The 70,869-nt window shown below is 52.2% G+C and overlaps 2 protein-coding genes across 3 annotated transcripts; one reads left to right on the plus strand and one right to left on the minus strand.

Moving 5' to 3' along the window:
- Positions 1-7,526: 7,526 nt before the first annotated feature.
- IGHMBP2 (immunoglobulin mu DNA binding protein 2) lies at positions 7,527-34,745 on the minus strand (the record flags this gene model as incomplete). The annotated part of the gene is made up of 16 exons (XM_079709173.1): positions 7,527-7,804; positions 8,378-8,628; positions 9,578-9,750; positions 11,249-12,079; positions 12,756-12,879; positions 13,856-13,950; positions 14,509-14,627; positions 14,889-15,071; positions 17,809-17,983; positions 23,460-23,607; positions 25,664-25,864; positions 27,358-27,521; positions 29,255-29,352; positions 29,562-29,745; positions 32,782-32,948; positions 34,660-34,745. The coding sequence occupies 15 exons, from the start codon at positions 34,743-34,745 to the stop codon at positions 8,431-8,433; spliced, it is 2,946 nt and encodes a 981-aa protein (XP_079565299.1). The 3' UTR covers positions 7,527-7,804; positions 8,378-8,430.
- A 126-nt stretch (positions 34,746-34,871) lies between these two features.
- Positions 34,872-46,915, plus strand: MRPL21 (mitochondrial ribosomal protein L21). 2 transcript variants are annotated; one of them, XM_079708883.1, is made up of 7 exons: positions 34,872-34,997; positions 38,301-38,358; positions 40,844-40,929; positions 42,074-42,237; positions 44,176-44,228; positions 44,601-44,704; positions 46,793-46,915. In XM_079708883.1, the coding sequence occupies exons 1-7, from the start codon at positions 34,898-34,900 to the stop codon at positions 46,855-46,857; spliced, it is 630 nt and encodes a 209-aa protein (XP_079565009.1). In that variant the 5' UTR covers positions 34,872-34,897; the 3' UTR covers positions 46,858-46,915. The 2 variants fall into 2 exon arrangements, with proteins under 2 accessions (XP_079565009.1, XP_079565008.1); XM_079708882.1 differs by lacking the exons at positions 34,872-34,997; positions 38,301-38,358; positions 40,844-40,929 and having other exon boundaries at positions 41,625-42,237.
- The last annotated feature ends 23,954 nt before the right edge of the window (positions 46,916-70,869 follow it).

Here is a 70,869-nt window from a genome sequence, read left to right on the forward strand (position 1 = left end):
CGCAAAAAAAAAAAAAGAAGTTCCAGGAGGTGGACCGGGGGTTGAGACAGGTGCAGACCCACCCCCACGGAGCTTACAAACATTTCAAACCAAGACCCACAGAAAGAAATGCATTTACGTCACAGCTCTGTACACACAAACCCCTGAACAAAAGTTTGATCAAACAATGCTTCCTTGAACCGCACCTGTCACACTCTGATCACTCCCCTCTCGCTTATTCTATTCTATTTCATTTCAATTTTGTTAAAACCCTCGTCACAACTCACCATATTGATTTCACAGCCCACCACTGGGATATGACCAGCAGTTAATAAGAAAAACAAAACATTTGGTACATATATACAATGGAATATTACTCAACCATTGAAAAGAATGAAATAATGCCATTTGCAGCAACATGGATGGGCCTGGTGATTATCATACGAAGTGAAGTAAGTCAGACGGAGAAAGACAATATATGATATCGCTTATATGTGAAATCTAAAAAAATGATACAAATGAATTTATTTACAGAACAGAAACAGACTCACAGATTTAGAGAATGAACTTATGGTTACCGGGGGGAAGGGTGGAGGAGAGGGATAGATTGGGAGTTTGGGATCCACATGTACACACCGCTATATTTAAAATAGATAACCAGCAGGACTTCCCTGGTGGTCCAGTGGTTAGGACTCCACACTCACACTGCATGGAGCACGGGTTCCATCCCTGGTCGGAGAACTAAGATCCCACAAGCTGTGCAGCGCAGCAAAAAAAAAAAAAAAAAAAAAAAGATAACCAACAAGGACCTACTGTAAAAAATACTACTACTACTAATAAAAGAAAAACAAAACACTAAGCTAGAGGGGATGGCAGATACTATAATGGTGTAGTAATAAAGTCTCATGTGTTCCACTTTGCTAAGCTTTGAAACTTCACCCCAAACCCCAGAGCCCTCCCTCTGACAGCAAACTCCCAGCCCCCTTGTCCGTGTGTGGCAGGACCCCCACCTCCGACTGCTTTGTTGAGAACAGCTCGTAGGTGCAAGGCTGGAAGCTGGGAGACCAGAGCACCAGTGGAGTCAGGAAACAGGGAAGCCACGGTGGGCACTTCAGTCCAAGGATCTCACCCAGGATGCTGGCTGCACAGAGAAAATAAGCAGCTACCAATCACCCTCAGTGCTGAGAGCACAGAAGGGCCGCGAGCCCAAAGGGCGGGCCCCGCAGCTCTCTGAGGGAGGACAGGCGAGAGGCTGATTCTGGAAGCACCAAAGGCAGCTGCCCTGCTGGAGTGACACTGACAGGGACAGGAAAATAGGGCCCAGGTCCCTTCTACCATCTCCCAGTCTCCCTCTGGAGCCGGCTGCTGGCAGAACCGGAGGACCAGGGTGTGGTCAGCTGAGCGCCAGCCCAGCATCACAGAGCAAAGCAGAGAAAGGGGGACTTGGAGGAGAAAGGTGCTGTGTAGCAGCCAGCGACCCTGAGGCGGATGGGAGGAGGCTGTGCTGGGATCCGGGGAGGCGGGCTGCGGGCAGGCGTCTGGCCCAGGGCGGCAGCCGTGCGACGGGAAGACACGGGGAGATTCCGAGCGTGGTTTGAAGGCAGACAACGGAGGACTTGCTGGCAGGTCACTGTGGGGTATAAGAGAAAGGTGCACAGGATGAGCGTCAGAGTTCAGGGGTGAGTGACCTTACAGACCGAGCTGCAGATGTAGACGGCGTGTCAATGTCCTGGGGCAGCTGCAACAAGTGACCACAAACTGGGCGGCTTAAAACCACTCCTGGTTCTGGAGGCCGCAAGTCCAAAATCAAGGTGTCAGCAGGGCCCCGCTCCCTCCCAAGGCTCTAGGGGAGGAGCCTGCTCGCTTCTCCCAGCTTCTGGGGCTCCAGGTGTTCCCGGGATTGGGGCCGCGTCCCTCCAATCTCTGCCTCTGTGGTCACACGGCCTCCTCCTCTTCTCGTGTCTGTCCTCTTCTGTCTCTTATAAGGACACCTGTCATTGGCTTGAGGGCCCACGGGCCGCCAGGATGATCCCATCTTGAGATCCTTAATTACATCTGCATAGACCAAAAAGTCTTATTCGTAGGTCCTGGGTAGTAGGACGAGGGCCTATCTTTTTGGGGCCACCCTTCAGCCCACTGCCGAGGAGCCAGTCAGGTGCTCAAACTGGGACGTGCTGAGTTTAAGATGCCTCTTAAATACCCAGGTGCAGATGGGAGCAGGCATTCATTTGGAGTTGGGGGAAGACGGCCGAGAAGACAGTCATCGGGGAGCCAGCAGCATATAATTGACCTTAAAGCCCCGAGTGGCTCAGGCCTCAGTCTCCCAGAAGCAGAGGGGCGATCCAGGGCTCAGGTGTCTGGCTTATGGGGAGCGGCCACTCGAGGGAAGAGAGTGAGGAATCAGGTGGGCTCGGGGGAAGCTGAGCGAAGAGGAGGTCTTCGCTGGAGACAGGCATCGGCCTGATCCCAAAGTGCTGGGGGACAGATCTCACCAGAGTCCTCCCGCCTTGAGCCAAGGGCCAGCATCTTGAATCTCTGTGTCCTGCTGAGTTCTGTCCAAATTCCTGAGCCCAGAACCCAGGAGTTTGATAAACGGTTGTTTTATACCACAGAGGTTTGAGTAAATTTGTTATGCGGCCATAGCAACGGGAACAGCCTTTTTTTCCCTCTGCTGAATGGGAAAGCCCCAGCCGGCAACTCGTTCGAGTGTGGCCCTGGCCTCACCCCACCTCGGAACTGGCCCTTTTTGCCCCCACCACCCACAGGTGAACACCCCTTGAACACCTCCCAGACCCAGAGCCTAGCAGGCCCACTGCTTCCCGCCTCTGACTGCCCGATTTCTAGAAGTCTGCTTTCTGGAACACAGGGATGTTTATCTTTGGGTGGGGTGTGGCTTCATGTTTTTAAACCTCTTTTCCATTTTATTAGGACGGCTGGGGGTGGGGTCAGAGACGGGGGTGAGGGCCGTGCCCCGAAGCATAAACTTGCAGTGTCATCTTGACCGGAAGCCTGAGTTCTACGCCTCCTGCCCTCAGTGATGGGGGCCCGGGGACCCCCGTGGGGCCTGCCCCTCCTGTTGCCTCACCAGGGGAGAATAAAGAATGGGATGGCACAACCCCGGTTCTCAGGCTTGCCGAGGCGGAGGGTCCCGCCTTGGCCTGGAGACAGCTGTCTCTGTGCTGTAGAAGAGAGGCAAGTTTATCCCCAGCTGAGGCCCCGGATCAATGGCCTGCTGGTGTCTTCCCCGTACATTCAGAGACAGGGCCAGCAGTTCGTACAGGGTTTGCTAGGGCTTGGCTGCGTGGATCTAAGTGCTGAAGCCAGCAGGGAGATCCACAGGCAAGGGTAACCTCTGGCCTCTCACTCCAGGAAAGGGTGTGAAAGACACCAGGACGCTTCTGCATTCACTGCAGAGTGAATTCAACCAGAAATGCCCTGCCCCGGCTCGGCTGTGTCATCCAGACCCGGGCACCCCATGCCCGTCCACAGCCTCTGTCTGTCCAGGGCCACTAGCAGCCTCCGTAGCATCTCTGGGCAAATTAGAAACTGGAAGCCCCCTCCCCCACACCAAAAAAGGGACTTCCCTGGTGGTCCAGTGGTTAGGACTCTGTGCTTTCACTGCCGAGGGCCTGGGTTCAACCCCTGGTCGGGGAACTAAGATCCCGCAAGCCGCGCGGCACAGACAAAAAAAAATAGAAACTGAAAGCCCTTCCCCTGAGTGGCCACAGCCAGTTTCGCAAGACTTGATAGGCTGGGCACAGTTGGGTTTCAGCCCCAAATCATCCCCAAAAGCCACTTCTGTCTACTCCCGAGAAAGCTGAGCAGGTCCACCTCGGGGGCAGGACCCCTCTGACTGCTGAAGTTTTCCACGTGGGGCTAAAGGCTAAAACGAGTGGCATTACAGTCTCAGAATGGCGTGGACACTGTGTTTAACAGGGAAGAGAGGGGCGTGAGAAGTCCTCTGCTGGGTTTCTGTTTCTCTGGGTCCTGGAATCTCTAACTCATTGCATTGAAAGAATCCAAGTATGGCTTCCCCCTACGGAGGTTCACTTCTGATTTGTGGCAGACCCCAAAACAGGGATTTCCAAGTGTTTCTGATCATCTATGCCCATCAACAACATATACAAAATTATACACCATGACCAAGTGGGATTATCCCGGGAATTCAAGGTTGGTTTAACATTCAAAATTCAATTCATGCAGTCTACCATATTCGTAAAGGAAAACCCCACATGGCCATCCCCATAGGCACAGAAAAACCTGTGACAAAGTCCAAAACCTATCCGTGATGAAAAAAATTTAAAAAGCTAATAAAAATTCATAAATAAATAAACAAAAACTCTCAGCAAACTAAGGATGGAAGGGAAAGTCCTCCCCTGATACTGCAAATGGGCATTAGGGAACGTGGTGGAGGTGAAGGACGGCCCAACCCTACACATTAACTGAAATTTCTTGCGTTGTACACTGGCCATGGGTGGATTTTTATGGTACGATACTCACACCTCAATAAAGCTGTACAACAAAGTAACTCATCGGCAGCTGAGGGCAGGGGAGAGAGAGCTGAGTGATGGTTCCAGTAGAAAAGGGGGGAATCGTTGCTGAAACAGGCAGGCAGCCCAAAACAAAGAGACAAGTCAGAGATCAAAATAATTCACAAACTGGACAACCCAAGCTGGCATAACTAAGAATCTGCCCGCCTAGAGTGAGCCCAGGTCGGCTCACTTGCTCCACTTTTCCTCCAAGCAAAGAAGTTTCCAGACCAAATAAGGCTTCAGCTTTTGAAATGCTCCTGGCACAGAACACAGTTCCTTTTTAATACCAGGTTGTAACTCAGGCCTAAACCATCCCCAAAGCAGCCTGGTGCCCATCAGCCCACTCTGATCGCCTGGTAACGCTCCAAACAAACCCAGGTAAACACAGGGCAGGGCAGGGCTGGCCCACCGGCAGGGGGTGAGGGTGCGCCCTGCTGCATGGAAGGAAGCCCAGGGTGCCAGCCCAGGTGCAGGGCTCGCCAAATCAGCAACATCGGCTGGCAGCAGACCAGCTCCTGGGGCTCCGGGCACCCTGGCCGTGGCTGAGTGCGGGAAACACCATTTGCTGAACCCAGATGAGGAGCCACACGTGCTGTCTTGTTTCATCTTCACGGCAGCTCTGCAACAAGATGACAAGGACAGCAGACACACCCTGAGCACTGAAGCACTCTTTCAAGGGCCTTGTGAGTTTAAAGCTTTTCATCTTCACAGCAACCCTGTGAGATGGGTCCTGTTACCTCCCCATTTTACAGATGAGGAAACTGAGGCCCAGGGCCATGCAGCCCGTACAAGGTAGATCTGGGCATGCACCCCAGGGCTGACATGCTCTGAAGCTGGGGCTCCGTCCTGGGCCGTATCGCTCCTACCCCAAAAGAAGAAAACGGCAGGCCCCCTCGTTGGTGCCTCCACAGAGGCGAGGAAGCACGACCACCCGGAAGGGAACCCAACGCCAGCTGCTCCTTCAGGAAGCAGGTGCCGGCAGCTCACGCTCCTTTGGCCTGGGATGTTTTCTCCTTTTTTGGGGCTACCCTGCCCAGGCTGAACTCTAGGACATTTTTTTGAGCAACCAGCTACAAATATTTTCCTAACAAAGTCTCTCTGGGATGAGAAACGGAAAACTTTTGTGTTGTAACTATCAACTCATGACATTTTAACCATGGGTCAAAGCTGGCTTGAGTGGAGGGCAGTGGTGGAGGGGTGAAGGCTCCATGTGGGGCAGGGGTGTGTGGTAACCACAGCAAACCACACGGGGTACTGCCAAGAGCCCAGTAGCCCGGCCCAGGCCTTGCCAACACACACTGCTCACTGCCCGCTGCCCACTGCCATGCTGCGGACTTCTCAGCATAGCCAGAGAGGCGGCCCATTCCTGTCCCTGTGACAGAAGCCACATTCAGTAGAGCTGGCATCCACACGCAGGGCCCCCCAACTCGGGAGGTCTCCCGCCACCCCCGCGCCAACTTCCTTCCTCTACTGCGAGCTCTTCCTGGCGGGATGGCCCACGGGATGAAGGTTCCGGTGCCCTGACTCGGCACCGCCTCTGTGCCGGGACTGGATAGACCCAATAAGACACACAGACGTGGGCACAACAGGGTCAGCGAAGATCCTTTCAGCTGCTGGCAACGGAAACCCAAGGCAGACTTTCCTCAGCTAGAAAAGGGGATTAATTAGTCCGGGACACTGAGAAGAATGGGCTGGGGATCAGGTGTGGCTGGACCCAGGTGCTCCATGTGATCAGGTTATTCCCCCACACCCAGTTTTGGCACTGCTTCTGTGTTGGCCTCCTTCTCTCCTACAGACAGGCTTCCTCTAGATGGCAGGAGGGGTGGCTGTGGGTCATCCCTGGTGGAAGAAGAACCAACACCCTTCTTTTAGCATCTGTCTGCGGACCCCAGGGTAGGTCCCTGATGGGCCCTGTTTGGATTCTGGCCCATCCCTGCACCTGGCCCTCCTGTGGCTGTTAGGGTAGGTTCTCTGATCCAGCTGAGGACCCGGAGCCTCCCTGTGGCCAGGGGATCGGGGCTTGTTACCGCAGAGGCAGAGAGATGAGCACAAGAGCTGCCACTGTGCCGCTCAGCAACCATGAAACGATGCTTCAGACGCAGACACCTTGTGACCTTGTAGCCACGTCCACGTTTCCCACCAGCCTGGGCCCTCAAGGGCAGCGGGAACTGCGGCTCTACACGGGGCAGTGCCCTCTGTGCCGACATGAATCATCACCAGACCGTGTGGGGCACTTAAAAGACACAATGCACCCGGGTCCCCACTCCTTACTCTTCCTGAAAAATTCAGCCCTACAGCCACTTCACGGGAGCAAGTGAGGAGGACGTCCACGGAAGGGGGAGAGGAGGGGCCGTGGTGCAGAGTGGGTGTCGGGCCTGGGCAGGGGTGGGGCGTCCCCACGGGAGGGGGCACAGAGAGGGCCGCCAGGTGGGGGCGGGGCCCGGCACTGGCAAACGCAGGGTGGTCAAGCGTGTGGGCCTGGCAGGAAGGACAGGCTCCATCAAGATGCTGGATAAATGGCATCGGGAGGGGGGGTGGTCCTGAGGGAGACTGAGGCCACAAACCCAGACACCTGAACACCAGTGGCTCTGAGGGCCCCGGGGATGGAAATGACGATGGGGCCGGGAGGGTGCAGCTGGTGACAGGGAAGGAGCCAGACCGGTGCCCGGAGGCCCCGTGCAGGCCTGGCCTCTTCTCCAGCGGCGGCTCTAGGCAAAGCGCCGTCCTCAGCGCTGTCCTTCCTTCGAGACGGACCCTGTGTTTTCCTCTCCAGTTCACAGTGCTACACCTGCCAACCTGAAACTTTCGTTCCAGTTGGTAGAAAATCAAGCAGAACAGGTACGTTTTCTCCCCCTTGTCATTTGCCCCCAGGACAAGAGCTGCCCCGCGTGGCCGGCGCCCACCTCCCCCGTAAGGCCCCGAGTGTCCTGCGCTCACCGGTTCTCAACCACTTCGGAAAGTGACGCTTTGAGCAAAGAGGGGAAGAACCACCATCGGAGACACATAACACACATACTGTGGGCTGCGTGCACATATTTTTATTTAGTTTTTAAATCACTTATAACCCTTTGAAACACAAAAAACTCTGAGGATAAAAGAATACATCCACCGGGGGTTCTCTTCAACGAGGGACCCGGGAGGACACCTCTGGGGGCTCTGGGTCCGCAGGGGTCACAGCAGCGCCGGCGCTCTGGGGCAGCTCCTTCCCGAGACCGTCACCGGGCACAGCGCCGAGGATGGGCAGGCGTCGGCCCGGGCGCCTTCGTAAACCACGCCCGGGCCTGACCGAGGGCCTGCACAGAAGCAGAACGCCCAGAGCTGTCAGGTCAGGTTGGGGCCACCGCAGCCACGAGGGGACAGACAGAAGACGGCCTCAGTGAAGTCACAGCCCCAACGAGGGGCAAGTCGTGCACGGGGGCACACAGGAGAAGTACCAGCTCCGAGACGTCACCTGTGCGCCCTCTCTCACCTGACGGGCTGAAGGCTGGCCAGCCCTGGACGGCGGGGACATCACTTTTATGGAGTTTGAGGCCCAGGCAGGGGTCCGAGGGAACAGAACCCTCCCGATGCCGGAAGCAGCAGCCTGTGACTCCGAGGGTGGGATCTCGGGGAATGGCCCGGGCCAGGAGTGAGGAAAGGGACGCAGCACTCCAGGGCCTTCCCTACAACAGCCCTGAGAAGCGGCCACTGGCCCTAGCTATGCCCCCGGCCTCTCCACCGCGACCCACCACGTGAGAGCAGCCCACCGCCCGGTGCTCCCGCAGCCACCTTGCCCATCACCGGGGAGACGGCGTGGGTCTGCCTGTAGCACTGTCTCCAGGAGCTGCCGCCGGGGACAGAAAGATGCCAGGGGCAGCCCCGCTCACCGGCAGCCACAGCTTCAGACACAGAGGCGGTGCAGGTGGTGGGGTTCCCGGCCTCACTTCCCCTTCTCCTTCCTCTTGCCCCTCCGCTGGCCGGTCAGCTGGTCCAGCTTCTTGTCCAGGCTCCTCTGCAGCTGGGCCCTCTTGGCAGGGTCCAGGGACCTGTCCTTGGTCCCACTGCCGGCATAGAGGACCCCTTCCCGGCTAATCCTCTGCCGCGCATGGGCGCGAGCCCTCTCCCCGCAGCCGTGGATCTGGGGACACAAGAGGCAGTGCTGTGCCGGGGGTGGGGGAAGAGGCCCCCAGTTCTGCCATCGCAGAGCCCGGGGGTCAGGAAGCCCCAGCACCAACCTCGGAGGGGCTCCCTACCCTTCCCGCACGTGGACCCTCACCTACGGGCTCTGGGGGGTGGGGGGCGGGCAGGGTCCACACCCTCGCAGGGCTGGCAGCTAGAGCCCAAACCCTTCCTGCAGCCCTGCCTAGACCCTCCTCCAAGCAGATGCCAGTGCAGGGGCGGCTCCCACACCTCCCTGGCAGGGTGATGTCAATCTGCTTGGTGGTGACACACGCACAGGACCACAGTTTGTATGTGGGTGACACACCCACGTGCACATGTCCAAAGTTTATATGTGGGTCACACACACACACACAGGCCCACAATTTGTATGTGGGTGACACACACACGCACAGGCCCACAGTTTGTATGTGGGTGACACATACACACACAGGTCCAAAGTTTATATGTGGGTCACACACACACACAGAGGCCCACAATTTGTATGTGGGTGACACGCACATGCCCACAGGCCCAGTTTGTATGTGAGTGACACACACACACACAGATCCAAAGTTTATATGTGGGTCACACACACACACAGGTCCACAATTTGTATGTGGGTGACACACACACGCACAGGCCCACAGTTTGAATGTGGGTGACACACACACACGCAGAGGCCCACAGTCTGTATGTGGGTGACACACACGCACAGGCCCACAGTCTGTATGTGGGTGACACACACACGCACAGGCCCACAGTCTGTATGTGGGTGACACACACACGCACAGTCCCACAGTCTGTATGTGGGTGACACACACACGCACAGGCCCACAGTCTGTATGGGGTGCATACACCCAGGATCTGAGTCCTGGAGACAAAGCCCCGCCGCCCTCCCCACTGCCCGAGCCCAAGGGCCCGCATACCTCGGGCAGGTGGTGGCTGAGGCAGTAACGGCGGCCGCAGTGCAGACAGAGCTGGCCCAGGGTTACGATGCTGGCTGTGCACTTGGCGAGGCTGCAAGTATTGTCAGCCTTGATGGCGGCCGAGACCAGGGCGTCAAAGTCCTCCCCGTCAGGCAGATCTACGGCCATGGGTCCTGAGGGGAGAAAGGCGTCACCCGAACAGGCAAGGGGAAAGAAGTCGGACCGGAACTCTCCCGATGGGCCCACGTCTGCCCCATCGAGCAGCTGCGCCCGGCTTCCTGCTTTCGGGGCCACAGTGAATAAGCGGATGCACCATCGAGCTGGGTCCCTCACTGAACCGACGACCAGTCACACCAGACAGCGAAGGCATGAGTTTCCAGAAAGGGCTGGCAGTGCAGGGAGCAGGCCTGCACAAAGTTCATCCTCTTACATCCAGAAAAGCATTTAAATATGAGACTGTTCCTTACCTCGTTAAGTATAAAAAAAACCCAAACTACCACGCCTCTAGGGTAATGGTCAGATGAACTCCTGCACACTCACCGGCCAGGGCTAACGAAACCTTAACATTCGTAACCAGGTGTGTGAAAATCTTTTAAAGTTGTAGGAAAACGCTCAATTATACGACAATTATAATATGGTCGTAATTCTGTAATTACACCATTATTCTGGCTGCTTGAAGAAGCGTTTCAAACCCTGAGCAGTGCCAGCACCCCTGAAATGGGGTGATGTCTCCCCAGGGCGCTTGGTCCTCAAGTGGCCATGCCCCACGCCCTCCTCTGGAAGGAAGGCCCATTCCTCCGGTCATGCCTTCCTGCACCCGTCCTCCATGGCAGTTACGTGTTCTCAGTGGGCTTTAAACAGGAGTGAAGCACCTCTTTCCCCCATCACAGTGTCAGCTCCCACAGGGCGGAGGTGGTGTCCGTCTTGCTCACTAGCGCAAAGCTTGGCACACACAGGTCGCTCACTAAACGTCGTGGAGTGAGTTCAGACGGACCCTCAGATGCAGGGAGGCTGCCCTTGAAAGCTGAGAATTATGCTCATGCAGCTTTGAAAGCTGAGAATTACGCTCATGCAGCTTTGCACACAGGCATCAAGCGATACGGGGAACGGGACCGCCTTCGCGGTCTTGCCAAGAGGGAAGCGGCTGTAACAGAGCTCACTTAGGCATCTACAGAAAATCCAGACCCTGGACCTTCAATCTCAGTACGGGACGGGGGTGCAGAGCAAACAGGCCCCGGGCGCCCCAGCGGAGGGCCAGCATAGCCCGGGACGCGACAGCGGAGTGCGCGGCCCTGCCTGGGACCCCGCGAGCCCGTGGAAGGAGTGCCGTTGCCGCAGCAGGGTGCTGCGGCTGCCCCTCCGTTCCCAGGGGCCCCGGGCCCACCCCGGCTGCTCCTCCAGGCCCTTCACCTGCAGTAGAAGCTCTGAGGGCTCCCTACCTGCCGGGCCCTAGGCGAGGCCCCGGGCACACAGAGGCCACTGTGACTAGCATGGCCCTCAGGGAACTCAGACCACACTGACTGAAACCGGGCACAAAATGCAGGATTAGCGCAGGGGCACCACCGGGAAGGGGTCCTGATTCTTTCGAGGGGGACAGGTGGGTCTGTGGTGGGGCAAACTCCCCAGTAAAGGGGACACCACGCCTGTGTTTTCACGAGTCGACCAGCTTACCTTCTGCTTCTTTCTTCTTTTTCTTTTCTGGTAACTTCCGCGGCCCGGAGCCCATGGCCTGCTGCTCCTGCTGGCTCCCCGCCCTCTGCAGCCTGTCCAGGTGCAGCGCCTTCAGGTCCGGCTGGTCCCGGTTGCTCCGCTCCCTGATGGCGGGCTCTGTCTGCGCAGGGCTGGGGGGCTCTGTACACAGAGGGGCTTTGCTGCCAGGCCCTGACGGGGGTGCTGGAGCCGCGGGGGCCGGTGGGAGCCTCTTGCTCACGGTGATGAACCGTTCCTTCCCCTCCCCAGCACTTTCGTGCCTTAGCCCGTACTCCTCCGCGATCTGATGGACCCACATCCTGTCTTGCGAATCCAGGGAGGCAGGGAACTCTAGCCGTGTCTTCTCACTCGCCACGAACTCCGTTATCACGGCCCTGAATTGCTCTGCGCCGTCTCTGTTCCGGGCCCCCTCCCGGCCACCTCCATTGAGGCTGGGCTGAGGCTGGGCCTCGGAGGACAAAGTCGCCGTGTCCGGCTTCTTCCGACCCAGCGCGGCCCCCGTGGGCTGCCTGCTCCCGGGAGCCCTCCTGGCCGTCACGGCAGAGCCGCGGGGCTTCACGCTGGCCTGGCCAGGGCCCTGGGCACCCTCACGGGAGTAGTTTTCAGGGACAATGTCGTCGAGATACTCAAAGGCTGTGCGCACTTCTCCGTGCTCTGTGAAGTAGTCCACCAGGGTCTTCAGGAAGGCATGGTTGTTGACGGTGCGGGAATCGCAGACGACAGCCACGTGCCGCCGGGCGCGGGTGACGGCCACATTGATGCGCCGGTTCTCGGCGAGGAAGCCAACCTCACCTGCACACGAACCAGGGGGGTGCAGGGAGCAGAGACTAAGGGTTAGGAAGGCAGGCCTCCCCCATCAGCGACCATCCCCCGAGAAGGACCACGCGGCTCCGTCCACCCCCGCAGCCAGGGGCCCCGTCGCTCAGCACCCACCCCTCAGCCCCCAGCCGCCGTCTAGGACGGTCCTGCGGTCCCACCTGGGGCTTTGGCAGCTACCAGACTGCCGCTCATTCCCAAGTCGGTACCAAGTCGTCTCCCTAAGCCCAGACCCAGGACACAGCCCAGGGCTGCAGCTGCGGCCGACACATGAGGGAAAGCGCCAGGAACATTCCAGTGTGTTCTTCCCCCACCTCAGCTTATCCCCCCCTCTTATCTGCTGCCAACCTCGTACTGGAAACGACTCACAGAGCCCGTTAACTAACAACTGTTTCTGGGTACAATTTTCTTACCAGATGGAACATCCACACGCCCTGGCCGCAGAAGCCGTGCCCTGAGGCTAAACTGGCCTGGAGGCCAGGAGACAAGCTCTGGGCTCTTGGGGCCCCCCTCTGCAGCAGCGTCCCGGCCTCCCCAGCCACCCCGCTCAGCTTGTGGGACCCTAGTTCCCCGATCAGGGATCGACCCTGGGCCCTGGGCAGTGAAAGCGCCGAGTCCTAACTGGACCACCGGGGAATTCCCAGATCTGCACCTTTCCTGTTGGATCTGACAAAGGACAGGATCACAGCCTCCTTCTCTCGGCCCTGGAAGCCGTCGACAGACTTAATCTCGAGCTCCGGGTGCCTGTGCGTGAGGTTCTGTCTGAGCAGGTCCACCTGCAACACCAAGCGAGGCCACATATCACAGCCCAGGTCGGGGCGGCCTGGACACGCTGCCATTCAGCCCAGCGGAGGCCTGGCCCTGCAGAGCTGCCAGGCCCCAGGGAGGCCCCGCAGGAGCCTCGGGGAGAAGGCTTCCGAGAACCGCTCTTCCCGCGGGCGTGCACACGACAGACAAGATAGCACACAAACGTGGCAGCTGTGACCCACACCCCAGCGCTGACATGTGTGTCACCATCTCGCTTGGCTCAGACATCCCCAAGAGTGACGCCTCCAAACCGAGATGGCAACTGATCAGCGGGCCTCAGAATGCTTTGAAGCAGGTACGTCTTTCCTACCAAAGCAGGCAGGCTTTGCTTCACGAGCACAGAGGCACTGAGAGGGGAAATGGCGGAAAAGCCCACGAGAAGGCAGCAGACGTCTGCTGTGTCTGCTGGTCCCCACCCACCGCCTTCTCCAGGCGACAGCCGCGCCCCCGACCTTCCTCCAGGCAGCCAGCGGAGCCGCACCAGCCCCGTGGTGTCCCACGAGCCAGAAGGCCGACCCCGGGAGGGGCGGGGACCCCTCATCCCAGCGGCTCAGGGACAGGACAACCTGAGCCGGACCGATAAGACTCAAAGCTGAGACTCCCGTGGGAAATGCCATACAGAGACAGGCGGCGCCCCCGGGACCACCTTGGAAGGACGACGTCAGGCTGAGGCTGCCTGGCCCCCGAGGGCAGGCCTGAAAACGCAGCCAACACAGCAAACCAGGCGAGAGCTCAGGATGGGGCAGGGGATGGCATGGCAGGGGGGAAACACGGACAGGTGGACGGAGGCCGTTGCTGAGGTTATTTGAGCCGGGGATCCAGTCAGGATGTGGTCAGTTCCACCCTGGAGCCCTCGTCCCAAGAGCCCATAAATCGCCCTCTCCCTCTGGCCCCTCTGGGGTGGCGAGTCGCCACGACACACACAGAGACAGTGGAGCCCCACACCTGCAGGTTGTACGGCGTGATGATGGCAATGTCGCCGGCCTGGACACCGGCGCCCACCAGTGCCTGGACATGCAGACTGACGAGGCGCACTTCACCTGGAGGGAAATGGACGACTCTTCAGCACAAGGCGGGGCGCACCTTGGACACCTGTCACCGACGCCTGTTTTTTAAGCACTTTTCCATCTGTGACGACAGGCTGCTCTCACACTGGGCCTGACTCCTGCGAGCCAACAACCTGGGGCAGAGGGGCCGCCAGGTCCGGCAAACAAAGCACAGGACCCACAGCTGACGGGAGTCTCCTCTTTTAGTGGAAGAACGGCCTTGCGTCTCATTGACTGGCAGCCCTGTGAGTGAGCCAGGGTCGCGTCCCAAGGCCAAGCCAGGCAGCGCCGGGCCACTCGGCTCTGAACAAGGACACAGGACGCGGCCTGGGCCCACCCGCTCCCTTGACTCGGGGCCGCCCGCCCGTCGAGAACTCGACCTCCCAGGGCGTCTGGCTCAGGACCACCCCCCAAGGAGCGCCGTGCCCTCGCCTCCTCCCCTCCCTTCACCCCGCTCCTCTCTGACGCGGGCAGCTGAGAGGGGCTTCTGTGTTTAGAGAGCAGCTCAGGGCCTTTTTAAACAAGCAGCAGGCCCTTTGCAGGCAGGCTCACCGGGGTTCCCTTTAGACTGCTCATCCTCGTCCTCCAGCTCAAACAGCCCGCAGCCGGCCGTGTCCAGCAGCAGCAGGGGGACGCCCGTCTCCTCCGTGGCAGCCACTCCCGGGAGATCCCTGCACACAGGCGAGAATGAACACACGAGGCCCCGGCGACAGAGCGGCGCTGGGGTCCCAGAAACAGAAGCGCCGCTGCCCCCCTCCCCCGACAGGACAGCGGACGGTGCAGAGGGCGAGGGACCTCAGACTGCAGGAGCCCGACCCCGCTCTCCAGGGCAAAATGCAGAAATCCAGTCTCAGAGGCGACTTTCACTCTCAGATCTTTACGGAACGTGGTCCCGGTGACACAGGGGACGGGGGTGTAGCCGAGTCACTCACCGCAGGAGGTGCCCGGCCACGGAAGGGTGGGTCGTGAGCTGTCCATGGTACAGGGCCTCCGAGGCCCAGCGCGCGATGGCCTCGTGCATGCGGTACTGCACGCTCAGCATCCGTACCGACCTGGCGCCATACCCTTCCGCCAGGCGCTCCATCAGGCTCAGCGACAGCCCCGCCAGGGCGGCCCTACCCCAAGGAGAGGACAAGGAAGGAGGGCCTGAGTCCTGAGTCCAGCCTAAACCAGGGGCCGGGGAGGAAAGCAGTCCTCAAACCTCAGCACGCAACCCACGCCCCACTTCTGACCTAGAACTAAGGGTGCGGCCCCTCAGAGGTGCCCACATCCTAATCCTGGGACCTGCAAGCATGTGACCTCAGTGACAAAGGGGACGAGCAGAGATGGGATGATCCCGGGTCATCCGGGAGGGCCCACGTCATCACAAGGGCCTCCTAAGAGGGAGGCAGAAGGGTCAGCCTCAGAGAAGGCGATGTGACAGGAGAGCCCTGAAGATGCTGCAGAGCCGGCTTTGAAGACGGAGGAGGGGTCCCAGGTAAGGAAGGCAGGTGGCTCCAGAAGCTGGGGGAGGCAAAGGCCCGGATTCTCCCCGCCGGAGCCTCCAGAAGGAACCAGCCCCGCCCACACCTTGATCTCAAGCCACAGAGACTGATTTTGGACCTCCAGAACTGTAAGATAATAAACCTCTGTTGGTTGAGTTCGTGGTAATCTGTTACAGCAGCTAAAGGGAGCTAACACAGACAAGTTTTTTAAAATTCCAACACACTCCGGCCATAAGGAGTCCACTACTTATAACAGGAGCAGCTGACGGTTGCTGGGTGCTTCCCACGCACCAGGCACTGCTCTGGACACTTTACACCGATTAACTTGCCTCATCCTCACACAACCTGAGCCGGCTGCTGGTACGCTTCCCATGTTCCACACGAGGAGAGTGAGACCAGCCCGAGGCCGCCCAGCCAGTAAGCCGCAGAGCCAGGACCAAGCCAGGCCGCCGGGCTCCAGAGCCTCCTCTAACCACTGAGGGAAAGTGCCCAGTGTTACTCCAGGCATCCGTCCTCCTCCGTAACTGACCAGACCTCTGCAGTTAATGCTGTTTAATAAAGGTACCAACCAAAAGCAGCGCCAAGGACAGGAGGGGTGAGGTGACTACCAGCCCCAACCACAAACCCAGAAACACCCAGCATGACCCCACAGACAGATTTCCCCCAAAATCACCCTTTCTCCACTGACACCATAAGGTGCCCCCTCCCCGAGGGCACACCGTCCACCCAGAGACCCACTTCCCAGGACCCCCCGGGCCTCCTCCGGAACCAGCCGCTGAATCGATGCCCCCGAGGCCCCCGAGGCCCCGCTTCTGGAGAGCGTCCGAGCCCATCCCCACGTGCACGCCCGCTCCCACCAGGGCGATCTTCCAAACCACGTTCTCCCGTCTCCCACTCGATTCACCCCACGCTCTGCGCCCTCACTCTGAAGCCCCCGGCCAGACGCCCCTTCCTGGGGGACCCTGACCTGCACACCCCTCAGCTCCGAGGTCGCCACTCCCCTCCTGCGAGCTCCACTGACGGCCTCCCTCACACGGACTGGAGGAGACCCTCGTCTCCAACAGCAGCAGCAGGGAGAGGTCTGCTCGTCTCCTGATCTCGCGGGGGCCTCAACCTCTGGGAGCCGCCCCTGGACCCGGGTGTGGGAGCTGGCCCGGAAGAGACCAGTTTGCTCAGGGACGCCAAGTGCCAGGCCTTGTCCCCAGGCCTCACAGGCCTCACACTGCCGCTGGGAAGTAAACGATGGACTGACACACACCACCGCCAGGGGTGCTGAGTGCTGAGAAAGGCAGGCAAGCGAGCCGTCGACACGGATGACAGAGAAGTGAATGAAGGGCGGTCGGGACCTGACAACCGGGTAGGAGGGACGGAGGGGCCAGCGTGGCCGGAGCCCTGGTGGGGTCTGAGGCCCGGTGGCGGCAGCAGGCCGCACCCAGGAAGCAGTCACAACACCAGGGACTGACGGCTGCATCTCTACAGCGGCAGGAGCGCAGTCGCCTGAGCCACCCCTCCCCTGAGCCACCCCTTGTGTCCTCAGTGGAAGGACGTGCCTGCAGATGAGGGCCAATCAGCCAGAGTCAGTCACACAGCCACTGAGGGGATCAGCTCTCCCCCGGGACCCCCGCGCAAATGCGCACCTCCACCTGCCGCCCCGTTAGAGGACGTCAACTCGACAGGCAGGGACTGAGCACGCGCCCAGTTCTGGGGCCACAAGGATGGACACCACTCGACCCCCGACCTCAGGGAGCACACGTCTGACCGAGCTGCCGTCTAAACGAGCAAGTACAGGAGCACACGGAGGACGGCAGCCCCGGCGGGATGAGAAACACCACTGTTCTCGGAGCTGCTGCCTGGGCGGCCTCACAGTGTGACCATCCTGCTCACGCCAGAGCTGCACGTCCAGAGAAGGACCCGAGCTCAGGACTCCCACTCCCGCTCTGCTTCGCCCGGGGCACCTTTTACAACTACCCCTGAGAGTGAAGCCCGGGAAAAGCCAGTGGCCTCGGCCCCAACCAGCTTATAAATGACAGGTCTACTAGCCGCTCTCTAGTGACCTGGGCTGGACGGCTGCCCCTCCCCCGCTGGCGTCCCCTCTTCTGGGATCTGTGAGTCATACATCTTGAGACCCTACTTCCTCTGTGCAGTGTAACTGAAACCGCGCCTCCGCTCAGGGGGACCCCAGGCTTTTCCCTACGCCAAAGTGGGGGCTCAGATGCCCAGGGAGCCACCTGCCCACCGCACATCCTTAAGTCAGCACATCGGCCAGGCTTCCCAGCACCTCCAGGACCTCCGGGTTAGCCCGGGGCTTCTGGGCTGGGCTTCGAGGGATAGACAAAGGGGTGGCAGCTGAGGGGTGGAGGGGCCTTACTTGTGAGAGATGATGGTGGGGGGCAGCTGTTTGTGGTCTCCGGCCAGGACGCATTTCCTGGCCTTCAGCAGGGGGATCCAGCAGCTGGCCTCCAGGGCCTGGGCACACTCATCAATGACCACCATGTCGAAGTGGCCATCTGGCAGCAGCTTCAGGGGGCCGTCCGAAGACGCACCTGGTCAAATCAGAACCGTAAGCCTTTACAGGATGCACCGGCTGTGTCATCCTAGCTGCAGTCACCCCAAAAGAGTCACCAACAAGCCACTGTTTCATCATCTAGTCTTGTATTAAGGCTCGTGTAATATGCTTGCACCTTGGAATAAAACCTGGGAAGAACGTTCCGGAGCTCACGGTTCCAGCCCACTCCACGTGTAAGTGTGAAGCAGTGCGCCCCTGGCCATGGCCACTCCAACGTTTCATTCACCAAAATCAATCACCGCTTTGGGGCTGGGACCCCAAATCCTTGGAAGGCTGTCTTAATTCTAAATGTAATTTCTGTATCATTTTCTGAATTTAGAATTTAGTTAATTCTCTTCTTAGGTGTTCTCTTGAACACACAGAACAATGAACTGCTAGGCGTTCACCCAGGGAAAAACCCCTACGTACCAGCAACACAGACCCACCGCACCAGTGCCTCCTCTGTGGAACGCAGAGCCATACAGTGGAACGAGGTCCAGCGTGGGCAAGACCCGGGGCCCACGCCCACGCTCACAAACAGCGGTGAGGCCCTGGGCACGCCACCCGACCCCAGCACCTCATCTACAAACATGGACAACACCTGCATCTCACAGACTGTTACACATACCACATACTAGTAGAGCACGGATGTGTCAAATAACACATATTGGTTATCCAAATACATATATAAAAATGTAGCACAGGGCTTCCCTGGTGGCGCAGTGGATGAGAGTCCGCCTGCCGATGCAGGGGACGCAGGTTCGTGCCCTGGTCCAGGAGGATCCCATATGCCGCGGAGCGGCTGGGCCCGTGAGCCTGCGCTTCCGGAGCCTGTGCTCCGCAACGGGAGAGGCCACTACAGTGAGAGACCCGTGTACCGCAAAAAAAAAAAAAAAAAGTAGCACACATATTAAATAATATATATCAAGTGCCTGCCACAAGATGATAGGCTTTAACAAACGCTACAAATGTGAGTTCTTGCCCTTTTCCCCTAGATTAATTACACTAAGATGTATATTATCTTATGATTAAGACTTACATCTTGATAAATTTCCTGAGCCTGACTTTTCAGAGACGGTTAAGGAGTCTGTCTGCAGAGAAGGGAGAATTTGGATAGGGCTTTGGATAGCTAAGAGCTGTGCCTGGATTATGGCTGTGATTTCACGTTGCAAAGGGAAGCGCTTCTAGGAATCTCATTCCAGTTCCCCAGTCTAACCAGGAGGGACCTAAAAGGCCACATGCTGACCTTGCACAGAGGGGCAGCTGTGATTTCCAGCAGGTGCTGCATTCAAGTCAATCAGAGAAGAATGTGAGCAGAATCGGCTGAATAAGGGCCTCTGAAAGTTCCCTCCACCACTAAAGCAACAAGAACACTGGCAAAAGTGTCAGAACTATTTCAGAACTCCAGAAATCAGTCAAAAACTTACAGCAATCCAGGAGTGTCTTCTCCGAAAACTGACTAACTCTGGACAAGAAGAGCAGGCTCCATGGCATTCCTGTGCACAGGCACCGCTCCCAGCTCTGTGCTGGCCCTGAAACCAACGGCCTGCGGTCGCAGTGAAAAGCAGCAGCCTGGGCTTCCCTGGTAGCGCAGTGGTTGAGAATCTGCCTGCTAATGCAGGAGACACGGGTTCGAGCCCTGGTCTGGGAGGATCCCACATGCCGCAGAGCAACTAGGCCCGTGAGCCACAGCTACTGAGCCTGCGCGTCTGGAGCCTGTGCTCCGCAACAAGAGAGGCCGCGATAGTGAGAGGCCCGCGCACCGCGATGAAGAGTGGCCCCCGCTCGCCACAACTAGAGAAAACCCTTGTACAGAAACGAAGACCCAACACAGGAAAAATAACTTAATTAATAAACTCCTACCCCCAACATCTTCCCAAAAAAAAAAAAAAAAAAAAAGCAGCCTGCCCCACCGGGGACAGAACTCCTCCGAAGCCCCGCCCCCAGAGAACTGTCACTGTCGGACTTGCCGCTGGTTCCCTGAAAGGTCCCACTCGCAAGACTGTCTTCATTTGACCTGACTTGGAGCTCGCCCTGTGCAAACAGCCCTTCCCCAGGGGGTGTCAGTGGGAAACAACCAGAGGCCACTGTCGCACACGAGTGCTCTCGGAGGCCATGGACAGCAGCTGGCGCGAAGCAGGATGACCAGGAGCTCTGAAGGAAAACCTGGGGCGTGAGGCGTCCACGGGCTTTGAAAGCTCCGACACGTGGCCGAGAATCTAGAAGCCACACGCGTGTAAGGGCCGTGTGCACACTCGGGAAAGGGCAGAGGAGGCCCTACGCGTTCACTGCTGGCTCACCTTGGGGCTCTGCGCCCACAGGAGGTGAAGGTGAGGGACGTCTGAGAATGACGTCCCACCACATAGAGACGATAGATAAAGACAGAAATTATTACCAAAACAAAGAAGTCTGCAGTTGAAAAGTACAATAACTGTTATTGACTGGAAGGGCTGAACAGCGGATCTGAACAGACAGAAGAATCAGGAAACAGGCCAGCTGAACTATTCAGTCTGAGGAACAGAAAGAATAAAGAATGAGTTCCATGACCAGCACCCTGAAGACCATCAAGTACACCAACGTATGCGTAATAGGAGCCCTAGAAGGAAAGGAGAGCAAGAAAGGGGCCAAAAGAATAATGGAGAAAATAACGGCTGAAAACTTCCCAAATCTGATGGAAAACAACGCACACGTCCAGGAGACTCAACAAATTCCACGTGGTTAACCCGAAGGGAGCAAACAGAGACTTTTATCACAGTCAAGCTGCCGAAAGACAAAGAAGGAACAGCAGGAGAGAAGCAACCTGTCACATACAAGGGATCCTCAGTAAGACTTAACTCTGCGTTCTCAGCAGAAACCACAGAGGCCGAGAGGCAGGGGGTGACACATTCAAACAACTAAAAGGAAAAGGCTGTCAACCAAGAACTCTACCTCTAAAAACAGAGTCACTCAAAAACAGAGGAGAGAAAAGATATTCCCAGGTAAAGAAAAGCTGAGACCTGCCCTTCAAGAAATACTAAAGGGAGTCCTTCAGGGTGACATGAAGAACCCTAGCCAGTAAGTCAAATCCACACAAAGAAGCAAAGAGCACCAATAAAGGCAACTACATAGATAAGTACAGAAGACAGTATGAAAGTATTTTTGTAATTCTGTTTCTGTCCTATCTGATTTAAAAGGCAACTGGGTGAAACAATAATTACAAAGTCAATCAGAACCTGGACTCTGTTCCTTAGAGTAGCCCCCAGGAGAGGCTGTGTCAGACAGACCCTAAGGCAAGCCCCTCCTGCACCCTGGCCTCCCGGTATTCACACTTCATGTAATACCCTCCCCTTAAGTGTGGGCCAGACCCGGGCCTTGCTTCTAGCCAAAGGAATATAGCAAAGGTGATGGGGTGTCACGTCACAGTAACATTACAGAAGACTATAACCCATCTTGCTACAAGACTCTCTCACTTGCTGGCTTTTAAGAACCAAGTGGCCATATTAGAAAGGCCTAAAGCAGCTAAATGTGGTCTCCAGCTGAAGTGGCTATCTTTATACCAAAGTAAATTTCAAAAAAAAAACACACTAGGGGGGCTTCCCTGGTGGCGCAGTGGTTGAGAATCTGCCTGCCAATGCAGGGGACACGGGTTCGAGCCCTGGTCTGAGAGGATCCCACATGCCGCGGAGCAACTAGGCCCGTGAGCCACAACTACTGAGCCTGCGCGTCTGGAGCCTGTGCTCCACAACAAGAGAGGCCGCAATAGTGAGAGGCCCGCGCACCGCGATGAAGAGTGGGCCCCGCTTGCCACAACTAGAGAAAGCTCTCGCACAGAAATGAAGACCCAACACAGCAAAAATAAATAAATAAATAAAATTTTAAAAAATCTTAAAAAAAAAAACGTACTAGGGATAAAGGTCATTTCATAATGATAAATTGGTTAATTAATAAAGAAAACATGACATTTATGCCCCAAGTAAAAGAGCTACAAAGGACACAGGGAAAACACTGACAGAACTCCAAGGAGAAATAAACAAATGTGTAGTTACAGATGATTTCAACACCCCTCGCTTGGTGACAGGACACATAGACAGAAAATCAGTAAGATACAGACTTGAACGACAGTCATCAACCATTATAAAACACTTCAACAAAACCAGACAGCCCATTCTTTTCCAGTGTACGTGGAACATTCACAGAGACCGCATTCTGGACCATAAGATAAGTCTCAATGAAATGATCCAAGCCGTACATAGAATGTCCTCTATCCACATGGAATTAAATTAGAAATCAATGATAGGAAGCTATCTGGAAAACCTCCAAATATTTGGAAAGGAAATGACACACCTCTAAATCATCATGGGTCAAAAACAGAAATTAGGGGCCTCCCTGGTGGCGCAGTGGTTGAGAGTCCGCCTGCCGATGCAGGGGATACGGGTTCGTGCCCCAGTCCGGGAGGATCCCATATGCCGCGGAGCAGCTGGGCCCGTGAGCCATGGCCGCTGAGCCTGCACATCCGGAGCCTGTGCTCCGCAACGGGAGAGGCCACAACAGTGAGAGGCCCGTGTACCGCAAAAAAAAAAAAAAAAAAAAAAAAAAAAAACAGAAATTAAAAGGGAAATGACAATATTTCACAATGAATGAAAATGAAAACAAAATACATCTGAATTTATGGGATGCCGTGAAAAACATGGGGAAACATTTATAACACTAAATGCCTATAGTATAAAACACAACAGGTCTCAAATCAATACAAATCAATGACCTCCGCTTCCAGCTGAAGAAAACAGAAACTGAAGAGCAAACTAGACCCGAGTGAGCAGGAAGAGGGAAATAATAGGAACCAATGCCAAGATCAATGAAACAGGAAACAGAAAAATAACGGAGAAAACTGGTGACACCAAAAACCGGCGCTTTGAGGTGATCAATAAATTAATAACCCTCCTGCCACAAGATCAGGGAAAAAAGAGAGGATACAAATTACCAACATCAGGAACAAAAGAGGTGACACTGTTACTGATGCTACAGACATTTTTTAAATGATAAGGGGTTGTTACGAACAACTTTATGCCTAGGAATTGAACACCTTAGATTAAATGGGCAAATTCCTTGAAAGACACAAGCTCACTCAAGAAGAGACACCTTGAATATCCTATATCGATTAAGGAAGTTGAATTTGCAGTTAAAAACCTCCCTACAGGGAGTTCCCTTCCCTGGCAGTTCAGCGGTTAGGACTCAGCACTTCCACTGCCATGGCCCGGGCTCAGTCCCTGGTTGGGGAACTAAAATCCCACCAGCATGCAGTGTGGCCAAAAGAAAAAGAAGAAACCTCCCTACAGAGAAAACTGCAGGCCCAGAAGGACTGGAATTGATGTGTTATACCCACCTTTAAAGACAATTCTACCAAACTCTTCCAGAAAACCAAGGAAGAGGGTACACTCCCAGCCCTCTTCGAGGCCACAGGGTGGCCTCCACGGGGTGGAGGCCCGTCCCCTCACCTGTGTTTGTCGCGAGGACCACGTTGGCCGCCACCAGGCTCTCCAGCATGGCTGCTTCCTCCTTCTCCTTCAGTTCCTTCCTTAACAGCTTGATTTCATTTCGAAAATTTCTTTTCTCTCTTTTATCCTGGGTCTTTTTGCTTTTTGCCTGTAAAGAAAAGCAAAGAAGACATCATAATTCTGACTCGACTTTGCACTTATTTTAGCTCCTTTTAATTCACAAAATGCTTTTATTTATCATCAATTGGTCCACTTCCATAAGTTCCTTCAAAGGCGCTAAAAAGTCAAAAGTCTTTCTTGAAGGAGCAACAGATCCACACAGGTGACATCCTGACTGGCCTCAGAGCCACTGTCACCTCCACAGGGAGAGGGAGGAAGGGAGAGTGTAGGTCCTCCAAGAACCATAAGCTCAGCTGAGCCCAGGGGTGGGAGCCCAGCCCTGCCCTGCACAGTCATCAGACATACTCCTGGGAAAGAAAAACCTGCTCATGCCAGGATTTGGGTTTTAGTAGTTTATACAGAGAGAAGCTGAGTTTCTCTCACTATTCCACATTTGTCAAGAGAGTAAAATATTTTCTTCAGCCCTCAAAATGTCTACCTAGACCCTGACTTACTTCCATACGCAAAAGACACGTAACCCCTTCCTTATCTGTGATTTCTGCTTTGGAGAAGGGGTTTTAGCCGGAATGACAGGAGGGAGGTGTAACTTACAGAGAAGAAAACTCTGAAAACCATGGATTTTTTTTTTCTTAATTTATTTTTGGCTGCATTGGGTCTTCGTTGCTGCACTCGGGCTTTCTCTAGTTGCGGCGAGAGGGGACTACTCTTTGTTGCAGTGTGCGGGTTTCTCATTGCGGTGGCTTCTCTCGTTGTGGAGCACGGGCTCTAGGTGTGCAGGCTTCAGCAGTTGTGGCACACGGGCTTCAAGAGTTGTGGCTCGCGGGCTCTAGAGAGCGGGCTCAGTAGCTGTGGCCCACGGGCTTAGTTGCTCCGCGGCATGTGGGGTCTTCCCGGACCAGGGCTCGAACCCATGTCCCCCGCATTGGCAGGCGAATTCTTAACCACTGCACCACCAGGGAGGTCCCAAAAAGCATGGATTTAAAAAGGAACAAGAAAATGAAATTGGGCTTCCCTGGTGGCGCAGTGGTTAAGAATCCGCCTGCCAATGCTGGGGACACGGGTTCGAGCCCTGGTCCGGGAAGACCCCACATGCCGCGGAGCAACTAAGCCCGTGCGCCACAACTACTGAGCCCGCACTCTAGAGCCCGCGCGCCACAACTACTGAGCCCACGAACCACAACTACTGAAGCCCGCACACCTAGAGCCCGTGCTCCGCAACGAGAGAAGCCACCGCAATGAGAAGCCCACGCACCGCAACGAAGAGCAGCCCTCGCTCACCACAACTAGAGAAAGCCCACGCATAGCAACAAAAACCCAACACAGCCAAAAATAAATAAATAAATAAAATAATTTATTAAAAAAGGAAAATGAAATCATCCACATGTGTGACGGCACAAATCACATCACTGCAAATTCCTACAGCACCTTTAACCTTGAGTAACATGCGTGTGTCCTGGTCTCCACCCCTGGGGTTCCCACTATTCCACAGGTCCGTGGGGAAGGCTGAGTCTCTGCACCAGCCCCGGACACGAGAAGAGAAATGTGAGGCAGTGAGATGGGCTGGCGGTGAGCAAATACAGGGCAGGACACGCAATTAAGGGAACTGGGGGCGGATGTGTAAACTAGAGAACCAAAGAGCTCGAAAGTTCTGAACTGCATGAGAAAACTCCATCTCAGATTGATCTATCACCTACCTAATTCTCTTTCACAAGGATTACACCATGTTTTATATTAATGGACTAGAAATTTAGGGAGGATGCATATTTTCTGAATTTTTATTTTCAGGCTGCTTTTTTTCTGCTGGTCGATATTATCCAACCAACATGCCAGACACAGGGAACCCTTAAGAGGAATATTTTCTGCAAGACAATTGCTCGCCTCTTCATGAAACTATCTTGAAGACAGGTGAGTCCCTGTTCAGTGCTGAGCACAGATCTCTACCAAAAGTGGGCAGTCCCAACGTTCGAGATAAGTACATGAATCAGCAAAGGCCAGAGAAAAGCAAGAGGATACAGTGCACTCCCGGCAAAGACTGCAGATCATGAAACCACACGCAGAGCAGACACCGGCTGAGAGCTACTCACCAAGACCTGGTCGATGTCCTTCCTGATGTCAGCCACAATCTGGGTGCCGTCACCCCGCGCCAAGACCGCATCCAGGGAATGCTGCTGGACAGACTCCAGGAGCCGTGCGGGGTGCCCGAGGCGCAGGAGCCTCTGCTTCCACTGGGCCAGCTGCTCGACCAGGTTGTCCACGGCGATATTCGAGGGGGCGCAGCACAGAACCTGGGGAAGCACAGCGCAAACTCAGGCTTGGTAATTTCTTTTTTAACGAAATCACTTAAGTTTATATTAAGCAAATGCAAAGTCCGAAAGTTAAAGAGGGTGGAACGTGCGCAACCAGTAACGTACAGTGTAAACGTCCGGCTGTAAGGACGGATGCAGACAGTCTGCAGGACATGAGTTACTGGAAACCGACACAACATCTGGATACTAGACCTCGGGTCTTAAGAACCTGTTAGGCTCCAAAGGACCAGAAAGGATGCCCGGCAACTGGAAGGAAAGGCCTCAAAGTGCCCTGAGATAATCAGGGCTGGGACACCCGTCTCATCACCCATCAAGTCACTTTATCATCTGACAAAGCGGAATGAGGAAAAACCTTTTGGAACGGGCTCAATCTTGCTTCCAGAACTGCAGTCTGGCTCTTAGGAGGGGGTGGACCGGGAAGGGGAGGAGGAGAGGAGAGTCCCCACCCCATCCAGGTGGCCAAAGGCAGTTTGCACCAAAGCGTGAACACAGGTATCTCCTGTTTCACTGTTTCCTGAAACAGAGGCACCCAATTAAACCATCAAATCTGCTCCCTGCCAGTAAGTCATCTTTCACCAGTTTTTCTTGGTAAACGTCTTGCCAAGACAGTCATTTGCAGGAGACCACTGGACATGGCCTTGTAACCAACATGGATCTCCCTGCAGGAGCAGGAGCTCTGGGAAGAGTGTCGCCCGAGTCTGAGTCCTGGCTCTGCCACCCACTGTGGAGGGACGGGGCCCGAGACCACAGAGTCCCCACGCCCGGGGCTTCTGTGAGGATTAAAGGGGCGAACTCTGGAAAGACTGAGAAACGTGCCTCGTTCATAAGAAGCACCCAGGAAATGTCAACCTACAAATGTGGACCATATTGCTCTAATTCTTATCCTAATCCAACGTTTACGACCCAGAAAGGTTTTCTAAAAAGCTTTCCATGTGCTCAGAATCCACGATGACTTGTGTTGATACAGATGAGGATGAAAGATCCTTTCTCAACCATTAAAAATCTAAGTGAACAATAATACACGATATCACATTCCACATCTCGGAAACCGGTAACCTGCACTCTGCACAATTCACCAGACCACCTGATCAACCAAAACACTTCTGTCTCCAGCAACTGGCTGCAGGGTCTTCTCCTGAATGGCACAGACAGTCCCCGGTCACCTGCATGCCCGGCATGCCCAGCAGGGGCCTGAGCACAGAGCATGGGTGCTGAGCAGACGGCTCCTGGACTGTGGCCTGGTCGACAGTAACCCAGACCTCACCACCCCAGACCAACAGTCCCAAGCACGACCCCACACCCCAGGCTCTGTCAGAGACTGAAAAGGGCCCAGCCCAGTGCTCAGTCAGTAAACACTCAGGAACATTGCCAACCGAGTGCCCCAGAGCCCAGGCTAGGGCCCTGCTGGGCACCTGCAAGCACGGCAGACTGGAGTGAGGGGTGCCGGCGGGGACACGGTGCCCACTGCCCACCTTTGAGCCCTGTTTCACAGCTTGGAGAATGATTTCAACCACAGTGGTGGTCTTCCCGGTGCCAGGAGGCCCATGGATGATGGCGAGTTCCTTCTGGGACAGCGCGAACCAGACCGCTTCCTGCTGGGAGGCATCCAGAGTGGTGTTGTAGAAAGTCAGGGGGGCTGCGGAACAAGCGACAGTGAGGACCCAGCTCCCCGTCACCCGGCGCTCCCCACCCCTGACCCCGCGTGTGCCGACAGAAATACGGGCTGTAACGGGGAGAAAGCCGGCCCTCCCCAGGGGTCAGCCAGTCAACGCAAAATCAACCTGCTTTGTTTTCCTAGACCAGGAATCTGCAGACTGTGGCCCGCAGGCCAAGCCCAGCCAGCCGCCTGCTCGGTGAGTCAGGTGTCCCAGGACACTGTCCCCAGCAGCTCGCCGCCGCACTGGCCGCACAGCCTACAATGTTTACCATCTGTCCCTTTATTGAAAAAGTCTGCCAACTCATGCTCCAGAATAACAGCTTCTTGTAAAGTAAATGTTTCTGGGAACAGATTCATTTCTACCATAGTGTCCCTTTTTAAGCGCCCATAAAACGATGAAAACAAACAACAAAAAAGAATTATGAGTAGATCCAGGACCATGTTTCTGTTCTGAATCTTCCATGGCCGATTCTATTGACCTGCTTCGTAAGCTCCGTGCTCTGAGAGCAGGTACCGCTGCATCCAGCCTCGCACCCGCAGCCTCCGCCCCGCGGTGCCCGCAGCAGAGACGAGCGCGCTGACCCCCACAGGCATAGGGTGCTGACCCGGAGGTAAGACGGAAACAGACTCGGAGAGGGCAACGGAGCATCAGACCCAGAGCTCCTGCGTGCTCCCTTCTCCCCTGGATGCTGGCTACAACCAGGGCACATCGTGTTCCTTGAAACACAGCAAATACAATGCTAGTTCCCTTCCCAGTTCATAGTAGCCTCTCGGTAAATAGTTGGCAGAAATAAAATCTTATTGAAATGGGAGTGCTTTTGGAATCTGAGAAGGTACAAAGCAGCCCTGAGCTAAGAGCCAACATACCGCCAGGGTATGAGCACCGGATTGACAGGAAAAGGGTGTGGGGTGGCCCTTGTGTGAGAATGACTGAAGCTATACTGTAAAAACTGGCCAAGTCCAACATCTACAGGGTAGTTCAGTGACGGGCAGCTGCTTGATGAGATGATAAACTCCTCTCAAAATGAGCTTCTCCAAGACACTGAAGGAGATGAGAAATTGCACAGACCACCGTGAGAACAGTCGGCGGGGGGGGTGTACATGGACACATCCGTGTGTCTGTATGTAAGTCAGACTGTTCTATGTGGAGGTGGAAAAACAACTAGGAGAATACACACACGTATCAGTGAGGCTCCCTCAAAGTGGCAGGCTTTCAAGTGATTTCTTTCCCTTGTTTATATGCTTCCTTACTTCCAAATGTTCTATGACTAATACACGGCACTCTTACAATTATAGATAAACTGTCTTCAATTTAAAGGATACTGAGAAAATAATCAAATGCACTTAGAACTGAGACTTTTCAAACTATAAAAAAATGCTATTGAGCATGAAGCATGATCAGTCATCCTCTGTTCTCACAGGGCACTGGGCTAGAAGAAATACCCTCATATTTCAAAACAAAAATATTCAATATTTAGATACATTAGAAAGAACATCATTAAAAAAAATGGAATGAACTACTTCTTTGACACCGTGTACAGGAAAGAGACTTAGGTCGAGCAAGTCACACAAAGAAACTTATAAAAAGACACTAAGGTAGATTTCTTCACACTGTACATTCTCTAACTCTTGCTAAAACGGCCCAGGGTCTCACTGTTCGAGATCCTGTCCATGGTGATTTCAACCAGGAAAGGAAAACCACAAGCTCTTACATATCTCACTGGCAGGGCTGGGGTCTGATCCGCCGAAGAGGACCTCTGTGAGTGAGCACGCGGGGCCAGAATGATACTTCTTTAGGGCAATCAGAGTTCTGCCAAAGGAGAAAATGAAAATTAGGAGCTTAGTGAAAACCAGCAATTAACCCAGCGCCCGAGGCTCCACGCAACGCTGCTGCCCGCCGTCTCCCATGAGGGGCACGCGACCAACCCCAGACTGGATGTGCCTGCCCTCTTCTGCCCAGCAGGAGGGAGGTGTGTTTAAGGAAAACGTCACATGTGACTTCCAGTCACATACACTTACTTTTTCAGTCGCTTATAAGTGATGTCGTTGGCAAGTTTTAACAGCCTGTAGGAATGCTCTCGGTCCAAACTCAACTGGAAATCATGCGACTCGTCAAAGGCCACGGTGACCAATTTCTGGGTGATCCGGGTCAGGATCCCAGTGGCCAGCTGATTGTCTTCCTCATACAGACCCACTATGTCACCTACAGAAGCAAAGACCAGTTACATAAACGCTGAACAAAGTTAAACGTGAATGACTTCATATAACAAATTCCAGCATGTTTCAAACATTGTATCTGTTACTTTCATTAGAAATGAAGTCAGTAAAAAAAATACTTTTAACTAACATCATATGTGAAAATTTACTGGAGCTCAATGAACTGTTTAAAACAAACATGACAGTCAATAAAATATTTAAAGTCTTCCTCTGTGGCCAGCACTGTTCTGGGTGCTGGTCTATCTTAGGAATAAAACACGGTCCCTGAGCTCACATTAGGGAGGAGAGGAACAAATACGAAAACCTATCAGGGGTCAGAGCCAAGGGCTTTAGTTAAGATGAAGTGCAGGGACCTACCTGGTGGCGCAGTGGCTAAGAATCCACCTGCCAATACAGGGGACACGGGTTCAAGCCCTGGTCCAGAAAGATGCCACATGCCGCGGAGCAACTAAGCCCGGGTGCCACAACTACTGAGCCTGTGCTCTAGAGCCCACGAGCCACAACTACTGAGCCTGCGTTCCACAACTACTGAAGCCCGCACGCCTAGAGCCCGTGCCCCACAAGAGAAGCCACCGCAACGAGAAGCCCACGTACCGCAACAAAGAGTAGCTCCCACTCGCCGCAACTAGAGAAAGCCCATGCACGGAAACAAAGACCCAATGCAGCCAAAAACAAATAAAATAAATAAATGTATTAAAAAAGAAAAAAAAGATGAAGTGCAGCAGAGGGTGGAGAGGGACGAGGGTGCCATTGCAGGATGTGTGGGAAGGGCCTCTCTGAGGGGTGACCCGTAAGCAGGGTGGGCCCTGGAAAGAGTGGGGGCCACGAGCTCACCTTGAGGAGAACATTCCAGGTGGAAAGGGAACACTGATGAAGAAGGGACAGGGTGGTTTGTTGCCCACTCAGCTGGGCCTCCCCACTCCTGCGACAGCTATTTGGTGATTCACCCATCACCAGGCGAGTCTGAGAGGCTACCCTTGATGCTGGGACGGAGCACACAACCCACACCCGAGCCAATCAGGGCTTCATGTGCCCCCTGGCCAGTGACTGGCTCGGGGATGGACAAGGGACCAAATCAGAGCCCCTGAAATGTGGTGAGACTTCTGGGTGGACAGCTGGAAGGATGCCCTCACCCTTCCCAGCTGGACCAGAAACGGGAGAGGACATGAGGGCTGGAGCTGCTACCACTTGGCACCTGAGAAGGAAGTCAACCCAGGAGAGAATGGAGCCGAGACACGGAGCGGAACTAAGCCCAGGTGACCTCCTCTGAGCCGTGCAGCCACCTTCCAGCTATCACAACCCACGCGTCCCCCTCCTGTTCCAGCCCATCTGGCTCGGGGTTTCTGTCACTTGAACACAGACAGTTCTGACCAAACAAGAATCCACGCTGAGATGCAGCCAGGGCCACCCACATACTCACACCCCATTTATTCCGAGTCAGAGTACGTGCCACACGTCAACCAAGCATGAGGCGTATTCTTAGTCCTAGCTGTTTTCCTTCTAGGCAATGAGTTTCATCTGCACCTTGAATTGTTTCTGTCTCCCGCCCCAACTTTTAAAGACAAAGAGCAGGTGGCAGCAGTGCCCCTGGGCCCGAGGTCTGGTTCTGCGCACGGGGACCTCCGTGAGGCTGAGTGCAGGTGACCCCGTCCCGACTGTGACTTCCCCACCGGCCGCCCTGAGTAGGGCCCCACGTTGCAGAATTCACACCTCTCAGCTACAGAGCCTTAAAACTGCTCTTCAGGAGACGAAAAACTAACAACCCCACGTACGTTTGATCCGGAGCCGAAGCAACAAATCAGATTTTCAGCTCCATACTTTTTCACGTAAACAGCTGACTTCCTGTTTATCAGCTATTCATCAACCTCTCAGGTCATTCACTCCACAACACTTACTAACTGAACACATAGTATTCCTTTGGTTTTCAGAGTTTACAAACGCCATGCATGTACATTCAGTCCCACCCACTCATCCTGATGGTGAGGCCGAAAGCTCAACTATAATCCCCTTGGTTCTGTTCTTCAGAGGACACGTGACTGACTCTCGGCCACTCAACAGCAAAGTGTAAGATCTGACTCCAAACCAGCAGCTTCCCCTCCTCCTATCTGTCTCCAAACCCAGCCCGTATTCCAACAACTGTGGGGCAAGAGTCTAGAAAATCGAAATATGAAACCAACAAACTCTGTCACCACCAAAACAAGGCAGAGAGACTTTTCTAGTGGAAGTGCAGTGTTTGGCAGTGTTGCTCTCTCCCAGTTTCCGGGTCTGATCAAAAACAAGCGTCCCAGGGATTTCCCTGGCAGTCCAGTGGTTAGGACTCCACGCTTCCACTGCAGGGGGCACAGGTTTGATCCCTGGTCAGGGAACTAAGATCCCGCATGCCGTGCGGCGTGGCCAAAGGAAAAAATAAAAATAAAAACGTAATAAAACAAGCATCCCAGGTGTGAGCTTAAGAAGCTTCTTCTAACCACCCCTCCTTTCCAGCAGAGCCGCCACAAGTTTAGCCAAAGTATCCTTGGCACAAGCAAGGTCTGGGAATACACAACTACACACGTTGAACCAACTGGACCAGGGCTATTCAAGAGATATGTGAGAGTCATGTGTAATTTTACATTTTCTAGTAGCCATATTAAAAAATCAAAAGAAACAGGTAAATTTAATCATGTTTTACTTAACCCAATATGTGAAAAATATTATCATTTCAAGACATAATCAGTATTCAAAGAAATCACTCTTGATATTCTAAATTTCTTGTACTAAATCTTCAAAATCTCGTGTATTTTACACAAGCAGCAATCACTAGCCATGTTTCGATTGTTCAATAACCCCACGTGGCTGGTGGCTGCCAGTCTGGACAGTGCTGATCTAAACTACCAAAAAGCCTCGTAATTGCTGAATTTCTAAGTGAGAGTTTTCCATTACAATGCTTTATTCCCCAACTGGTCGTGTGTGACCTGGTCTTTACAACCTACATCTGAAGACAGCAATACTCAACGTCCACCTATGTCAAAAATGCACAGACCGGAAATAAAGCTGTTACTGGGAAGCACTGCAGACACGCATCTCCTGGGCTCAAAGGTGACCAGCAACCGTCCGTACAGCCCGGTCCGCTGGCTGGATAACTGCAGCTTCAGCAAGCAGACGCCTCGGCTCTGGAGTTCTTTCAGAGAGACATTTTCCTGCCAGGACCTGGGAGACACCCAATGCTGAGACTTCAGTATTTGTATTTTACCAGTTTTTACTTCCAACCGTGCAGGAAGAACAGATGGAGATCTCTGCACAGGCACTAATAAGGGTGAACCAGGGAAACTCCAAACCTGCCCCCACTATAGCCCCAGCGCGGTCTGTGCCTCCCTCCCAGTTTCCTAAGACAGAGCCTTCGCTCATCTTCACCTTCTGTCCTGGGTCCTGTGTGTCACTGAGTCCCACCAGGCCCCTCCCATTTGTACCCAGAACCCACCCCTGCCTCATCCTCACCGCCCCAGCTTTGGTTCAAGCCCACATCACTGGCCGTCTCTGGACTAAACTGAGCTTCCTAACTTCCTTATCTCTGGGTTCTCCCCAGCCAATCCCAGCAGCAACATCCAAGAGATCCCCCTAAGATGCAAATCTATTCACCTCCCTGACCTGCTTAACTGTGCCAAGGCCCATCCTCTGCACAAGAATATAATACAATCTTCTCCACAAGGCCCTTCCCAATCTGGCCCCCGTCTATCTTCCCATGGGTGCTTACTCTGTGCTTACTCTGAACCGTGCTGAGCACTTGACTTAAGAGATCATTGTGTTCCCACCTCACTGGTTTGCTGTGAGAATGATCTCATTTTACAGATGAGGTAACTAAGGCTGCAAAGTCACCCAGCCATAAAACATGGAGCTGGGATCCCACTGACGTCGACGGGACTGCAAACGCTCTTAACCATCACGATCGAAAACCTCTAAAACAAACCCTCTCCGCTTGGGTAGCACAACGGTTGAGTGCAAACTCTGGGATCAGCCTGCCTGAACTCAAATCCTGGCTCGACCTGTGTTACCTGGGGCGCGTGACTTAACCTGTGTCTCAGCCTCCTTAGACATAAAACGAGAATGACAGTAACCAACTTCGCAGAGTTGACGTGAGGTTTAAAGGGACTGATGTATGTGGGGTGCTTTTACAGCCCTCAGCGTCATCCCTCAAAGTTTCAGCCCTATGGAAACAAGCCTGGCTTTCTCAGGGCTACACCCTCGCCTGCAGGGATGCCCTTCCTCCCCACATCTCTTCCAGGAATATCCTCCCCCGCATCCACCTGAACCCCTATTTTTCTGCAAGCTGTGCTCAGGCACCACCTCCTCCACGAAGCCAGCCTCAACCTAAGGCTCCCCAGGGTCAGCTGTTCACCCTCTTGTTCCCACAGCACTTTGCCTGCACACACGGGGCAGCATCTATCACGCTGGAAGGGAACTGTTTCCGCTCCCACCTGCCCCTTCCGCTCAAACCCAGCCGCCAGGGGACCATCAGTGACTCTATCTCACTCGGGGCCTGGCACGGAACAGGCGCAAATACTGACAGAGGGGACGATGACGGAAGAGGGCTGAGAACACTTTGGGGATGGAGCTGGGGAGAGAGGCAGGACCTACGAGGCAAAGTTCAGAGGGGGACTTCAGGGGGAGAACAGACCCTTCCTAAGGGTCCCCCAAACGGAACGGGCTGTCCCGGGAGGTGAAGAGGCTTCCATCTCTGCGGGAGGCCGAGCCCCTTCACAGCCGCGGTCCGGACTCGAGGAGTCAGGAGGGCAAACCCCGACCCCCAGGCTGGTCAGGCCGAGCCCCCAGGAGGGAGGTCCGCCCGAGGTCTGAGCTGGGAGAGTAGGGGGGCCTGGGGGAACCGCCGGACCGACCCCGAGGCCCAGGCCGCCGGCCGTACCTGCGCTCCTCGACCTCCGCGTCCCTCTCGAGCTCCAGCAGGTCCAACTGCTTGGTCACGAAGCTCTCCACAGCCGCCGACGCCATGGCCGCAGTCGGGCCTGGGCCCGGAGCAGCCGAGGTCCCGAGCCGCCGAGTTCCGGCTGCCGCGAGGGGCGGTGCTCCCTGCCGGGCCCGGTGCGTCGACGCACCAGGTTCGCGCCACTTCCGCTTCCGGTGTCGGTCTAGGCTGCGGGAAGATGGCAGCGGCTGTGGTGGCCTCGGCACTGCCGGTCACCTTTGGGCGGCTGGTGTCTGCATGCAGCCGCAGTGTCCTGAGAGCGTCGGGGCCCGGAGAGGGTGAGACCTTCGCCGCGGGGTGAAGGGAGGAAGCGGGGCGCCCCGCCGTCCCGCCACAAGTGTATCTGTGTCCGACCGATGTTAATCGCTTTTTTTGATTCGGTGATTACAACGCGGACTTTAGAGTTGGGGAAACCTGGGTTCAGATCCTGGTTCCTTTAGTTAGTAGCTTAAATGCTGATGAAAGCTCCCCAACTTCCATATAGGCTGTATTTAACCGGGGGAACAAACTGAGGCTCAGAGTGGTTAGGTAACTTGCTTATGGTCACACAGCAGGGAAGTGGACTGAATCAGACAACTCGGTCCGGCTCCAAGGCCTGTGCTTTAACCATCACCCGCAGGCTGCAAGCCACTCTTTGAGCCTCATATTCCTCATCTGGAAAATGGTGATGAATGTCCTTGCCTAATGGTAACCAATCCAGCAAAAGCAACAGCTGTATTTCAGGCGCTGGGTTGTCATGAGGCTCAAAAAGATTATGTTTGTCAGAAACACTATAAACCTCTGTCTGAAACGGTTGGAGTGTGTATCTGTGTGAGGGAATGTTTATGTGTGTTTTAGAATTGGGTCTGAATGTCTATTTGATGATAATAAATAATTGTTCCCTTTTTTAGGTGTGATAATGATGTTGTGGTTGTGTCTTTGTAAAGAATCTTTATCTTTCATAGAAATATACTGACAGTTGCTTTAATCACAGAGTTGGGCCAGAGGCACTGTGAATGAATCAAGCTTGGCCAAGAGTCGATAACTGTTGAGTCTAGGGAGAGATACAGGAGGACTCGCTCTTCTCTTTACTTTTGTATGCTTGTCATTTTCCATAATAAAACTTGGGTTTAAGCAGGCAGGGAAGTTTTTACAAAAGCAGTGGGACTTACTGCATTCTACCAACATAAAACCACCTCTAGAATGCTGTGTTCAATTCCAGACCCACTGTTTTCAGAGAGAAGCACAGATGAAGTGAACTGAGTAAAGAGAGGGTGACCAAAATGGTAAACAGGCAGGACCTTGAAGCGTGAGTGAAGGAAACAGGATGGACACTGGCACGGTCCTTAGGGAACTAAAGGATGATCCTGGGGCACCATTTGTTCCCAGTGGGGTCACTGCTAAGCTAAGACCATAGGCAAGGGAAGCAGATCAGGTGCAGAAACTTTGTGAGCTTTCAACGGTGGGATGGCTCTCAAGAGAGGCCAATCACAAGTTCCCAATCATGGAGTATTCCACAGGGGCTTCATTTGATGGCTTAGCAGAGTAGATTTCATTCATTTATTTGTATATTCACCATTTATCGAGCACCTATTACAGGTCAAACACTGGTCCAGGATAGCGAATACATCAGTTATAAACATAAAACAATAATCCCTGCTTTTATGGAGCTAGCATTCTGACGCAGGGGGAAGGGTTGTGCAGAGAGACAGGCAATTTTTTAAGAAGAAGCAAATTACATAGTATGTTCGAAGCTGTTAAGACTCATGGAGAAAAATAAAGCACGAGTTGGGAAGAAAGGGTTCAATTTTCAATAGGATGGGTGGGGAAGTCCTCTCTACTGAGACGGTATTTGAGTGGAGACCCAAAGGAAATAGGGAATTAGCCTGGGGGCCACGTGGGGTGGGGGAGCGTCCGGGGCAAGAGCAGTCAAGGCATAGGCCCTTGTACTTGGCATCTTCCAGGAATAGCCAGGAGGCCAGAATGGCAGGTGTGCAGTGAACAAGGGGAAGCTCGTGAGGCATGGGCTCAGAGAGACAGATGGAATCGCACTGCCCACTGCCCTGTCGGCCACTATAAGGACTTCAGCTTTTTCTCTGAGTGAAATGGGGTGTTCTTGTAGAGTTTCGCAAAGTAGTGACGTGATCTGACCTCAGTTTTAACAGGATCCCTCTAGCTGCTGTGCAGAGAAGGAGACTAGGGCGAGAGCAGGGTGTTAGTAATAATCCAGGCTTGGGTGACTGAAGTGGTCAGAGCCTGGATCTCTCAAAGAGAGGCAGGGGGATTTGCTGATAGGTTGGCTGAGGGGTGTGAGAGAGAAGGGTCATAAATGACTGAGATTTGGGGCCTGAGCAACTAGAAAGATGGAGTCGCCATTACGTGAGATGGGGAGGGGTGCGGGAGAAGCAGGCATGAGGGGCAGATCAGGAGCCTTTGTTAGGTTCTGAGACGCCTGTTAGACATGCAGGTGACGATGACAAAGAGACAGGTGTTTGTCGTGTCCGCCAGGCTGCAGGTGTAAACTTGGGAGTCACCAGTGTATAGGTGACGTTTAAATTCATACAGTCACCAGAGGAACGGTCATAGGTAAAGAAGAGGTAAGATCCCATGTCTAAACCACAAGCACACCAAGATGGCAGAGGGGAAGAGAAACCAGCCCAGAAGACCAAGAATTGGGAACAACCGCTAATGAGTGAGCTTTAAAAGTGTGAATTTTATGGTTTATACATTATAGCTCAATTGAAAAAATAAAACCAACAGTAGTTATTGAGAAACCTGTCCTCTGCTTTTTGCACTTAAGCACCAGGCGTTTTATTTCTGAGTCCTTCTCAGTAGGCTATGGGTACCTTTGTCGGTGTATTAGTTATCTACTGCTGTGTCCCAGATTACCCCCAAATCCAGCAGCTTAAGATACCTAACGTGTATTATGGTATGATGTCACACCATCGCTGACAGTCAGGATCCAGCAGCAGCTTAGCAGGTGCTTCTGGCTCCCAGTTTCTCATTAGATTCAAGTCAGGCTGTCAGCTGGGGCTGCAGAATCTGCTTTCCAGCTCCCTCCCTGGGCTGCTGGCAGGAGGCCCCTCCAGGGACTGCTCACAGCACAGCAGCCCCGCAGCAGAGATGAGAGAGGATGCCCAGGACAGCAGCTGCCCTTTTATAACTTAGTCTCGGAAGTGCTGTCCTGTCACTTCTGCCACATGCTGTTGGTCACAGAAACCAGCACCCTGTCGAGGGACAACACACGGGTGAGAACGCCAGGAGGTGGGCTCATCGGGGCGTCCTGGAGGCCGCTCCCACACTGGGGCACCGAACAGGGCCTGAACTTAGTGGGCACTTGTGGTCAAGGTTAGCAGGTAGGTGGTTTGGTTTTAGGCCCTTTTCAATGGTGTGATAAACACATCCTGATGCTTATGGTAATAACCAGTAACTATAAGTGATGTTCTTTTAGTTTTGTTGGCCTAGATTTTTCTGTAGACATGTCGTGATGTGGTGGTTTAAATCGGGTGCCAGTCACAATAGCGGCACTTGCACACTGAGCATCGTAAAGGGCAGTTTGTGTTTCGTATTAGTAACTACGTGTGTTTCTCTTATTCCCTCAGCTTCCCTGTGGTCAGCTTCTCGAAGGTTCAGTTCGCAGAGCGCTTCATTTCCACAAGGGTAATATCAAAATGTGGGTTTTGGTGACTCTCTTCCTTTCCTTTCTAAAGTCAAAACTTCAAACATTTGGGTTTCCAAGAATATTTAGTTTTCTTTTACCTTTTTTGACAGTATTTTTCTCAGACCCTTGACATAAAGAAATACAGACAGAACCTCAAGCACCCAAAGACAAAGGTGTTCTGGGCCTTGCACAGCTGTGTCTTTCTAGGCAAAAGCTTTTAACTCCTAATTGGGGATTTATTTCCAACTGGGAAGGTCGAATCACAGGATGGTTGTGTCAGAATCTCTAGGAGGACCTTACGTAATTTGAAAGAGCATGTTCAGTGTTAAAGAAAAAACATAAAATTAATATAAACTACAGAAGGTAAATTTGACAAAATCATACTCAGGTACGAATACACAGGGTCCCGTCCCTGCCCCGCCCTGTCAGCCCGGGTCGCTGAGCAGGGTCACGCACTCTGAGCTTCGTTCCTCTTCGGCAAAATGGAAGCAATATTAGTCTCCACCTTAGTGGGTTTTCATGAGAGTCGAGTGAATTTCTGCATTTAAAGAACTTAGAAGGGAGCTTCCCTGCTGGCGCAGTGGTTAAGAATCCGCCTGCCAATGCAGGGGACACGGGTTCAATCCCTGGTCCGGGAAGATCACACATGCCGCGGAGCAACTAAGCCCGTGCGCCACAACTGCTGAACCTGCGCTCTAGAGCCCGCGAGCCATAACTACTGAAGCCCGCATTCCTAGACCCCGTGCTCCTCAACAAGAGAAGCCCCCGCGATGAGAAGCCTGTGCACGGCAACGAAGAGTAGCCCCCGCTCGCCGCAACTAGAGAAAGCCCACGCATAGCAACGAAGACCCAATGCAGCCAAAAATAAAATAAATTTTTTTTAAAAAAAGAGCTTAGGGCTTCCCTGGTGGCGCAGTGGTTGAGAGTCAGCCTGCCGATGCAGGGGACACGGGTTTGTGCCCCAGTCCCAGTCCGGGAAGATCCCACATGCCGCGGAGCGGCTGGTCCCATGAGCCATGGCCGCTGAGCTTGCGCGTCCAGAGCCTGTGCTCCGCAACGGGAGAGGTCACAACAGTGAGAGGCCCGTGTACCGCAAAGAAAAAAAAAGAGCTTAGAAAGACTTGTGGTTGCCGTGGGGGAGGGATGGATTGGGAATTTGGGATTAACAGATACAAAGTATTATACACAGAATGGATAAACGACAGGGTCCTACTGTAGAGCATAGGGAACTATATTCAATCTCCTGAGATAAACCATGACAGAAAAGAATATAAAAAAGAATGTCTGTATGTGTATAACTATCACTATGCTGTACAGCAGAAATTAACACAACATTGTAAATCAACTATACTTCAATACAAAAATTAGAAAAAAAAAGAGCTTAGAAGAGCGCCTGGCACGTAGTAAGCTCTCAGTGCAGCCGCCTGCGCTCCTGCAGTGGAGATTCTCAGCAGGGGGGACGCAGGGCCTGGTGTTTCCCTAAAGGAGCAGTGGGCACCCTGGGTGAGGGTGGAAGCAGAAACTCTAAGGGGCGCTTTCGTGAACTCGGCTGACTTCTGTGACCGCCGTGAGTGGCCACTGCTGCCCCCAGTCCCTTCCCAGGTTTGTCCCTCGGTCCTCGGCTGGCTGCTGCCGGGCCGCCCGGGGCAGCTCAGACACGACGCGCAACCGGGGTGCACAGCTTCATTTGGGGGCCAGTTGACTCCGGCAGGGAGGGCGTTCGCTCACTTCACAGGTCTGTTCAGCACCTTCTGTGACAGTGATGGGGGCCCTGGGCCCTGCGCTGGAAGCGGCAGGGTCCCCAGTTTTCTGGGGTCTTCTGGCTGGTCTGAGAGTTAAATTGACATGAAACAGGTTAACAGGAGAAAAGTCAAACCAAAGTTTAATAACCTGTACACACAGGAGAGACCCAGGAGAAATGAGCCACTTGCCCAAATGGCCGAACCCCTCACCTTAAGTAGCACCTTCAGCCAAAGACAAAAGACGATGTTGAGGGTAGGGGTTTGAGACTTCAAAGGGGATGAAGGCAATTCACGTGGAGATGGAAAAGCAGATGTTTGGTGAATAAATGTTTGCTGGGGCTGCAGAGACAGTGGGACAGGAGCGGCCTCGGATCTCTGGGCCCCCGTGTTCCTCGCAGCCATCTCTGGTGATGCTGTGTCCCAGGACAGGCCCTCCGTCTCGAGTCTTTCAGGAAGCTGCGTGCAAACCCAGGCCTGCCTGCCTCCTGCCAAAGTTTCTTCCTGCGTCTTTTGGGCCTTGATTGTTTTCGGCTTGAAGTAATCTGCACGCCTGAGAGACATTTTGGGGCGGGCAGGTTTTGCTCGCCTACAGCTGCGGGGTCAGCTGTCCCGCCAGCCACACAAGCATCAGAGATGTGCTGGGTCCTTGCCCTTCCTAGTGTGCTGAGCGCAGTCATTTCTCACACATCTTGAACTGTCTTTTCACGTGTGTGTGACCCACGTCTGTAAAATATTTTTACAGATACGTCCCTAAAACGTCACTGAGTTCACCACCTTGGCCAGAAGTTGTTGTGCCAGACCCCATCGAGGAGGCCAGACACCACGCAGGTAAGAGAGGCAGAAGCTAGGGGGTGGCGCCCCTGCTTCCACCACAGAGGGGGCCTCCTGGCCACGGAACAAGGACTTCACGTTTCCAGGTGCCTGAGACACGGCGCAGCGTGAAAGCTCAGGTTCGCTCAACACCAGAGTTCAAAACCCTCATTCGTTGAGCCAATCCTCCTAGGGCACCAAGGCACCAGCCGAGTTGCAGGCAGGTAATGCGGGTGGCGCAAGGGCCAGGGCCCAGCTCTGTCTCCCCGCTGTTGGTAGAAACGGGAGTTCAGGGAAGAGGAACAACGTGCCCGGTCATCGGTGGAAGCCGGCCCCAGCCCAGGTGTTCGAGAGGCCATCAGGGTGTCGGGAGGCATGTCAGACAGAATGCGTGTCGCCAGGAGGGCAGTGTGGCCACCACGCCCAGCACCGGGAGGGAGTGCAAGATCCTCAGTTTCCAAAAGCTGGAAGTCCATAGTAATGCGTGGAATCTTCCAGTTTTTAAATACTATTTCGGATGCTGTGCCCGAAAAGTAAAACTGCAGGCGAGGTTCCGGCCTCTTGGCCAGGTGCAGCCGAGGGCTTGACTCGGGTTTCCAGGGCAGACACCGTGCTGTGCGCCCAGCCCCAGGCGAGGCCGGGAGGGTTGGGACAGGAGAGAATGGCCGGGCCTAAGGCGAGGTGGTGACCGTGGGAGCGGGCAGTGGGTGTGGGCGGACGCGAGCAGGAAGCATCCAGCGCCATGAGGGATAATTCTAGGTTTTCCTTGTCCACAAGAAGGCCTCTCTTCTCACTTGGCGAGGCCGCTGGCTCGTTGTTAATAACGACTGGGAATGAAACCAGGTGAGGGTTTCTCCACCGCAGGGTCAGAGAAACCAAGCCAGGCGCGCCGAGCGCTCAGGCCGGAGGATGGCAGGGGGATGGGGGCTTCTGTGCCGTCAGGGCACGATCGTCTGTAAGAGCCCCGTGTGCCCCGCGCGCCCCAGGGCCAGCTCCTGGGAGCAGCGGCTCACCCTTGCCCGCGGTGGGGAGAGCACAGAGGAGCTGCTGGCACGCGCCCTGCCGCCGCCGCTCCAGGGGTGCTCAGGGTCGTGGCTGCGGCGGGGCGGCGGGCACCCAGGTGAGGGTGAAGCTGTGACCCTGAGCGCCCTTCTCCCCACAGAGGTGGTGGAGAAGGTGAATGAGCTGATCGCCCGGGGCCACTACGGCAGGCTCTTCGCCGTGGTGCACTTTGCCAGCCACCAGTGGAAGGTGACCTCTGAAGACCTGATTCTAATTGAAAACAAGTTAGACGTGGCGTGTGGAGAGAGGATCCGGTTGGAGAAGGTGAGACTGTGGGTCAGCTCTGGGGACGCGGCAGGCTGGCCGGGTGGGCACGGTGGGGTCAGGGGAGTGTGAGCAGATCTGCTCCCTGAGGACGGCCCGACTCGGTAGGGCCCCTCCTTACAGGGAGACGATCAGCACGTTTCTCTAAGGAGAAGCGTGTGTCTCACGTCAGACAGAGAAGGGTTTGTCTCACGTCTCCTTAGTGTATTCTTAGAGGAGAATATCTGATCACAGGTACAGTGAAAATCCCAGTTAGGGATGTAAAGAGTTCTCAGGCCCAGATTTATAAAGGGAAAATGTTCCGTTTCGGCTCTAACACACCCCTGACGTTAGGCGTGACAGCTGCCGCTGTGCTGAACAGTGAGCACTGGTTTAGAGGCATCTCGCAGGGTGCTGGTCATCTTCCGACCGTCCTGAACTGCTGCGTGGTGTGTCCTGCATGTTTAGCCAAGTGCTTCGGCCCTCCGCTTATGATTCTGTTTGCTGTGTTCGGGGGCCTATTTGGTTTTTGCCTATTCTACTTCTGTTCATAAAACTGTAGATAAAATATGAGATTTCTGTCCCGGATCATTTTTTTAGGACGTGGTTAACTGTTGGTATGATGTGATATAAAATACGGTTTTCTTTATAATTTAAAACTCCGCCTTCCTTTGTGATTGTAGATTCTTTGCATATTTACACCCAGGGGAGCATTAAACTCTCCTTTCTCAGGCAGTCTTCCCACAGCCTGTGATGCGAGCAGGACCACGGCTCAGGCTGAACCAGGGCGCTGTGTGGACGCCAGCAGCCAGCACAGTCCTTCTCCTCGGTCACCCCCGTGGCTCTGTCATGAGCTCATGAACAAGAGTACATTTACCTTTCACATCTAAAACAAGAGACTTCTGGAGTGTGTTTGTGAGGATTTCTAAAAAGCCATTATTTTGAAACATTTCACATTAACAAAAACATGGGAAGCTCCACCTAATGCAGGTGGTTTTTCATAACGTAGGAAACCCAGCAATAGAGAATGTGTCGGGCTGAGAGTGAGTCAAGCAAGGTTTCATTATTTGTCATCACCTAACATACATAGCCCACTGATGTTATTGTAAAATAGGCTTTGTCTTTAGACATTTAAGCTTAATGCGATCAAGGTTTTTTCTTATCAGGAGAATTTCAGACAGTCTCCCAGTGTCTAATGAGAACCCCACTGCACTTGGGTCGCAGAACTGTCTTCATCTGAGGCCACACTTAGCGTCACAGTTTCCCTCCAGTGAGAGAGGCTGCCTGGCCGTGCAGGATTTTGCAGTCATTAAAAGAATACCTTGGGGCTTCCCTGGTGGCGCAGTGGTTGAGAGTCCACCTGCCGATGCAGGGGACACGGGTTCGTGCCCCGGTCCAGGAAGATCCCACATGCCGCGGAGCGGCTGGGCCCATGAGCCATGGCCGCTGAGCCTGCGCGTCCGGAGCCTGTGTTCCGCAACGGGAGAGGCCACAACAGTGAGAGGCCCGCGTACCGCAAAAAAAAAAATTAAAAAAAAGAATACCTTGAACCTCAACCTTTGCAGTATCAGCAGGACTGTGAACTGTATAAAAGACACCACGGTCTGGTTTGTGCATTTTTTCCCCGTATGTATTATACTTCAATAAAAAGTTGTTATTTTTTTAAAAGCCACTGTTGCCATAGGAGGTTACCCGCTCACCCGGATGACCGAGTTCCACGTGTCCGGGTCTGACGGCGCGGGCATGTCCGCAGGCAGCCCGGCGCCCCTGCACACACAGCCACGCACCAGCTGGCGGCCCCTCTGTCCCAGGTTGAGGGAGTCGCTAGTTAGATAGCAGAGGAAGCCTACGTTTTGGTTTCGGGGAACCGACACCTTGCTTCCTTTCCAGCGTGCTCGGGTCACTGCCTGTTCTAGGAGCTTTGTGTTATTTGCTGGTAACAAGCCTGTTTGATTCCAGGTCCTGCTGGTTGGGGCCGATGACTTCACGCTGCTCGGCAGACCCCTCCTCGGGTAATGTGCTCTCAGGTGCCGGCGGGGAGGCTGGGCAGAGGGGCTCCTGTCACACCCGCTGCAACCACCAAGCTCAACACGCGCACGCTTGTCACCGTGGGAGTGTAGCATCCCGCGTACAGAGCATCCAGGACAAATCGTTGACCTGTTACTCATTCATTGCAGTTTGGCCCTTTTAAGATTTGCTGTGGGACGACACTGTTCTTTGTTGTGCTTTTTGGTAGTTTTCACAGTGCCTGCAGGGAGGGCGTATGACGTTGATAACTGGCAGAAAAGGAAGTTAAACTTTATTTAGATGTTCTCATGTAAAGCACTAGTAAAACTGAAAAATAATCAGGAAGGTACATTACTGTTTGTTTTCCTCTCTTCCAGAAAGGATCTTGTTCAAGTAGAAGCCACAGTCATTGAAAAGACAGAATCGTGGCCAAAAATCAATATGAGATTCAAGAAAAGGAAAAACTACAAAAGGAAAAGAAGTAAGTTGGAGAAAGCGTGGCTGCTGCGTTCCCGTCCTCTGGGTGTTGCCCCGTGTCCTGCACTGGGCCACGTTGGACGAGGCCCTGCCCTCTGCCGGGCGCTCTTGGGGGTGCAGTGGCCCAGAGACCAGTGAGACCAGTGAGAGCTCTGCCCGCATCCTGGCTCTGCGGGGAGGGGCGGGTAGCAGTCGCTAACCACTCCGGGCCTTGTGGAGGGCGCGGCCCTGGGAGACGTCAGGGGCAGCTGGGTTCCTGCCAGAAAACCCAGAAGCAGGTCACGTGTCCACCACGGGGACTGGACGAGCAAACGGAGATTCCCTCGGTGGGATGTTGTCCAGTGCAGTGGACGGCCCACCTCCACACGGCAGGGACGATCTTAGACTATGTGAGGGTGAGGCCGAGTCGTGAAGCCCGGAGGTGGGCAGAGCTCAGCCTCATGCTGCGGGGCACACGCTCGCGCCCGCACACGTTATGCACACACATAACGATGGCACCTTTTTAAAGGAAGAACGGTATGTGCAGAATCACGGGTGTGGCTGCCTCCGGAGGGGCGTGGGGCAGGGAAGGAAGGAGTCACAAATGCAGAGTGAGCGTGTGTTGGGGTGGACAGCGCCTCAGCCAGGAAGGGAGGAAGCGGCGGCGGGAAGGGCCGGCACCCGAGGGGGGGACTTCACAGCAGGGGCCTCCCCCAGGGGCGCAGGCAGGGCCTGGTGAGCGGGAGTGGAGAGGCCGCCGCATCCAGCGGCCTTGTGGTGACTTGTGGGAGTTGGCGGCTCAGCATAGGGACAGGAGGGGAGCCTGTGCCCTGAGTGGGGGCAGGAGACCCCCTCTCCCTGCCCGGCCTCACAGAGCGGGGCTGAGACGAGGGTTCACGGAGGGGTCCCCCTCGGCCCTCACCCAGCCGTTGCTGCCCGCTTTCCGCAGCCTGGGCTCTGTCTCCCCCGTCCCCCACGCGACCTTTTGTTCCCATTCAGAGCCCCCTGCCATTGCCCAGTAAACCCACAAGTGGGAACAGAAAGGTCCCTGCAGAGGCCTCCCCTGGAGGTCACAGCCCCTTGGGGCGGGACCCACAGGCTGCCAGCATCTTGTCTCAGGAAGTGTGCAGTTGGCCCCCTGTATCCCCATCTGCCACACTCGCAGAGTCAGCCAGCCACGGATTGAACATTTGCAGGAGGGACTTCCCCGGCGGTCCAGTGGTTGACTCCGCTCTTCCAATGCAGGGGGCACAGGTTTGATCCCTGGCCAGGGAACTAAGAGATCCCACGTGCCACAACTAAGAGCCCGCATGCCGCAGGGCCAAAAAAAAAAAAAAAAAGAAAAGAAAATTTGCAGGAAAAAAAATTCCAGAGAGTTCCAAAAAGCAAAACTTGAATTTGCTTCACCAAGTACTTACATAGGATCTATATTATACATTGTATTTACACCTGTTCATATGGCGTTTACAGTGTTTTAGGCCTCACATGTGACCTAGAGATGGTTTAGAGTATACGGGAGGGTGTGTGTAGGTTACATGCAGACACTAGGCCATCTTATTAAGGGGCTTGAGCATCCTTGGATGCCGGTGTCCTCGGGGGTCCTGGAACCCTTCCCCTGCAGATAACAAGGGATGATGTATGTCTCCCACAATCCTCGGTTACAAACGGTGAAACGTACCAGAGGTGGTAGCTTCAGCTTTACTAGAGTTGGGTCAGTAGGGAGCCTCTCCTGTACCCTCCGCCACCTCCAGTAGCCTCAGCGTAGCCAGAAGGGGCTCCCCCCCTACCCATGCAGGGCAGGGGTCTCTGGGCACGTGGGGGAGGCCAGGCTGGGGGCCGCAGCAAGGGCGCCCCTGGCCTCCAGGCCCCGGAGCGTTGCAGCCCCCGTGGGATCTGACGGCGCTCACGGAGTGAGTGGTGAGGCAGGTGGTCAGCGATGACCAAAAACCACGGCCTGTGGGACATCACTGGGTGAACAGTTCCGCCCAGCTGCGGGGCGGTGCTGGTGCAAGGCAGACCCTTGAGGAAAGAGCGGGCGGCGGCTGGGTCTCACGGTAGCTGGTTGACAGCATCCAGATCTGTGTTCATGCCCGGGCCCTGCTCTGTCTTGCAGTTATCGTGAGTCCTCAGACCGTCCTCCGGATAAACACCATCAAGATTGCTCCATGTCTGTGCTGATCGTCCAGCTAATGTTTCTAGAAATATAAAAATAAATCCATTTTCCGAGGAGACCGGGTTTCTGTGTTCTGGTGCAGATAGCTGTGCTGTAAAAAGCCCAGTCCTGTTGTGGATTGTTTGAGGCTGAGCACCCTGACTGGGAGCTCACTCTTAGTAAGGGATAGCCTCCCTTATAGCTGGAGAGACAGGCATCCGGGGAGAGTTACAGGCGCGGCCCTCCCAGGGCTGGAGCCTGGATGCTTGTGTAAGAGACACACTGATATTACTGGCTGCCCTCCACCGGGCACCACAGGGGCGTGATGTGGGGGACACGGCTGGGGCCCAGGAGCTGACGCCAGGAGAGACACGATCCGGATTCCACTCCTGGGCAAGATGTACAAAAACATGAGCAAATTCCCATCCCTTGGGTAATCCAATTACCTGTTTCTAGTGATTTGCTTTTCTAAGAAGCTGAGATGCAAACCAGGCATCTGGGTGCAGAGTCCGTGCCCTTGTCCTTTTGCTCCACTGGGTCCAGCAGGGAAGGAGGGCCACAGTGCCCGAGGAGGGGGGGCACTATGTCCAAGGCCAGGGTGTGGCGGTGGGGCTGCAGAGCTGGGGCGGTGCAGCACGTTCTAGGAACTGGATGTGAAGTGACCGAGCAGAGGGGCCGGAGCAGTTTTGAACCTGATCCTGAAGGCAGCCTCCTGTCCCAGAAGGGTTGGGGGCAGCTGTCGGGCGGGTCAGGCCGGCAGCTGACCCCTGTGACAAGGGAGGGATCCTGAACCAGATTGGCCAGGGCTGGAGGGCAAGTGGAAGGACGTGGAGGTGGGGGTCGAGTGTAGGGAGCGGGGGGCTCCCAGACGGCCCAGGCCTCTGGTTCTGTGTCCTTCACAGAGGCCAGGCTTCCTCCAAGAGAATAGTTGGGGCTTTCAAGGGACACAATAAAACCCTTTATCAAACTGTAGTTAATACTTTCTTCCAGAGTCCTATGACGGGAGAATGAGCAAGGCAGGCGGCACTGCACCGGGAGGCCAACCCCTCTCCTCCCTGCCCCCTTTCAGGTACCCAGTCACCCTCAGGGATGCTGGGGGATGCTGGCTGGCCAGGCCCGTGGGGACACTCCCCCTCCTGCAGTGCCCCCCATGTACAGCAGGGGGCAGCAGTCCTGCTGGATGCGGAGATTTTGGATTCCGGCCGCTGGTTGCTGGCTGCAGTGCCCCTGGGGTGGGTGGCAGGGGTGGTGGGCCGACCTCAGAGCATGGGTGCTCTCCCTCTGACACCGCTGCGTCAGGATCTGTGATAACTTTGCACGCTGTATCTCGTGCGGACTGCTCTGAGAGCCACGGCTCTGGATCCCGGGGCCTGGCTCTCTCCGGGTCCTCTCAGCCAGCCTAGGGCCTGCTCCTGTGGTCCTTTTTACCTGTGCAGGTAAGATGGGAGTCACCTTCCACATCCTTCAACTTATGCGCATCCATGTGCTTGAAATACAGAACAGATTCTGAAGTCGTCTGCTGTAGTCAGGCAGCACAGCTTACGTAGTTGGGGAGGGGGTGGGTGGCTCCGGACCCAGACTGACCTGGTGTGAACCCCAGACCCACCCCCCAAGGAGTCCTTGGGCACGTTATCTGGTCCCTGGGCCTCAACTTCCTCATCCCTCAAATGGGGGCGATACTAGTACCCACCCGCTGGACCACCGTGAGGATTCTGGGTGACAGCAACTGCTCAGCCTAGTCAGCATTTGTGATCCTAGAAAGAGGCGGAGCCACCGTGTTCTGGGGAACTGGTGACGTGCCCATAAAGCATTGCCATCGGTGTCGAACTGGTGAAAGATTACTCCTTTTGAAAACTGGACTGGGCATCATTCACAACAGCCAGGAAGCAGAAATGGCTCGTGTCCATCCTGATGGATAAACAAATGTAGTCTACCCGTACAATGGACGTGTTTATTCAGCAATAAGAAAGGAATGGTTAGGACTCCACGCTTCCACTGCAGGGGGCACAGGTTCGATCCCTGATTGGGGAACTAGGATCCTGCAAGCCGCCACAGCCAAAAAAAAGAAAGGAATGGCTCTGACCCTCGCTACAGCAGTGAGAGAAGCCAGACACGAAAGGACAAATATTGTATGATTCTACTTACGTGAAATACCCAGAATAGGCAGATTCATAGAGACGGAAAGTAGGTGAGAGGTCGTCAGGGGCTGGGGGAGGGGAAACAGAATTCTCACTTCCTGGGCACCCGGTTTCTGTTTGATGTCCTAAAAAAAAGTCCGGAAGTGGATAGTGTGATGGTTCACAACATTGTCAGTGTCATTAATGCCGATGAATTGTCAGTTAAAAGTGGTTAAGTTGGTAAATTGTATGTTATGTATATTTCACCACAACTTTTTTTTTTTTTTTTTTTTTTTTTTTTTTGCGGTACGCGGGCCTCTCACTGTTGTGGCCCCTCCCGCTGCGGAGCACAGGCTCCAGACGCGCAGGCTCAGCGGCCATGGCTCACGGGCCCAGCCGCTCCGCGGCATGTGGGATCTTCCCGGACCGGGGCACGAACCCGTGTCCCCTGCATCGGCAGGCGGACTCTCAACCACTGCGCCACCAGGGAAGCCCCTCACCACAACTTTTTAAACATAGGGAAAAACCCTACTAGGTTAATGAGTCACATCAGTTGACTGGAAAAAAGAAGGCAAAACTTGGATTCCCGTGGCTGTCGTTGATGACTGTTCCCTCCCAGCTGTTCTTGGCCGGTGACTGGACACTGCAGCTGCAGGTCACCTGGGCTTGGCAGGGGGCTCCAGCCACACCACCCTCACCGCCTGTCACCTCGCTGCCTGCTGGGCCCTCCCAGGCCGGTGTCTCTGTTCCCTTTTCCACAGGAATACTTTGCTGCTCGGTCTGCAGTGGGGCCTTCACCCTGGCCTCCAAGCACCTGCTTGCCTCCCTGCCCCGCCTCACCCCATTAATCCAGACCCCTGCCCAGCGGGCACCACCTTGGCCTTGCCCGGCTCCCGAGCTCAGGCTGCCCCTCCATCCTCCGCCCAGTTCACTCCGCCAGACTGCAGGGCTAACCCTCTCAGGGCCAGGTGTGGCCCGAGACCCGAGTCTGCTCTCACCCCAAAACCTCCCAGCGGGTCCAGACAGATAGTGGGGGCGGGGAGCATGTAGGGGGAGCGTGAAAGGGGACAGTGGGATGCAGGACAGCCCCAGGCAGGCACGAGGGCTTTGATCAGACTGTCACCTCCGTTACTAACCAGGGGGCCTGGCTGCTGCTGAAACGTGTCACTAGCTCAGATGGGGCTGTGGAGCTGTCCCATCTCAGCAGGTCCCTTCCCAGGTCACTGTCCCTGCTCCCCGTCTTCTACCTGGTGTCAGCACACGTGTATTTTTCTGTCCCGGGTTTCTCCTCTGCCTTTCTCCCCCACTGGACCACCAGCTCCAGGCGGGGGGAACGTATCTGTTTTATTCACTAACGTACACGCAGCATCCAGGACCACACCTGGCCCGCGGCAGGGATGCAGGTGCGTGCACGAATGTCTCCGTCACAGCCCCTAATTCCATGCTGTTGCTGACCAGGGGAGGGCTGAAGGGGCTCCTTCCGTCTGCGGCGTGGGTCCCAGGCTGTGCTCGGGGCCGCAGGCGTGGGGGCATGGGGGTTGGGGGGGGAGGAGGGTCAGTGGAGCCTGCCCAGTGGCGTCTGGTGAGGCTACTGGCCCAGCAGCTTTATGGAAAAGATGGATCCTTGGTGTCCAGCAGGACCACAGTCAGAGCTCTACAAACATTAAAGATGTAAGTTGGGACTTCCGTGGTGGCCCAGTGGTTAAGACTCCGTGCTTCCACTGCAGGGGTCACAGGTTCGATCCGTGGTTGGGGAACTAAGAGCCCCCATGCCGTGCAGTATGACCAAAAAAGTTTTTTTTTTAATACTTTTTAAATGAAGATGTAAATTGCTCTACAGTGCCGGCAGGGCTGTTCTGGTTCCTGCAGGTTAGCCCAGCTGTCAGGAGGGCAGCTTCCTCCTGACATCTCCCCACCCTGGGGGCCTCGGACTCCTCGGGCCACTTCCGCTGAGTCAGGGCGCAAACCCGCAGGGCCTGGTTCTCGGAGATAAGGGTGGCACACCTGGCGGCTGGGTGCCCCTTGACCCACTTCCTGCGAGGCCCCGCGGCAGAGATGGGGAAATGCTGAACCTAGGCTGCTCACCGCCCTGGAGACGCCATCTGGCTTTCTTCTTCCTCTGCTCCCATGGGCGGCCACCAGAGACACATCATCCCCTTAGAACCCGGGCAATGCTTCCAGGCCTTGGTGCGCAGTACAGAGTTGCAAGATAGAGTCCGGCCCTACCCCAGGCTCCTGATAAAGTTCAGGACTGGCAGAGTCGTTATCAGGTTGTCCTGGCACGATCTCGGGGGGACAAAGGTCACCTCGTGGAGGGATCATTTTCAAGTAAAATTGCCTGGTGTGGGGCCTGCCTGCAGCCAGTGAGCCAAAGAGGAAACCGTGAAAGAGTGGGGAGACGCAGCCCCTGCCCTGAGGGGACAAAGGAGCAGAGAGTTGAGGCCGTTGCTGGGAGGTCCATGCAGGTCAGACCTTGACGACGGTGACATCTGTGAGCTGCTCTGGGCTCAGGGCTCTGGGCCAGGTGCACTAAATCATCTAAGCCTCCAAGAGCCCTGCAACGTGGGTACTGTCATTTCTCACCATTTTACACACAAAGAAACTAAACCATAGAGGGGTGAAGGTGTTTTTCTGGTTCCCCAGATAGTTCTGATATGGGCGGCCGGGGTTGAGGAACCTCAGCGGCCAAGTCTCACCTCTTAACCGAGGCCAAGGGAGATCTTCTTGGAGCTGAAGGTTTGGACAAATAACGAACTGAGGGGTTTTTTTGTGTGTGGGAGGGGTTGTTTTGTTTTTTTGTTTTTTAATATAAATTTATTTATTCATTTTTGGCTGTGTTGGGTCTCCATTGCTGTGCACGGGCTTTCTCTAGTTGCGGCAAGTGGGGCTACTCTTCGTTGCGGTGAGCAGGCTTCTCATTGCAGTGGCTTCTCTTGTTGCGAAGCATGGGCTCTAGGCGCGCGGGCTTCAGTAGTTGTGGCACGTGAGCTCAGTAGTTGTGGCTCATGGGCTCTAGAGCGTGGGGGCTTCAGTAGTGGTGGTACACAGGCTTAGTTGCTCTGCATCATATGGGATCTTCCCGGACCACGGCTTGAACCCGTGTCCCCTGCATTGGCAGGTGGATTCTTAACCCCTGCACCACCAGGGAAGTCCCTGAGGGGTTTTTTTGAATTGTTCCAAGTGGTGTCTTGAAACTCCCCAAGTCTTAAACCTGGGGCCCAGATGTAAACCTGGGTGGAAGCCGTAACCTGGGCCTCAAGACGCCAGCCAAACCCCCGATGCTGCAATCCGGAGCAGAAAAGGCAAGTGCCCAGTACCCCGCATGACTCAGACCTGACGCCCAGCCCTCAGGCCACTGCACCTGACCAGGAAGTCCCTGACAGGAGGCTGCCCCTCAGGCATCTCTGGGACCTGAGGAGAGGAGCCCCCAATAGGACGCCTGGCTCTCAGGTGACTCCATGACAGGACAGCTGCCCGAGCCGTGTGGCTGACAGGGTCTTGGTTCTCCGGCCTGGTGTCAGGCCTGAGCCTCTGAAGTGTGAGAGCCGAGTTCAGGACATTGGTCCACCAGAGACCTCCCAGCTCCACATAATATCAAACGGCAAAAGCTCTCCCAGAGATCTCTATCTCAATGCTAAGACCGAGCTCCACCCAACGGCCAGCAAGCTCCAATGCTGGACAACCTTTGACAAACAACTAGCCAGACAGGAACGCAACCCCACCCATTAGCAGAGAGGCTGCCTAAAATCATGCAAAGTTCAAAGACACACCAAAACACCACCAGACGCAGCCCTGCCCAGCAGAAAGACAAGATCCAGCCCCATCCACCGAAACACAGGTACCAGTCCCCTCCACCAGGAAGCCTACACAAGCCACTGAACCAACCTTACCCACTGGGGGCAGACACCAAAAACAACAGGAACTAGGAACAGGCAGCCTACAAAAAGGAGACCCCAAACACAGTAAGTTAAGCAAAATGAGAAGACAGAGAAATATGCAGGAGAAGAAGGAGCAAGGTAAAAACCCACCAGACCAAACAAATGAAGAGGAAATAGGCAGCCTACCTGAAAAGTAATTCAGAATAATGATAGTAAAGTGATCCAAAATCTTGGAAATAGAATGGAGAAAATACAAGAAACGTTTAACAAGGACCTAGAAGAACTAAAGAGCAAACAATGATGAACAACACAATAAATGAAATTAAAAATTATCTAGAAGGAATCAATAGAATAACTGAGGCAGACGAATGGATAAGTGACCTGGAAGATAAAATAGTGGAAATAACTACCACGGAGCAGAATAAAGAAAAAAGAATGAAAAGAATTGAGGACAGGGGCTTCCCTGGTGGTGCAGTGGTTAGGAGTCCGCCTGCCAATGCAGGGGACATGGGTTCGTGCCCCAGTCTGGGAAGGACCCACATGCCGCCGAGTGGCTGGGTCCGTGAGCCATGGCCGCTGAGCCTGCGCGTCCAGAACCTGTGCTCTGCAATGGGAGAGACCACAACAGTGAGCGGCCCGCATACCACAAAAAAAAAAAAAAAAAAAATCTGCCAACAAACAAAAGCCCAGGACCAAATGGCTTCACAGGCGAATTAAACATTTAGGGAAGAACTAACACCTATCCTTCTCAAGCTCTACCAAAATATAGCAGAGGGAGGAACACTCCCAAACTCATTCTACGAGGCCACCATCACCCTGATACCAAAACCAGACAAAGATGTCACAAAAAAAGAAAACTACAGACCAATATCACTGATGAATATAGATGCAAAAATCTTCAACAAAATACTAGCAAACAGAATCCAACAACACATTGAAAGGATCATACACCATCATCAAGTGGGGTTTATCCCAGGAATGCAAAGATTCTTCAATATATGCAAATCAATCAATGTGATACACCATGTTAATAAACTGAAGGATTAAAAGCCATATAATCTCAATAGATGCAGAAAAAGCTTTTGACAAAATTCAACACCCATTTATGATAAAAACTCTCCAGAAAGTTGGCACAGAGAGAACTTACCTCAACATAATAAAGGCCATATTTGACAAACCTACAGCCAACATCATTCTCAATGGTGAAAAACTGAAACCATTTCCTCTAAGATCAGGAACAAGACAAGGATGTCCACTCTCACCACTATTATTCAACATAGTTTTGGAAGTTTTAGCCACAGCAATCAGAGAAGAAAAAGAAATAAAAGGAATCCAAATCGGAAAAGAAGAAGTAAAGCTGTCACTGTTTGCAGATGACATGATACTATACATAGAGAATCCTAAAGATGCTACCAGAAAACTGCTAAAGCTAATCAATGAATTTGGTAAAGTAGCAGGATACAAAATTAATGCACAGAAATCTCTTTCATTCCTATACAATAATGATGAAAAATCTGAAAGAGAAATTAAGGAACACTCCCATTTACCATTGCAACAAAATGAATAAAATACCTAGGAATAAACCTACCTAAGGAGACAAAAGACCTGCATGCAGAAAACTATAAGATATTGATGAAAGAAATTAAAGATGATACAAACAGATGGAGAGATATACCATGTTCTTGGATTGGAAGAATCAACATTGTGAAAAGGACTCTACTGCCCAAAGCAATCTACAGATTCAATGCAATCCCTATCAAGCTACCAATAGCATTTTTCACAGAACTAGAACAAAAAATTTCACAATTTGTATGGAAACACAAAAGACCCCGAATAGCCAAAGCCATCTTGAGAAAGAAACACAGATCTGGAGGAATCAGGCTCCCTGACTTCAGACTAGACTACAAAGCTACAGTAATCAACACAATATGGTACTGGCACAAAAACAGAAATATAGATCAATGGAACAGAATAGAAAGCTCAGAGATAAGCCCACGCACATATGGTCACCTTATCTTTGATAAAGGAGGCAAGAATATACAACGGAGAAAAGACAGTGTCTTCAATAAGTGGTGCTGGGAAAACTGGACAGCTACATGTAAAAGAATGAAATTGGAACACTTCATAACACCAAACACAAAAATAAACTCAAAATGGATTAAAGACCTAAACGTAAGGCCAGACACTATAAAACTCTTAGAGGAAAACATAGGAAGAACACTCTTTGACATAAATCACAGCAAGATTCTTTTTGACCCACCTCTTAGAGAAAGGGAAACAAAACCAAAAATAAACAAATGTGTCCTAATGAAACTTAAAAGCTTTTGCACAGCAAAGGGAACCATAAACAAGACGAAAATACAACCCTCAGAATAGGAGAAAATATTTGCAAATGAAGCAACTGACAAAGGATTAATCTCCAAAATATACAAGCAGCTCATGCAGCTCAATATCGAAAAAACAAACAACCGAATCCAAAAATGGACAGAAGACCTAAACAGACATTTCTCCAAAGAAGATATACAGATTGCCAACAAACACATGAAAGGATGCTCAACATCACTAATCATTAGAGAAATGCAAACCAAAACTACAATGAGGTATCACCTCACACCAGTCAGAATGGCCATCATCAAAATATCTACAAACAATAAACGCTGGAGAGGGTGTGGAGAAAAGGGAACCCTCTTGCACTATTGGTGGGAATGTAAATTGATGCAGCCCTATGGAGAACAGTATGGAGGTTTTAAAAAAACTAAAAATAGAACTACCATACGACCCAGCAATCCCACTACTGGGCATATACCCTGAGAAAACCATAATTCAAGAAGAGTCCTAGGGGCTTCCCTGGTGGCCCAGTGGTTGAGAATCTGCCTGCTAATGCAGGGGATACGGGTTTGAGCCCTGGTGTGGGAGGATCCCACATGCTGCGGAGCAACTAGACCCGTGAGCCACAACTACTGAGCCTGTGCGTCTGGAGCCTGTGCTCCGCAACAAAAGAGGCCGCGATAGTGAGAGGCCCACGCACCGCGATGAAGAGTGGCCCCCACTTGCCACAACTAGAGAAAGCCCTCGCACAGAAACGAAGGCCCAACACAGCAAAAATAAATTAATTAATAAGCTCCTACCCCCAACATCTTCAACAAAAAAAAAAGTCATGTACCACAATGTTCATTGCAGCACTATTTATAATAACCAGGACATGGAAGCAACCCAAGTGTCCATCAACAGACGAATGGATAAAGAAGATGTGGCACATATATACAATGGAATGTTACTCAGCCATAAAAGAAACAAAATTGAATTATTTGTAGTGAGGTGGATGGACCTAGAGTCTGTCATACAGAGTGAAGTAAGTCAGAAAGAGAAAAACAAATACCGTATGCTAACACATATATATGGAATTAAAAAAAAAAAAAGGTTCTGAAGAACCTAGGGGCAGGACAGGAATAAAGACACAGATGTACAGAATGGACCTGAGGGCACGGGGAGGAGGAAGGGTAAGCTGGGATGAAGTGAGAGTGTAGCATTGACATATATACACTACCAAATGTAAAACAGATAGTTAGCGGGAAGCAGCTGCATAGCACAGGGAGATCAGCTCAGTGCTTTGTGACCACCTAGAGGGGTGGGATAGGGAGGATGGGAGGGAGACACAAGAGGGAGGGGATATGGGGATATGTGTATACATATAGCTGATTTTATTTGTTATACAGCAGAAACTAACACAACATTGTAAAGCAATCATACTCCAATAAAGATGTTAAAGAAAAAAAAAGTGGAGTCTTGCCAGCTCGGCAAGGCTGAACCCCACATCTGCCACTTATTCCGTCTGTGCCCTGAGCAAGTTCTTACTGCATGCGTTGGTTCCTTGTTGCAAAGTGGGGACATTAGCGGGACTTCCCTGGTGGTGCAGTGGTTAAGAATCTTCCTGGCAATGCAGGGGACACAGGTTCAAGCCCTGGTCTGGGATGATCCCACATGCCACAGAGCAACTAAGCCTGTGCACCACAACTACTGAGCCTGCACACTACAGCCTGCGAGCCACAACTACTGAGCCCGTGTGCCACAACTACTGAAGCCCACGTGCCTAGAGCCCGTGCTCCGCAACAAGAGAAGCCACCGCAATGAGAAGCCTGTGCACCGCAATGAGAAGCCTGTGCACCACAACGAAGAGTAGCCCCCGATCGCCGCAACTACAGAAAGCCCGTGTGCATCAACGAAGACCCAATGCAGCCAAAAAATAATTAATTAATTAATTTAATTAAAAATCAAATAAAACGACATTTTTTTTAAAAAGTGGGGACATTAGTGGCACCCGCCTTGCCTTGCACCGGTGGGTGTGCTGGGGTGAACGTGGGCATCATGGCTAATTGTTAAGGCACGTTGCTCAGCAGCTCACTGACAGTTTCTTACCTTCCAGAAAGTTCTCTTCACAGGATGGCGCAATGCATACAAAAGGAAAGATGTGATTTGCCTACTCCTTTAAGGGAAGACTCTACCTTACTGTCAAACCCATACCTTGAAATTGAAACTGGTATTTCACCTGATAAGAAAAGTTCCTTAAGAAAACCTTCCAGGAATTCCCTGGCAGCCCAGTGGTTAAGACTCCGTGCTTCCACTGCAGGGGGCACGAATTTGATCCCTGGTTGGGGAAGTTCCACATGCCACACAGCCGAAAAAAAAATTTTTTTAATTCAAAAAAATAAAGGGACTTCCCTGGTGGCGCAGTGGTTAAGAATCCACCTGCCAGGGGCTTCCCTAGTGGCACAGTGGTTTAGAATCTGCCTGCCAATGCAGGGGATATGGGTTCGAGCCCTGGTCCGGGAACATCCCACATGCCGCGGAGCAACTAAGCCTGTGAGTCACAACTACTGAGCCTGCGCTCTAGAGCCCGTGAGCCACAACTACTGAAGCCCATGCGCCTAGAGCCCGTGCTCTGCAACAAGAGAAGCCAGCGCAATGAGAAGCTCACGCACTGCAACGAAGAGTAGCCCCCGCTCGCCGCAACTAGAGAAAGCCTGCGCACAGCAACGAAGACCCAACGCAGCCAAAAATAAATAAATACATGAACTTCCGGGTAAGATGGCGGAAGAGTAAGACACGGAGATCACCTTCCTCCCCACGGATACACCAGAAATACAGCTACACGTGGAACAACTCCTACAGAACACCTACTGAACGCTGGCAGAAGACCCCAGACCTCCCAAAAGGCAAGAAACTCCCCACATACCTGGGTAGGGCAAAGCGGAGAGATTCCCGCACAGAGGATCGGTGCCGAGCGGCACTCACCAGCCCGAGAGGCTTGTCTGCTCGCCCGCCGGGGCGGGTGGCGCTGGAAGCTGAGGCTCGGGCTTCGGTCAGAGCGCAGGGAGAGGACTGGGGCTGGCGGCGAGAACTCAGCCTGAAGGGGGCTAATGTGCCACAGCTAGCCGGGAGGGAGTCCGGGAAAACTCTGGAGCTGCCGAAGAGGCAAGAGACTTTTTCTTCCCTCTTGGTTTCCTGGTGCGCGAGGAGAGGGGGTTAAGAGCGCTGCTTAAAGGAGCTCCACAGACGGGCGCGAGTCGCGGCTGAAAGCGCGGAGCCCAGTGACGGGCGTGGGACGCTGGGGCTGCTGCTGCCGCCGCCAAGAAGCCTGTGTGCGAGCGCAGGTCACTGTCCACACCGCCCTTCTGGGAGCCTGTGCAGCCCGCCACTGCCGGGGTCCCAGGATCCAGGGGCGGCTTCCCTGGGAGAACGCACGGCGGCTGGTGCAACGTCACGCCGGCCTCTGCCGCTGCAGGCTCGCCCCGCACTCCGTGCCCCTCCCTCCCGCCCGGCCTGAGTGAGCCAGAGTCCCCGAAGAGGCTGCTCCTTTAACCCTGTCCTGTCTGAGCGAAGAACAGATGCCCTCCGGCGACCTACACGCAGAGGCGGGGCCCAATCCAAAGCTGAGACCCAGGAGCTCTGAGAACAAAGAAGAGAAAGGGAAACCTCTTCCAGCAGCCTCAGAAGCAGCGGATTAAAGCTCCACAATCAACTTGATGTACCCTGCATCTGTGGAATACATGAATAGACAACAAATCATCCCAAATTGAGGAGCCAGGAGTCAGTGCTGTGCCTCTGAGGGGGGAGAGCCAACTTCAGGACACTGGTCCACAAGAGACCTCCCAGCTCCACATAATATCAAACGGCGAAAATCTTCCAGAGATCTCCATCTCAACACCAGCACCCAGCTTCACTCAACGACCAGCAAGCTACAGTGCTGGACACCCTATGCCAAACAACTAGCAAGACAGGAACACAACGCCACCCATTAGCAGAGAGGTGGCCTAAAATCATAAAAAGTCCGCAGACACCCCAAAACACACCACCAGACGTGGACCTGCCCACCAGAAAGACAAGATCCAGCCTCATCCACCAGAACACAGGCACTAGTCCCCTCCACCAGGAAGCCTACACAACCCACTAAACCAACCTTAGCCACTGGGGACAGACACCAAAAACAACGGGAACTACGAACCTGCAGCCTGCAAAAAGGAGACCCCAAACACAGTAACATAAGCAAAATGAGAAGACAGAAAAACACACAGCAGGAGAAGGAGCAAGATAAAAACCCACCAGACCTAACAAATGAAGAGGTAATAGGCAGTCTACCTGAAAAAGAATTCAGAATAATGATGGTAAAGATGATCCAAGATTCTATTTCCAAGATCCAAAATCTTGGAAATAGAATAGACAAAATGCAAGAAACAGTTAACAAGGACCTAGAAGAACTAAAGATGAATCAAGCATCGATTAAAAACACAATAAATGAAATAAAAAATACTCTAGATGGGATCAATAGCAGAATAACTGAGGCAGAAGAACGGATAAGTGAGGTGGAAGATAAAATAGTGGAAATAACTGCTGCAGAGCAAAATAAAGAAAAAAGAATGAAAAGAACAGAGGACAGTCTCAGAGACCTCTGGGACAACATTAAACGCACCAACATTCGAATTATAGGGGTTCCAGAAGAAGAAGAGAAAAAGAAAGGGACTGAGAAAATATTTGAAGAGATTATAGTTGAAAACTTCCCTAATATGGGAAAGGAAATAGTTAATCAAGTCCAGGAGGCACAGAGAGTCCCATACAGAATAAATCCAAGGAGAAATACGCCAAGACACATATTAATCAAACTGTCAAAAATTAAACACAAAGAAATCATATTCAAAGCAGCAAGGCAAAAACAACAAATAACACACAAGGGAATCCCCATCAGGATAACAGCTGATCTCTCAGCAGAAACTCTACAAGCCAGAAGGGAGTGGCAGGACATAATTAAAGTGATGAAGGAGAAAAACCTGCAACCAAGATTACTCTACCCAGCAAGGATCTCATTCAGATTGGATGGAGAAATTAAAACGTTTACAGACAAGCAAAAGCTGAGAGAGTTCAGCACCACCAAACCAGCTTTACAACAAATGCTAAAGGAACTTCTCTAGGCAAGAAACACAACAGAAGGAAAAGACCTACAATAACGAACCCAAAACAATTAAGGAAATGGGAATAGGAACATACATATCGATAATTACCTTAAATGTAAATGGACTAAATGCTCCCACCAAAAGACACAGATTGGCTGAATGGATACAAAAACAAGACCCATATATATGTTGTCTACAAGAGACCCACTTCAGACCTAGAGACACATACAGACTGAAAGTAAGGGGATGGAAAAAGATATTCCATGCAAATGGAAACCAAAAGAAAGCTGGAGTAGCAATTCTCATATCAGACAAAATAGACTTTAAAATAAAGACTACTAGAAGAGACAAAGAAGGACACTACATAATGATCAAGGGATCGATCCAAGAAGAAGATATAACAATTGTAAATATTTATGCACCAAACATAGGAGCACCTCAATACATAAGGCAAATACTAACAGCCATAAAAGGAGAAATCGACAGTAACACAATCATAGTAGGGGACTTTAACACCCCACTTTCACCAATGGACAGATCATCCAAAATGAAAATAAATAAGGAAACACAAGCTTTAAATGATACATTAAACAAGATGGACTTAATTGATATTTATAGGACATTCCATCCAAAAACAACAGAATACACATTTTTCTCAAGTGCTCATGGAACATTCTCCAGGATAGATCATATCTTGGGTCACAAATCAAGCCTTGGTAAATTTAAGAAAATTGAAATTGTATGAAGTATCTTTTCCGACCACAATGCTATGAGACTAGATATCAATTACAGGAAAAGAGCTGTAAAAAATACAAACACATGGAGGCTAAACAATACACTACTTAATAACGAAGTGATCACTGAAGAAATCAAAGAGGAAATTAAAAAATACCTAGAAACAAATGACAATGGAGACACGACGACCCAAAACCTATGGGTTGCAGCAAAAGCAGTTCTAAGAGGGAAGTTTATAGCAATACAATCCCACCTTAAGAAACAGGAAGCATCTCGAATAAACAACCTAACCTTGCACCTAAAGCAATTAGAGAAAGAAGAACAAAAACATCCCAAAGTTAGCAGAAGGAAAGAAATCATAAAAATCAGATCAGAAATAAATGAAAAAGAAATGAAGGAAACGATAGCAAAGATCAATAAAACTAAAAGCTGGTTCTTTGAGAAGATAAACAAAATTGATAAACCATTAGCCAGACTCATCAAGAAAAAAAGGGAGAAGACTCAAATCAATAGAATTAGAAATGAAAAAGGAGAAGTAACAACTGACACTGCAGAAATACAAAAGATCATGAGAGATTACTGCAAGCAACTCTATGCCAATAAAATGGACAACCTGGCAGAAATGGACAAATTCTTAGAAATGCACAACCTGCCAAGACTGAATCAGGAAGAAATAGAAAATATGAACAGACCAATCACAAGCACTGAAATTGAAACTGTGATAAAAAATCTTCCAACAAACAAAAGCCCAGGACCAGATGGCTTCACAGGCGAATTCTATCAAGCATTTAGAGAAGAGCTAACACCTATCCTTCTCAAACTCTTCCAAAATATAGCAGAGGGAGGAACACTCCCAAACTCATTCTACGAGGCCACCATCACCTTGATACCAAAACCAGACAAGGATGTCACAAAGAAAGAAAACTACAGGCCAATATCACTGATGAACATAGATGCAAAAATCCTCAACAAAATACTAGCAAACAGAATCCAACAGCACATTAAAAGGATCATACACCATGATCAAGTGGGGTTTATTCCAGGAATGCAAGGATTCTTCAATATACGCAAATCAATCAACGTGATACACCATATTAACAAATTGAAGGAGAAAACCCATATGATCATCTCAATAGATGCAGAGAAAGCTTTCGACAAAATTCAACACCCATTTATGATAAAAACCCTGCAGAAAGTAGGCATAGAGGGAACTTTCCTCAACATAATAAAGGCCATATATGACAAACCCACAGCCAGCATCGTCCTCAATGGTGAAAAACTGAAACCATTTCCACTAAGATCAGGAACAAGACAAGGTTGCCCACTCTCACCACTCTTATTCAACATAGTTTTGGAAGTTTTAGCCACAGCAATCAGAGAAGAAAAGGAAATAAAAGGAATCCAAATCGGAAAAGAAGAAGTAAAGCTGTCACTGTTTGCAGATGACATGATGCTATACATAGAGAATCCTAAAGATGCTACCAGAAAACTACTAGAGCTAATCAATGAATTTGGTAAAGTAGCAGGATACAAAATTAATGCACAGAAATCTCTGGCATTCCTATATACTAATGATGAAAAATCTGAAAGTGAAATCAAGGAAACACTCCCATTTACCATTGCAACAAAAAGAATAAAATATCTAGGAATAAACCTACCTAAGGAGACTAAAGACCTGTATGCAGAAAATTATAAGACACTGATGAAAGAAATTAAAGATGATACAAATAGATGGAGAGATGTACCATGTTCTTGGATTGGAAGAATCAACATTGTGAAAATGACTCTACTACCCAAAGCAATCTACAGATTCAATGCAATCCCTATCAAACTACCACTGGCATTTTTCACAGAACTAGAACCAAAAATTTCACAATTTGTTTGGAAAAACAAAAGACCCCGAATAGCCAAAGCAATCTTGAGAACGAAAAACGGAGCTGGAGGAATCAGGCTCCCTGACTTCAGACTATACTACAAAGCTACAGTAATTAAGACAGTGTGGTACTGGCATAAAAACAGATAGATCAGTGGATCAGGATAGAAAGCCCAGAGATAAACCCACGCACATATGGCCAACTTATCTTTGATAAAGGAGGCAGGAATGTACAGTGGAGAAAGGACAGCCTCTTCAATAAGTGGTGCTGGGAAAACTGGACAGGGACATGTAAAAGTTTGAGATTAGATCATTCCCTAACACCATACACAAAAATAAGCTCAAAATGGATTAAAGACCTAAATGTAAGGCCAGACACTATCAAACTCTTAGAGGAAAACATAGGTAGAACACTCTATGACATAAATCACAGCAAGATCCTTTTGGACCCGCCTCCTAGAGAAATGGAAATAAAAACAAAGATAAACAAATGGGACCTAATGAAACTTCAAAGCTTTTGCACAGCAAAGGAAACCGTAAACAAGACCAAAAGACAACCCTCAGAATGGGAGAAAATATTTGCAAATGAAGCAACTGACAAAGGATTAATCTCCAAAATTTATAAACAGCTCATGCAGCTCAATAGCAAAAAAACAAACAACCCAATCCAAAAATGGGCAGAAGACTTCAATAGGCATTTCTCCAAAGAAGATATACAGACTGCCAACAAACACATGAAAGAATGCTCAACATCATTAATCATTAGAGAAATGCAAATCAAAACTACAATGAGATATCATCTCACACCAGTCAGAATGGCCATCATCAAGAAATCTAGAAACAATAAATGCTGCAGAGGGTGTGGAGAAAAGGGAACACTCTTGCACTGCTGGTGGGAATGTGAATTGGTACAGCCACTATGGAGAACAGTATGGAGGTTCCTTAAAAAACTAAAAATAGAGCTACCATATGACCCAGCAATCCCACTACTAGGCATATACCCTGAGAAAACCATAATTCAAAAAGAGACATGTACCAAAATGTTCATTGCAGCTCTATTCACAATAGCCCGGAGCTGGAAACAACTTAAGTGTCCATCATCGGATGAATGGATAAAGAAGATGTGGCACATATATACAATGGAATATTACTCAGCCATAAAAAGAAACGAAACTGAGCTATTTGTAATGAGGTGGATAGACCCAGAGTCTGTCATACAGAGTGAAGTAAGTCAGAAAGAGAAAGACAAATACCGTATGCTAACACATATATATGGAATTTAAAAAAAATGTCATGAAGAACCTAGGGGTAAAACGGGAATAAAGACACAGACCTACTTGAGAATGGACTTGAGGATATGGAGAGGGGGAAGGGTAAGCTGTGACAAAGCGAAAGAGAGGCATGGACATATATACACTACCAAACGTAAGGTAGATAGATAGTGGGAAGCAGCCGCAGAGCACAAGGAGATCAGCTCGGTGTTTTGTGACCGCCTGGAGGGGTGGGATGGGGAGGGTGGGAGGGAGGGAGATGCATGAGGGAAGGGATGTGGGAACAGATGTATATGTATGACTGATTCACTTTGTTATAAAGCAGAAACTAATAATAAAAAAAATAAAAATAAAACAGAGGTATGACAAAGGAGAAAAAATAAATAAATAAATAAAAATAAAGTGAAACTTGGGGGACTTCCCTGGTGGTCCAGTGGGTAAGACTCTGCGCTCCCAATGCAGGGGGCCTGGGTTCGATCCCTGGCTGGGGAACTGGATCCCACATGCCACAACTAAGACCCAGCAAAAACAAATAAAATTTTTTAAGAGTATTAGAACTTTAATTAAAACTTTAGAACTTTAATTTTTAAAAAAAGTGAAACGGGAATTCCCTGGCGGTCCAGGCTGCCCAGTGGTTAGGACTACACGCTTCCACTGCAGGGGCCATGGGTTCGAGCCCTGGTCGGGGAACTAAGATCCCGGAAGCCATGCGGCATGGCCAAAAGGAAAAAAAAGTGAAACAATGCCTCTGAGAACGCAACAACGAAGTAGAAAGTAAATGACCAAATGCACAAAGAAAAAATGTAAGAGACCTGTGAATAGAAGAAACACCTGTATGTTTCTTCTCTGCTCTGCTCTTACGACCACCCTCACACTTCTCTGCACTCAGGACTTCACGTCTGGCCCCCCAGTGTGGAGCTTTCCCCACACCAAGCAATCCTCAGAATCTCGGGACACCAGCTGAGGGTCCTACAGCTGAATTCTGACACCACCCAACTGGGGAGAGCCCAGACCCAGTCCCACAAGACATCCCCACTTCAGACGCCCATGGCAGGTCCAGGTTGTCACCTTTGCTTCTGACTGACAGCAATAAACTGGAGGTTTCCATGACTCCCTCCTCAGGGCTGACTGTTTGCTAGCAAGCCTCATAGAATGCAGGGAAACAGTTTCCTTACTAAATTACTCACTTATTACAAAGGATACTAAAGGATGCTAATGAACAGCCAGGTGAAGAGGCACACAGCACAGGCCTGGACGGACCCCGAGCCCAGAAGCATCTGCCCCCGTGGAGTTTGGAGTCACCACCCTCCTGGCACATGAATGTTCTTTTTCACCAAACCTGAAGTTCTCCAAACCCCACGCTTTAAGAATTTTTAACGAAGCTTTGTTATAGAGGCATGACATTTATTTTGGGGGGAAAGTTTTTTTCCCAGCTTTATTGAGATATAATCAACATGGAACACTGTGTAAGTTTAAGGTGTACGACATGATGATCTGATACACGTAGATATTGCAGAATGAAGACCACCATGGCGTCAGCTAACACCTCCACCGCATCCCATAATTACTAAGTGGGCGTGATTGATTAAATCATTGGCCGCCTGTGATTAACTCAACTTCCAGCCCTTCTCTGCTCCTCAGAGGTTGGGGGTGAGGCTTAAAGTTCGAACTAGGAGCTTTCTGAAAATCACCCCATTAACATAAATCAGGTGTGGCTGAAAGGGACCAGTTATAACAAAAGACACACGTTCCATTCTGGTGACTTTTATCCTTTAGGAAATTCCAAGAGTATGTTTTAGGAACTTTGCCCCAGGAACAGGGATGACGATCAGATACACTTTCCTTATTATAAGTCGCAAGACAGCTTGGAAATTGTGTACAGCAGGGGTCCCCAACCCCTGGGCCGTGGACCGGTAGCGGTCCGTGGCCTCTTGGGAACCCGGCTGCACGGCAGGAGGTGAGCAGCGGATGAGCGAGTGAAGCTGCATCTGCCGCTCCCCGTCGCTCGTATTACAGCCTGAACCATCCGCCCACCCCCGGTCTGTGGAAGAATCATCTTCCACGAAACCGGTCCCTGGTGCCACAAAGGTTGGGGACCACTGGTGTACAGGGTGTATAATGCAGGGAAATGGTTAAAGGAAATTCGACAGGATCGGTAACGTTTCTAGGATGATTTGCAGGAAAAGCCGGCAGGTAGGAAAGACTGGAGCAGGGTCAGATCCACGGGAGCCCTCAGTCAGCTGCAGATCTGATGGGTGTTGGTAGCGGCAGGCGGGCAGCCAGGAGGTCTTAAGGAAGGCCCAGAGCTCCCTCTGGGACCGTGGAGGGCTACTGCTGTCACAGCAGGATGGGGACTCATTGCGGAGGTCCCACCAAAGCAAAGTTGGCCAAGGTGGTCCCAACTGGACACCTGGGACCCTCCAAACACCTCCCCTCCCCTAGAGACTCTTGTCTTCTCTTTCTTGTCACATCCCCGTCCTTCCACTGGGGATGGATATCTGGACCCCTGGGACCAGGGTCCAGGGGTGGGTGCAGGGCTAGGATGATGGGACCTGTCTTGCTGCCCCAGCAAGAGTGGGGCACCTGGAAACTTCAGACCACCATTCCGCACCTGTCCTTTTTACCTGATGTCTGTTCCAGAAGGAAGGGATTTCCCTGGAGTGAGGTGGAGCAGCAAGACCCTTGCCTATCACCACTATTCCCAGGCTCCCTTCAACTTTGACCTTCCTGATTTCTGCTGTAGCCTCCCAACATGGGTGTTAATACCTAACACTTTAATTTCCCTCACTTTTGTTTTTTTACTTAAACCCTTCCTTTAGCTTTGTCATGAGCTATGAAGTCCTAGCCTTGATGTAGCAGCTGTTTACTGACACGTATTAAACAAATGCCTAACTGTGAACATCGAAACTGCGTTCCTGTGTCACCAGAATCTCATCCTGTGCCCGGATGCACCCAGACCACTTTCGGTTCCAGCCTCTACTGATCACAGGCTACGGTCTTGAGCCAGTGCTCGACCGTCTCTAAGCCTCAGTCTCCACCTCTGAAAAGTGTAGGGGACCTGGCGGGTGAGGTCACTGGAGGTCAGTTTACAGGTGGACTGCCTAGTGACCCACAGCAGGTGTGGGTGGAGCACTGCTTCCCTCTCCCCTTCTCTCCGCCTCTACAAGGTGTCTGACGTTGCCCCAGGCCAAGCTAAGCATGCAGGCTCCGCCCACTCCATCACTACCTTTCATCCTGCTGTAGGCCAGGTGCTGTGCTAGGCACTTTGCGTGAGTTATCATACTGTGAAAATTAGTAAAGGGAAACCTCATTAAAATGGATTCAGGAGGCCACAAGGGGGAGCTCTCACCACTTGACCTTAATTCAGATTCTCCGCCGGAAGTGACACTGCTTACTACATCCCGCAGGAGAAACAAAGATTTTCTCCTGGCCTGGCAACAGCTCAGCCAATGAGAGACTGTCATAATTCAGCCAGTGAAAGGCCACTACACTTCCAGACCCCAGTTTCCTCCAGTGGACTTTTTGTTTATAACAGTCCCTCCCAACTCCCCCTTCTCCTCTATAAAAGGGTTTCCTCTCCTCTGCTTTACTGGGCTCGCATGTGGTTTGCCATGTTTGCATGTCTGTATTGCAATTCTTTGCTGCTCCTGAATAAACCCGTTTGCTGGTAACAATAACTGGCTATTTTATTGTTTTAGGTTAATAACATTTAATCCCCCAAAAAATCCCATTGTGTTAGTCAGGGCTGTCCAGAGAAACAACCAATAGGATATATATAGATATAGAGAAAGAGATGTATTATGAGAGATTGGATCATGGCAGTCTCACAATCTGCCATCTGCAAGCTGGAGACCCAGAAAAGTATAACTCTACTACAAATCTGAAGGCAAGAGAACAAGGGGAGCCAATGATGTAAGTCCCACTCCAAGTCCAAAGGTTAAAAATCAGGAGCACTGGGCTTCCCTGGTGGCGCAGTGGTTGAGAATCTGCCTGCCAATGCAGGGGACACGGGTTCGAGCCCTGGTCAGGGAAGATCCCACATACAGCGGAGCAACTGGGCCTGTGAGCCACAACTACTGAGCCTGCGCGTCTGGAGCCTGTGCTCCGCAACGAGAGGCCGCGACAGTGAGAGGCCCGCGTACCGCGATGAAGGCTGGCCCCCGCTTGCCACAACTAGAGAAAGCCCTCGCACAGAAACGAAAGACGCAACACGGCAAAAATAATTAATTAATAAACTCCTACCCGCCCCCCCCCAAAAAAATCAGGAGCACTGATGTCCGAGGGCAGAGGATGGATGTCCCATCTCAAGCAGAGAGCAAATTCACCCTTCCTGGGGATTTCCCTGGTGGTCCAGTGGTTAAGAATCTGCCTTCCGATGCAGGGGACACGGGTTCGACCCCTGGTCGGGGAACTAAGATCCCACATGCCACGGAGCAACTAAGCCTGTACGCCACAACTACTGAAGTGGCACGCTCTTCAGGGAGCGTGTGTGTCCCCTGCATTGGCAGGCAGATTCTTAACCACTGCGCCACCAGGGAAGTCCTAATAAATAAATACATTTTTTAATTATGAAAAAGAATTTGCCCTTCCTCTCCCTTTTTGTTCGATTCAGGCCCTCTGTAGGTTGGATGGTGCTGCCTCATTGATGAGGGCAAGACCGCCTTCTTTACCCACTCTGTGATTCAAATGCTAATCTCTTCTGGAAACACCCTCACAGACGCACCCAGAAATAATGTTTTACTAGCATCCCTCAGCCCCGTCAAGCTGACACATAAAATTAACCATCACACCCATGTAATTCTCACAATAATCTTACAATTATCTTTTATTATCCTTTAATTATCAATACAAATAAGGAAATTGAAGCTGGGAGAAGTTAAAAAAAACACATCCAAGTCCACACTGCTAGTAAGTGGAGGCAACTGGATTTGAGGCCAGGTGGCCTATGTCCCAAGCCTCGCTGGGGAGGTTCGTGCCGGCAGGGGAGGAAAAAAATATTTTCCTCTACCCATCATAGGTTCTCCAGCCAGGGCTCTATAAATGAGACGGACCAAAGACAGGTTAGTAAGAAAAAGGCAGGGACTTCCCTGTTGGTCCAGTGGTTAAGACTCTGTGCTTCCACTGCAGGGGGCACGAGTTCGATCCCTGGTGGGGGAACTAAGGTCCCACATGCTGTGCGGTGCAGCCAAGAAGAATAAAAAGAAAAAGGCAAAAAGAAGTTTATTAACATGGTCATCTCATGTGGACACAAGGGAGCACGAGTGAAGAGTAACCCACTGGGTTAGTTAGAACTTGACCTTAAATACTATCTTAGCTTAGAACCAAGGAAAAGGGTATTTGGGCTTTGGGGTGGGAGGATACAAGTTATAGGAAGGTGACTGGGAAAAGAATGATACTCAAGGGTTGTTTAGTAAGGTTTGCTATGCAGGTTTGTCTGTTTTTTTAATTTAATTTTTATTTATTTATTTGGCTGCGTTGGGTCTTTGTTACTGCACGTGAGCTTTTCTCTAGTTGCGGCGAGCGGGGCTACTCTTCGTTGTGGCGTGCGGGCTTCGTATTGCAGTAGCTTCTCTTGTTGCAGAGCACAGGCTCTAGGCATGCAGGCTTCAGTAGTTGCAGCATGTGGGCTCAGTAGTTGTGGCACACAGGCTGTAGAGCACCTGGGCTTCAGTAGTTGTGGTGTGGGCTCAGTAGTTGTGGCTCACAGGCTTAGTTGCTCCGCGGCATATGGGATCTTCCCGGACCAGGGCTCAAACCCGTGTCCCCTGCATTGTCAGGTGGATTCTTAACCACTGCGCAACCAGGGAAGTCCCGCTATGCAGACTTAAGTCTTATCTTCTCTATGGATGAGAGTTTCAAGTCCTCTACCTCCTTGATGGGAGATGGAGACTCTTTACAAAAGGAAATTGCCTTTATGAATAAAAATTTCCGGGAATGCCCTGATGGTCCAGTGGTTAGGACACGGCGCTTTCACTGCCATGGCCCCGGGTTCAATCCCTGGTTGGGGAACTAAGATCCCACAAGCCGTGTGGCACGGCCAAAAATAAAATAAATAAATAAAAAAAAATTCCTTTACAAAGGAAAACCTGTGCCCCATTTTTAGAGCTTTTCCTGTGTCTACTGGTCCTCAGTGGCCTTTAGGTAAAAATAATTCAAAGGCCAAAGAGGCCTAGTTTGCGGTGGCATGTCTCGTGCCCCCAAACCTACTTCTCCCCTCCACCTGCCTCAGAACTGCTCTCAGCCACTCTGAGGACCCTGTGCCTGGAGGCCCAGACTCCATCAGAGAAGCCTGTTGAGCTCAGAGAAGTTGATCCAAGGTTTTTTCTCATCATCCTTGATGCAGAAGTGTTCAGACTTCTGTAGGGTGGGGCAGGGCTGAAGGAGGGCTGCTGGTGCCATCACAGCCTGCTCCGGGCAGGACCCTACCAAGGTACAGAGTGCTGTTGGGTCCCAGGGAAGAGGCAATCCCATCAGATGTTAATGTTTGTTGCTTTCTCAGCCACAAAAGTACCTCCCCCAAACAGCCAGCCCTTATTCCAAGCAGAAACATCTGAGCCACGCTTGGAGAGTTAGCTGCTTCTTCTTCTTCTTCTTCTCCTTCTCCTTCTCCTTCTCCTTCTCCTCCTCCTCCTCCTCTTCCTCCTCCTCCTCCTCCTTCTTCTTCTTCTCTTGTATTAAAAAGATTCAACAAAAAAAAAAAGAAAAAAGAAAAGAAAGAA

Source organism: Hyperoodon ampullatus, assembly GCF_949752795.1.
Source record: "Hyperoodon ampullatus genome assembly, chromosome: 7".
NCBI classification, from domain to species: Eukaryota; Metazoa; Chordata; class Mammalia; order Artiodactyla; family Ziphiidae; genus Hyperoodon; species Hyperoodon ampullatus.

Bases quoted from the DNA above. Each gene is read 5' to 3' on its own strand.
- MRPL21 (XM_079708882.1), top strand. From the start codon at position 41,821: ATGGCAGGGGGATGGGGGCTTCTGTGCCGTCAGGGCACGATCGTCTGT. The intron at 42,238-44,175 runs GTGAGACTGTGG...GTTTGATTCCAG, and splicing joins AGAGGATCCGGTTGGAGAAG to GTCCTGCTGGTTGGGGCCGA. The intron at 44,705-46,792 runs GTAAGTTGGAGA...TCTGTCTTGCAG, and splicing joins AAACTACAAAAGGAAAAGAA to TTATCGTGAGTCCTCAGACC.